This window comes from Anopheles ziemanni, chromosome 2 (genome assembly GCF_943734765.1).
Source record: "Anopheles ziemanni chromosome 2, idAnoZiCoDA_A2_x.2, whole genome shotgun sequence".
In the NCBI taxonomy this organism is placed as follows: domain Eukaryota; kingdom Metazoa; phylum Arthropoda; class Insecta; order Diptera; family Culicidae; genus Anopheles; species Anopheles ziemanni.
Genome location: NC_080705.1, coordinates 14889146 through 14961234, shown reverse-complemented (window position 1 = coordinate 14961234; position 72089 = coordinate 14889146). Strand labels below are relative to the sequence as shown.

General features: G+C 44.4%; 2 protein-coding genes across 2 annotated transcripts; both read right to left on the bottom strand.

Moving 5' to 3' along the window:
- Positions 1-12990: 12990 nt before the first annotated feature.
- LOC131293028 (fibrinogen-like protein A) lies at positions 12991-14080 on the bottom strand. Its single transcript, XM_058321107.1, has 2 exons — positions 14006-14080; positions 12991-13941 (listed from the first exon to the last, which is right to left on the bottom strand). Exons 1-2 carry the CDS (start codon positions 14078-14080, stop codon positions 12991-12993), a joined length of 1026 nt encoding a protein of 341 aa, XP_058177090.1.
- A 43372-nt stretch (positions 14081-57452) lies between these two features.
- Positions 57453-58428, bottom strand: LOC131293027 (craniofacial development protein 2-like). Its single transcript, XM_058321106.1, has 2 exons — positions 57781-58428; positions 57453-57509 (listed from the first exon to the last, which is right to left on the bottom strand). Exons 1-2 carry the CDS (start codon positions 58426-58428, stop codon positions 57453-57455), a joined length of 705 nt encoding a protein of 234 aa, XP_058177089.1.
- Between the last annotated feature and the right edge of the window lie 13661 nt (positions 58429-72089).

Sequence of the window (72089 nt, the reverse complement as noted above, 5' to 3'; positions counted from 1 at the left end):
TTCACTCGGCATGTCGCGTGCGGTTTTGGCCTCCAAGGGACATCAGCAAGGGTCAGTTAGTTTAACAACAAATCCTCTCCCACGTACCGATGACAATAGTGGTCGCGCACGCTTATGACAGTTTAGAGAATGTAGCGTATCAATTGTTTACCATAAACCGTTGATGTTAATTTCAAGTTTTTCTACGAAAAAAAATGTTTAAAAAAACTAGCAGTATTGTCAGAAAAGCAAGTTATAGATGAAAGGATATTGTAGGTGTTTATGTTAACGATGTAATTCCGCCAGATGTGAGGGACCATTGTTCGTATGCCAAATGTTTTAGCGAACTCTGAAATGAAGTCACTTTCGGAAGCGTACAGGCCAAGAAAGTGTTTCAATTTCACGTTAATAAACGTATGTTTACGTGCCATTTTAAACTTGTTACATCGGGTTTAATGTTAAATTTGCTCTGAGTGGTATGCATATGGGCTCGATGCAATTAAATGCCTATGTATTAACATTTCAAAGGTCAACAGTGTTGAAGAAGGATTGCAAAGTAAGAGAATGCTTATGAGTAGACTATCTAGGCACTAGTAACAAATTCTCTTTAAATGCAATACGTATAAGAAAGAAAAATGGACACAATTCACAAACTCCATCAACATTTTCAGTTTGATAAAGTAATCGGGTAATTAGTTTCTTTCGTAAAAGAATAAATTAAAAACTATTTGTTAAATAAATTGGTGCAAATGAGTTATTTTATCCAGCTTCCAACGAAACATATTATGATTGTTTCGCTTTATCAACATTTCCATCAAAACTTCTACCATACACTCCCGGAACTTGCCCCACCGCCTGAAAGCACTATTCTTTTGTCAACTGTCAAGAACGTGACGCAGCCTGTATTCCTCGGCGCCGGGCAGACCATTTGGGAATGAGTAACATCTGCGAGGCGTATCGATAATAAAGTTAATTAATCATACTAAAAGCATTTTCTCCCGTTCTACAGCCCGGCTCGGGAGTGTAGTTGTTTCCTTGCACAGAAGGATACCTTTCTGTTCATGATGAAGTAGAAAGTGCCGCTGCGTTGTGATATATGATTGTGCTGAAGTGAATTTCCTGCGTCACGCCTGTGTCCCTACGTGACAGTCACTACGGAGGAGCGGGGCAAAAGTTGATCTAGTCGGGAGCGTGTGCTCTCGGCAGAGTTTGGGAATTGGGTTTCCACTACCCTTGCGATGCGCTGGACAAAGGTTAGTTTATTTGAAATAGTAGTGAAAATAAAAACAACCTTCCTCAATCCCATCACCGGATGAGCTAATAAAATGTATGGCTTTTTCAACTGCTGCTACCGGTTTGAAAAAAGTTTCCACAAACTCAATCTAATCCTTTCAACGCGCATTGGGAAAACGCCCCAGGAATTTAATGGCAGACACATGGGCCAGTTTTGATTGTGAGGTAAAAACAACAAAATCCATCCATCAGCGCAAGTGGATAAAAGTTATGATTGTTAGTATTGCAGCGTTCCAAGAATAAGGGACGCTTGCTCAGTTTTGTGCGTGTGTGTGTGTGTGTGCTTTCATGTTTTCATGTCTCATCTACAACACTCGACCGAATCACTCAACCGGCGCAAACTGGATCAACTGAACTACTATTAATCTTTCTCCTAATCCAACAGAACCAAGCGTTGACAAGCGTAAAAGTTTCCCTAACCCCAACAACCTTTTGTTCCGTACACATACACTCGAATACAAGCACGACCGGAAATCATCCGTACTACAACCCTGAGGGGCCCTCTTTTTACGCACAGGTTTGGAGCAATTATTTTCGATCGGTTGAAACTGTTCCACATTTACACCCCGCCAGACCACGAGGCGTATAATTTATCTCCGAAATAATTCGATTTAAAAGTTAGCCCATTTTTCAGTGCGCGGAAGCGAACTGCCGATTTACAGCCTTTCCATCATAGTCACCATCGCCATCATCATCGCTACGCCGGCAATTCAAGCCCGCCTACTTGATGAGGGACATATGCGGGAGCGGTACACATCCTGTCATCCCGTGCTGCGTTGGGTGAAATTTTGTCTGAGAAGATATTCAATTAGCTACGATGCCGGATGAAATATGTGCGAATTTTATCCAACCCTGGTGCTACTTACTTTAATGCACATTTGGTGCCAATGCGAGGGGGAAAATAAATGTGCCTTTTCGACGCCTTTGGTATCACCACATGTCCCTTTATTTCCGTGTTTTGTATTCGATTCATCACCTCAATAGCTCACACAGCTTTCAGTTCTTATTTCCTTTCCTTTACCAGCCAAGAAGAAAGTAAATCATTTGATAACAGTGAAAAATGATATTTTTTCAACATCGGAACACACATTTTTCGTAGAAAAATGTACTTGCAGATTTAATTGTAAACCGAATAATAAGTTGCCACCAACGGAAAAGCGCGTTGGTGTTCACGGCGCAAGCAGAACGTGTTGGGAGTGAAATTAAATTACACCAGTGAAACGTGCCTGTGGTCCGAGTGTCCCTATTCCACCGGCGACATACCGCAGATTTCGCTGCCACATCAACTCCCAGCGTCCCACTCGGGAGCGTCAGGTTTCCGACCACGTTCTCGAGCACCACCACGGAGGGGCAGGTGGTCGAAGTCTTGACGAGGTGAGTGGGTGGGTGGTGAGAAAAATAATCGAAGCATTTTGCCACTAACGAGATTGCCGTTGAGGTGAAGTAATGGCGAAAAACGGACCCACACTGTACTGCACCGTTAACCTTCGGCGTGGGGAAGATATTGTTGGAATGATTTCAAGAATATTATACCTGTTCCTTTGTCGACGATGGCTGTGCCGGCTCGGTCGGATTTAGTGCCCCTGCCGTGCGATTTTTGCATTTCCCCGCTTCACGATGTTGGCGCTATTCTTCCCGGTCGTGCTTTGGAATCTGAACTGGCATCATCGCCACCGATTTCGCCGTACCGACTGTCGATGCTGGCCTTTTGCGACCCTTGGCGAGGTGGAAAAAGGAGCGAACGATCCCTCTGAACCGATCGTTACGACGATTGGACTTAATTGATAACGTAATGTTAAGCTGACTTTTAACCCGGGTGAACACAATTCCAACCAGCCATCCTCGTTTGAGAGGACGGCAGACGATGGTTGTAAAATCGAGTTTAGTTCGTTTTTACCCTAACAGCCACCGTTACGGATTTGGAAACTAGTCTGACATGACAAAAACACGACATTTGACTGTCGTTTTCACTTTTCCACCTGATTGGATAATAGAAGAAATTACATTAGACCGGAAACGCAAGAGGTCGTGAATGCAGTAAGGTTTTCAAAAAAAATGAACAGATTCGTTCCACCGATTGAACTGCTTTAAATGGTTTTAAACTAATTTTACTTGAATAGGTTTTTAAAGAAAGCTGTTATTCACAATTGTGAGATTTTGTAATGTTTATGTTGTATGGATGGTAAACTTCTTTGAAAATATTTTATATTAAAATCTGGATAAAACCAAAATATTCCATCTTCAATTAATTATTTGTTCTAGACCACTTTTAATTCATTCATTCGTTCATTTGGTGCTTTACGATTTTTAAAAAATAAATACTTTGTTAGTTTTGTTTAAATTGAGTTTATAATTTCATTAAAATACACTAAATATTGTGTGGAAAAAAATTAAATGTGACAATTGTATGGTTGCCCCTTTCACCCTTCTACACTTTAATTCCATCTCCAAAGAAGTACGCAACAAACATCTCAACCATTTATTCACCCGCATTAGAGACAGAACCGAAATCTCTTTAACGTTTCAATGGATTTTACACTGTCATGCGCAAGTTTCACATGCTCTGTTGAAGACGTGTGCTGCATTAACAAACTTACAGCAGGCAGCGTTCTGCTGCAGATGAAACTGCAAATCCACAAGTGCCATATTAATGTGGAAAAGGGTCCACATCGTAACCAAAACAGTAACCGTTACGAACTAATTCCCGGCCAACCCAGCCACACCGTACCAAATGAGCGCAAAACTGTCACTCTCGGTGGCCTCCGCCGGGTGCACGCAGCAGCCGTATAAAAGACGCTCCAAACCAAAACGACGACCGTAATCGCTCGCAAGTTTTTGGTGCCACTCTCGGTCTCGGTTTGATGGCGCGGCAAGTGCCAAGGCAAACTGAAAACTGTTTGAAAATATCATTATCACACTGCAATGCAATTGTTGCAGCTGGCTGTGCTGATGGTCGGTCCTTTCGCAAACCGATGAGTGAGAAATGGTTGCCATAAAATACTGCGGACGCCTCACCGTCCCGACGTGGTTCTACTTCGATCCCACTAAATCAGACTCGTTGAGGAAGTTCGCATCGTATCGTCCGCTTCGTTGTGTGCAACCGATGCGGGGTTGTCTTAATTCCTTCTGCAGCTGAACAAAATGCATCACCCAAGTGCGAAATACTGTGCAACCGAGCATCGCACTTCCACCACCACTCAGTCGTGGTTTTTCCTGTTCGCCTTCCAACAAGATAGTCAACTGTTTGCAGCCAGGGGTCCAAGTAACTCCTTGAGGATTCCATCGGACTAAACGGTGTCCAGGCGGTGTAGGTGGAATTCGGGCGACCGAAACTTGCAAAACTTAATTTATAGCAAAATGTAATTAATTTGTATAAATCTTACTTTTATTTCGTATTTAATTTCAGCTTCAGCTTTCATCGCAAACTCGCGCTTCGGTCCGACTTTGGCTGTTACGATGCGATTGGGTGGGTTCGGAAAGGGCGTTAGAGGGTGAAGGAGTGACCGTCATTCCATGCACTGGTCGTAACCGACCGCATAGTCCCAGCGTTGGTAAATGAAGGATGTGCAGCGTCGTGATGGGTTGGGATGATTTTCTCACTAGCTATCTCTCTCTCTCCCTCTCTCTCTCCGTGAAGCGTGAAACATAGTTTTCCTTTTTTGCCGGAAAATCCACCAACCGATGATTACGTCCAGCGGTGGCGGGTGAACGGAACGGTTGCGCCAAACTCCCTACGTCGCCATTTTATTTTTCCTTCTAGAAACGTTCCATCGCCAAAGCGTGCCTTCTCCGCGGGATCCGGGGAAAAACAGGTTTATCTGGCGCAGAAGTTTTCTTCCCTCAGTGCGCTTTACCGGCTTTCGTCAACTTTCCACCTCCCGAGAAGCGACGGAAATTAGGCTCCCGCAATAGCGCATCCCGAAATTCAGCGCAGAAACCGTCCCCAAAAATCCAGGGACCCTCCGTACGCGAGCCAAACACAGAAAACTTCTGAACCACCGGCGCTCCGGCTGAATACGAAATTAATGTCTCCCTCCGCTAGCGACCATAAATTGTGCTCTTATCGTGGCGAAAATGCATCTTAAATTATTGTACTATTTCGCCAGCGCCAGCTAACGACCACCGTCGGGGAAGTTCTTTAAGAGAATTTGTGCGCACACCGGCGCGGTTCCTCCCGGCCCAAGACAATGAAGAAATGCAGTGACAATAATAAGGGAATTAGAGGGCACATTCACATGGCATGCTTTATCTACCGGGAAGCGCTCGACTAGCTCAAATGAGGGACCCACTCGCTCATCGGCTTCAACTGAGGGTAGTTCTTTGAAGGGCTGCAAGTTGACAAAGTTTTATCCATCATTAGCGCAAAATATTAAAGTGTTGGAAAATATGTTTTGCAGCAAGACATTTTACAACTAGAAAATCATCAAAGTACGAGCAACTCTCTCAACGGCAAAGGCATGATCTGCCAGGACTTTGATTGTTAAGCTCATTTGTCACCTTTTACTGCAGGCAAGAAATGAACAGAACAAAGCACGACACTTCCATAAGCTACTTGAAGCCAATAGATGATAATCAAAGATTGACAAATAATTAATGAAAAGAATAGTTGAATAGACAAATCAAGAACACGAAGTTGTTTGTATTTACTTTAAAATTGTGTTTTTCGCGAATCTTTAACGATAATATGTGTATTTTTCAATTATGTTCTACACTTCTTTATCATTCACTCAATCAACCAAACCACTATCGCTTGGAAAGATGAAACATTTACACCAAATCAGTTTATCTATCGATGCTAAACATGCTTATCACTGATAAAGCTATTGGGGGTCATATCACGACCTGCCATACTATCTTCAACCGAACACAGGCAAACAAAACGCTCGAGAACGACAACAGGCAAAGCCATCGAATATATAACCCAGCGCATTCACCTCGTCGGAAAAACAAACATATTCGGGTTTTGGAGCATGAAGCGAAAATAAAAAAAGCAACACAACAAAACCGCAAACATCACATCCACCGCGAAGGTGGTCTCCAAACCATCGTAATCTCGAGCCCGGAATGGGGATTATCAAAATATTTCACTACCATCTATTTACACACTCGCTCGCACACAAATATCCGTGAGTCGGCCAAAAATGGACTGCCGACCGCAAAACTTGGACACTGGCGGCCGGTTTTATGTAAGCCTTCCGCAAAACGATAACAACACCATCATCATCCTTCCCGGGGCTGGCCTCCGGCTGCACGGCCCGATTGGCCACCGATTCCAAGGGCTAAGCAAACATTTGGCTTCCCCACTTCCCTGCCAGCAGAGTGAGCCAAAGAGGTGCCGACGATGGATCAGGTGAACGTACAGGGCGATCGTGCGAAAAAAAAAAACCACGGACGAATGTGATAAAGCTGAGTTCCAGCTCGGCGTCCCTTTCCACCTTTTCCGTTCATGTTGTACAGAGAGCGTTTATCACGTGGTTGTTTTCCGAGCGAAACGATCGTAAATCTCCGACGCACGCGGAAAGTATTGCAGACGACCGCAGAGGAATGTTTAAATTTCATAAGTTTTTCCCGAGTTCACCGAGGGTTCGGCCAGTGAAAATTGACTCAATAAAACAAAAAGAAAAAGCAGTGGAACTTGTTTAGGAACAGGGGAGAGAATTTGAGAAAAGCAAAAAACCACGTTAGAAAACGAAAAAAAGGAAACGAATCCAAAACAAACCTCTTGTCTGGCTTTGATCCTTTGAGAAAATTGCCTTCGGAATCGCCCGAGGGGAGTAAATATTAATTTAAACTTTTTCTTTCCGCCCCCGTAAGGCAGGGAAAAAGGATTCTACCTGTCTCGTTCGCTCATGGGGGATATTTTTACGATCATGCACACGCGGTTGAAGTCAAAAACAGAACAGAAATAGAGTAAAAAGAAATAAAAATAATACAACAGCAGTCCGGACCACAAATAGAATCCCCGGATCTGTCTCGGCGGGGAAGCGCTCATGCTCACAGTTGGAATTCTTTTAATCCTTTCGCTTGAATATTCAATGGCCAACAAATTTTCCAATTCTGGAGGTTTGATTAATGATGGTACAATGACTTTGGTGAATTAATAAATTGTTTGAAGCTTAAATTGACTTGTCGTAAGTAACAAATATTCAATTTTAAAATAAGCAACATTGTTGATGCGGCAAACTGAATTCTATTTACGGATTTCAGTATAGAAACTGGTGCAAACATGTCGTTCGTGAAAAATGACGCATTTCCCACAGCAATACAAGCACTAAAAATCCATATAACTATTAACACCGGGTGACATTTGGCGACTGGTTTATGATTTTGGAATTTCCGAGTAAATGAAATCAAAATAAAATACTCCCACATGAGTCACTTTCTATGAACAGGCAAAGGACTTCGTAAACCACCATTTTCGATGTTCGCCTGCAGTTATTTTCCGCCAAACGGTCACCGGCTAGCAAAACCACCATCCACCGACGTCGGTGCATTATTTTAGACCCGTTTACAAACGACGGCGACGCTTTTCCAGGTGGCGGAACATTTGCTGGCTACCCCAAACCGACCGGAAACAATGTTGGTGCGCAGTGGCTAGCGGTTTGGCCGCGCCATTCCCGGTGCCCTTGCATCCCTTGTTGTTTTGGAGAGCGCTTTGTTATTTTCTGCGGAGCATTATTGGGGGTGCATTATTTTAGATTCAGCCGCTTCGAAATGTTCCACCAGTTGGTGCGTTCCATTTTTTTCCATTTCATGATAAATTTTCATTGTAAATATTCCTTACTTTTTTTTGATACTAGGCGGAACCAAGGAAAAGGTATTTTGTTTTCATGCATGCTTAATCAGCATAATATGGTAATTTATACTAAGTAATAAAGATAAAACTAGTTTAATTGAGTCTATCCATTTTATCTTTTCAGGAATTTAAAACTAACATGACTTAAAGCAACTCTTCCTCGTACAAAACTGCATAATTTTCCTCCACTTATGACAGCTATCCGGTCCGTTCATCAGCGCACCATTTGAACGTTTCATCGCCAGACAAATCCACAGTTATCATATAACCGTTTACAGTGTCTAACAGCAACAGAATTGATGAGTTTTCCCAGTAAATCCATCCATTAAACCACACCGTTGGAAAATCCATCGTTCATATCCTTTACAGCCACGGTCGGTTCCATCGCTGGGCTTCGGGTTCGAGGACGTCCCGCACAACCCCGGGGACGAGCAGTGAGTCTACAGCACTATGATTAAAAATCAATTTATGTTCCGCTTCAACCGAGCTGCCGGCGTTGATGAAACCCCTGCGGGATGTCACTGGAAGAGCCGGTCTGAAACTTAACTGCGCCATCGATACGCGGCGATACGCGAAGATTTTCCTAAACGGCCGATTTCTGATACAAGTTTAATGATGATCGCTGCCGCTATCATAGCCGATTGCAGCTACGGATGCACATACAGCTTCACACAGAAGCACAGATATAGCCGCGATATGGATCCGTCGACTCCGCTCAGTAGCGTCAACCCACGCAGCGGCCTATCGCAGAGCTGACTGAAGCTTATGGGCGCGATTGAGGGGTTGTAAAAAAGTCATAGATAGCAGCGAGAAAGTGTCCCCGTGTACTCCTCCTCCAGTCCTCCCAATGATGGAGAAAACTCAGCAAATGAGCATTGATTTTGCACGCCTCACACAACACCGCTATTGAATTCCGCTCCATCCGGATCTAAATCCATCCATCCCCACGCTCCCCCTTACTGTGCTGTAGGAAAACGAAGAAACCAACCCAAAGGGAAAGGCAATATAATGGCCCCGGCATCGATGCCGTTTTATCGTTCGTGTAAGCGGACACGAGCTTATGTTCGTTTCCTCGGTGGAATGATGGGTGATTTCATTCGAACTCCTCCTAGTGTTGCACTTTGTTTTGATGAATTTCCGGACCATAAAAGAAGAAGCACCCCACCTTCGCAGAGGAGATCGATTGGGAAAGGACACGACAGTTTATCGCACGACATCGACACTTGTCGTCGGGTAGAATGGTATAAGTTTGTGACCCGTTGCTCGGAGAATGAATCGGAAAAGGTGTTCGCGGTTCGGCATGATTTGTCGGCTAGGTGTTTTATGATTCAACGAGGAACAGTGTCATTAAAACAATCTTTTTTGAACTTTCTTAAATAATAATAATTGCTGATTATAGTTTACATAAATTTCCACAGCCATTAATCTTGTGGTCACTCATGCAAGAGTTTATTTTTCAGCTATTTCACTTCAAAACACACATACTCATGTACCCGGATGAGACCCCCATCCTTCCCTCGCCGGGATTGTCAGTGATCGATCGAGCCAAGGTAATTCTTTGGCTGCGTTCCATTGGCCAACACACCGGGAACCCGCAGCCCCGGGACTAAGTGTAAATATTTAATATGTAAAGTCAACGCAAGGAAAACCAAATAATTGAATGTAAATATTGGACGAAACGATGATGTTGATGATGATCGTTGCGGTGGTGGTGGCGCTGGCGACGGTTGGAAGCCGGTGAGGAATGTGCTCCAAGTGACACAAACACACAGGCCCGCAGCAGCGATGTGTGGCATTGCAGTGGCGCAATGGTTGGCAAATGCAACCACGGGGGATTTCCCGATCCGTCGGAAACCTTGCAGGAACCGGGTTTCTGCGTTGGACGTGCTTGTAGGACTTTACCGTCTGGAAATTTTAACGATGGAATTGAATGTCATAACGGACAGTGTTTACTTTGATGGGGTGTGAATTGATTGGATTTATTACATTGCAACCAGTAATTGGCCAGCCCCGCCGGCTTGGGAGATATTTCTGTAGTTACTGGTTAAATGTGCACAGTTCTGGGTGATAGAGAGGAGAATTTCAACAACAATGCAACATTTTTCTTATACCATATTGTTTTTATCCCGCGTCATAAAAGTAGACAAGCGTATGGCATGTCAACTTTGATGAGAAAAATAAATTTGGGAATTTGAATTTCGGAATCCCAAGTGGAAGCTCCTTAATTCGTAAGAAGTGGTTGGTATTTTTCCAAGCATGTTTCGTACCTTTATCTTCAAACAAGTTAGTTTCTAATCATATTCTGCTACTTACACTACAAATCAATATTTCAATTATATTCACCAACGGAATTTGTAATTCAAATTAAGTGACAAATCACGATAAAACAATATCCAATACACTGAACTGTTTCCTTGAAAATAATTTGAGCTATAACACAAGTGCGAACAGATTATTTTCAAAACATCTTAGGTTGTAACATTAAAGGGAAGAGGTGCCTTAATTATCAGGTGCTTATAACCTTACATGACAGTTGTATGAAAAAAAACTGTTTATTGCTCAATGAGTAAAAACTGCACATTTTGCCGTGTCTTTTGAAGTAACGTTTTTAAACTGTCAAACAATACCCAATGAAAAACAATGGAAGAGTGTACAATAAATATTTAAACCCATTATAAGTACCGGCCGCTTCAGTGACCATTGGTGACAGGGCAGACAAAAGAGCTTCGCAATCCCATTCGGAGTATCTCGATACATGCGCATACAGTTCCTCTACTTCCACAGCAGGCTGCAAAATGACCCCGTGTTATCATCCGTGAAATGGTCCTACATTAGTGACGAGTTGGTGCGTCCGAGGAAACGCTTTCTGCCCCAGGAAGTGGCCTTTACTGGGAACTTGTTTACCTCCCGGCAAATAGACAACTTCGCCAACCACGATGGTACTGTGAATAAGAGTTTTTCTTTTCTCGGTAGTTACACGCCCGCCTTTGGTCAGGTTGCCGTATTTCGTATCCTCTTGGTTCTTCTGAGGAACCATTTCCATGGCAAATTTCTCAACGCGCTACATGGCATTGCGGGAATCTCAAACCGTACGCCAACCGAAACGGAATCATCTGGTCCGACCAAACAAACCGATCTGGGCGACAATTTTGAAAAATATATCCTACGCAGTTGGAGCAGCAGACAAACAAACTTTTTATCACGTTTAGCAAAATAATCTCAAGAGCCCATTGTGAAGGCAACGGAACAGTACAAAGTCACTGCTGGAAAAAAAGAAGCGGTATTATCGCGTGTGCTTCTTCGAAATAAGGTCCACCGTGAGCTCTGTGTTTCTATGTTAGAATAAATTTCAAAACATATTTCTTGTTTGAAACAAACTCCAATGTTTGGTGTTGATAATACGATAAATGCTTTATCCCATACCGTAGAAGTTTTTTTTGCCGTGTCGCAATCAGAGAATTATAGCCCACATTAAAAGCGTGGGAAGTTATTTTCTGTCAATGAAGAAAAATTATATATTAAAAATACGAGCTCAGAAAATTCAGAAAGAAAACAGCAAGTTCTATTTCCATATTTTTACAAGTTTTTTTTAAAAATAATAACCGCTTTCTTAAGATTAACAATTTTTAAAAATCTCTAAGAATCGATATTATCTCATCTTTTAAACGATCCATAAAACAATCCACCATTCCAATCACGGCATCTGTTTATGCGTATTGAGATTTGTCATTCTCTCAGTAGGTCACAGCTTTTCCCTTCCCTAAGCAACCAAGGATATTGATCAATATGTGACGCCATCAGCTGACCACTTCCGGTTGGCAACGGCACGTTCCGACGCACCGTGGCATGGAAGAGACGGACGACATGGCATGGCGAGGGAGAAAACCGCCACGCACAGTTCGCCCTACTAGCCTTTGGGAATCGAGGCACAACAAAACAACACCCACAAGTCCCGAACGGCTGAAGTGTTTGGAAACTAATAAGAAAACATATTTCAAACACTCAGCCTGCGATCGATACCATCAACCGACCCGGCCTCCCTCCCCAGATGCGTCTCGCTGGTATGACAGGACAAATGGGAAAAAGTTTTTCTTTCCTACTACACGCCCGCTACCTTGTCTAGCTGGCGGAGGTTTTTCTTCGAACATCTTGGCCCATCTTTTCCTTGAAAACCGACACGGGAATCAAAACTAACCACGGGCCGTATTCTTTGCAATCAGCGCGAAAGGGAAGAGTTTCCTGGGGGGTTTGTTTTCTTATTTCGACCTGTTTTCCTACCGCCTAGTGACTTTCCAAGTTTTTTCCCACCTCCAAGGCGAAAGCGAACAGGAAAAGAGAGAAAGTTTTTCTTTGCGCTACACCACAAACCCCGCCCGGCGCCTTCTCTAGCAGAGCGCTACAACAGGGAAGGATAATGTCGCAAAACCAAACCTTTTCCCCGGGTAACTGTGGAAGGTGGGGGCGGAAGACGTGAAGCAGCAGTTGGGTGGGTGGTTTGTTTTTCCTTCATGGCCACTCCTGCCGGATTGACGTGTTGTTTGTCATTCGTTTGTCAGACGGTGTGTCATATTTTTCCGGCCATCCGGCAATACTTCCCGCCGTGCTGCTTCGAAGTTCTGTGGTTTGGATATTTCCGGTCCGGTTCCATTTCCTGCCCATCGACAGGGCAGGCTTGCTTGCTGATGACGCTCTCATAAACTGATATGCTGTACGCAGTCTTCAATCGAAGAAAGGAACGGGAATTGGTTGGAAAAAACTTTTCACAAACAACTACTGATGATTCTGAACAAATCAATACTAGCGTAAATTATACAAAGGTTAAGTTAAATATTAGAATCTGGTGGATATTATTTTTACTGGAACATGTTACAATCATGTTTGCCTTGCGTGTTTTGGTAAAGTCAAATGATCCATCCAAACTATTAGTTCACCTCACGAATCATCATTCTACTATAAGACAAACTGCGCCAGTCATCTTTGAAGTGGAGCCAGTTCATCGAGTACGCATCTGTTACATTTTTGTAACCACCGTTCAGATTGGAATTGTGACAATTGTTGTACCACCATGCACCATAGAAGTCCGGTGCGCAGGCCCAATGGCTGAGACCATCGTTGTCCACATCGGGCGTGCTAAATTTCATACCGTTGTGGATTTTCAATGAATCACCCGCTGTTCCATCGTGATTCCCTACCTTCAACCTGTATCCCTCAGCTTCACTGTCAATTACGAACTCATCATAATGCGCGTAACCATAGTTTCCATAGTAGTCTTCCATCTCTACCATAAGTTCGTGTTTTCGGGCCGTAGTCATTTTGTGTAGGTGCTCCAACCCGAACCAGAACTCCCCGTTTAAGTTTCCGAAACCATTTCGATAGTCAGTCCAATTGCGGTAAAACTTCTCTTTGCCATCATACCGGTGTTGGAAAACCAGCCATCCGCCACCAAAAACGGACTGCTCACAATATACTGCTACGTTTTGGCCGGGCTCGAGTTGAATCACATACGCGCCGGAAAGTGTGGTTGGAACATCCTCGCATGATTTGTAGATGCCCTTATGCTCAGCAGTCATGAGTGTCGTCACGGGAGCCTCCGCTTTTATGCTTTGCATTTCGATCAACTCCTTTTGGAGGTCGACAACCTTCTTTGTTACACCTTCCATCTTAAGAAGATCGGTTTCCAGCTTTTGTTGTATGTTGTCAATTTTTCCAAACAAATTGCTTTTCTCCTCAGCTAGCTTGGCTTGCAAATCGGCCTCTGTAGATGTCGTTTCCTGCAAGACAGTTTGCAGGGCTTCGTTCCAAAAAGTCTCCATTCCTTCATTTAGTTTACTTAGGCGACTTGCCTCACTAGCTTTTACGGCGTCTTCCGTTTCCTACAATGAGTTGAGCTTTATCGATATGCGTGTTTAGGAGTTTATAGTTAGTTTCGTGTCTTACCTTTAACGTTTGTCTGATTTCAAGCAATTGTTCTTCCAAACTGTGCTTCATGTTTTGCAACTCATTGCGCACCATTTCGTCATTAAGCGACTGAACGTCTAGTTTACTCACAAGCAGGTCTATATCATTTCCATTGGAATACAAAACTCCTCTTGCAGTGTAATATGTAGTATAAGTCACAATGATACAGCATGGTAGTAGGCACAAGTAAATAAAATACATGCCAACCTCCATGACTTCGAAATATTCACGCACTTTAACGCACAACACAACTCTGCACAATTTGACGAACTTCTTCAAAATGATGGTCAGCTGCGGCACACGTTGTGATTTTATATAGACCAAACACATACGAAAATGCGCAGCTGATAATCATGACGGGCTGGTGTGATTTTGGGAACATGATCGCACCAGAATAACAAACTTCCCTAGTCGCTTCGAAATGGGAAACTTCCTTAGTCTTTATTGCAGCCAATTCTTCCCCAAAAATGTTTTCGGACCTAAGCACGATTTCAATTGCAAGTAAACAGTGAGATGTGGGTTTCCCTCCTTTTCACTGTAATCGCAAAAGGTAAGGTCATGGACTTAGCCTCTCATCCAGTGTTTCTTAAACACTGCGATTTTGGTGTTGGGTCGGTGCAGTTTTGAAATAATCTGGGACAACCCAGCTGGAATCGAACGAACGTGCAAAATACCATACCCCTAAACCCCTAATCTCAACTGATAACGAAGTAGAATACGAGGTGTTGACTCCATGCAAAACGTTAATATGTTTCGTTGTTGTTGTAGGATTAAAAACAAGGGAGCATTCGTAAATTCCCCCGGTAGCAGCCAAGGCATGAAGGTTTTGAATAGATTATCACAAGAAGCGCTGCAAAATAAAATTCAAAACATTCCCAGTTTTGCTAGCATTTAATTCCAAGATTCCAACACACATAGCCTGGTTTCGGCTAACAATTTGTAATAATTGTTAGTTAATAAAATTTTGTAATAATTTAGTTTGAATTTAAAAATAACATGCCACACGACCGTTTGTCAAATGCTGCTCATGCCCAACAATTTAATTGTTATCGTTCAAGTAACAATCAAGAGACGCCTAGGGTACGTACGCAATCATAATACGGTCAAAATTCTAGCTGATACTGCAAAAACAAAAAAACAACAAAATAATCTCATTAGCGGCTTAATATGGAACCTTCAAATGACCCTAACTGTAGCAGTGGCAAAAGTTTGCAGAACTGAAATTGTATTTCTTACTGCACAATAAGCATTCTTTATTTACCGTGAAATGAACCAGGAGATATTTTTCAACTTCCTCCTTTGCTATTCCAATTCACTCTATTGATTATTCTAGATTTCATAACATTTTCATCTTTAGAACAAAAGCTTTCTATCAAAATTACTTGTCAAAAACTTTCTGTCAGTTTGCTAAAACACGTGGTTTTGATGTCCACCTTAATTGATCAATCGTCTCGCACACATCGACCGGCCATCTTTACCGAAATAAAACTTGCTGCTAATGATAGGCAACTTTCCGAGCTCGAACTCCGGCCGCCAATCATTCCGCCATTACCAATGTGTCCCCGCTAGCGACAGCGTTCCCAGTGAAAGTATCATCATCATCACCGGCGAGATAATTCCTCTCGGCTCATCATGACACCCTTTGAGGATCGTTTGGGCTGGTTGGAGTCAAGAAGAGGCTACCTCATTACCGCAGCGTCCACCGTCACACCAAGGTGGGTACTACTGTGGAGTGGGGCGAGGCAACCGACGCCACACTTTTGGGACATTACACTTGATTACCGATCGAAACTTTTCTTCATCATAAACCCTTAATTGTATCTGCCCTCCACGTTGACTCGGGGAGTCTCTTACCATCTCCCTCTCTTTTCCGTACAATTTTCCAACTGACCTGAAGAATGTTTTACTTTATGCTTGATTTCTTCTTGACGCAGGGCACACAAATGAAAGCAAAAAAAAACAAAATAATGGTAGAAGTGAAACAGTGGAAGTTCGGACGGGGTAAGTTGTCCTTTCACCGGTGACAGGATGCCGCTATTGTTCCAGAGAAAATCCACTGGAATCCGGTGTCTGTTTTTGCTACTTTTTCTGTCCTCATAAGACTAGCGTGCTCCACCTCCACAGCCAGCAAATGATAGATCGTTCTTCCCCGGGTTTTCGGCAAATGAACAATATCTCACTTACCCCGACCTCACGGCCTACAGCACGAGGTAAGTTTGGAAAAACTTCCCCAGCCCGACACGAGGAACATGACGAAGAACAAGCTCACATTAAATTTGTCTTTGTAGCTTCTGCCGGTTCTACCGAGTCCCGGCCGAGGGTCTCATCCTGCGGGCAAAAAGTAATGGCGACAACTAAAGCCGAATACCGCTCCGCACTCGTACCATTGCCACCCCGTCGGACCACAACCAGATCGACCGGCCGGTTTTGGGTCACGGAGATCCCCTTTCCGGTCACCACGCAGCCAGAACCCGAGGGCGCATCCACCTGGGAACGTACCGGATCTTCACCGGGTTTCCGGAGTGAGAACCTCGAGGACAGCACGAAACCCCGGGCCTCCGTACTGCTGCACCGTACGCTAGTGCTGGGCGACGGGGAAGGATATGCACCATTAATCATTTTGGAAAATTGTTTTCCCATTAGCATCCCGTGGCAAGCAGGTGCAACCGAGCTGAAGAAGGGAGACCACCGCGCCGGAAGGGATATTTCGAGACGGTTTTCGGATCGCAGGTAAGTTGCTGTTGATAATCGTCCTCAACACATTTATCTCACTCCACACACACACAACCACTCAAAGAGATGCTTTTGGTCCCAAAACGTGGGGTTAAACGACAGCGACAGAAAAGTAAGTCCCTTATTCCGTCCAAGCGTTCATGCATGATGATGTGTGTGTATGATTCGGTGCGCAGGGAAGGTGGTAAAACCGAAGAAAGAGACGCTGAAATAATGACAATCTAAATAAAGTACGAAAGTAGTTCCACATACCTTTACTTCGCAGAGGCTCGAATCGCATTGGAACATTGTAGATGGATAAGTTGGTCCCCTTTTCCGACATTTCCTTACATCCTTTTCCACAAGTCCAACACACACACACACACACGCCCAAACACACAAATGTATTACACCTGAGAGTTCGCTCTGTTTCGTGCCAAACTAATTCGCTGGACGTGCCAATTGCACCGAATTTCGTCCGAAACCGGACCAGGTGCCGAAAACCGGCCACCACTGGCCGATTCCTTCGAATTTTCCCTGCCAAACTCGCCCTGTTCCATGCACACAAGTACCGAACGCTTTCCGGTGCAATAAAGTTGTTGACTTCCGCAGCGAGAAGCAGGTTCTCGGACGCGTTCGCTGGTCGTCCCGAATGTTCCGTTCGCTCGCCGGTTCGCTCGCCTCCCTCGTATCCCTTTCCGGGCGTCGTACGGTGCCAAGCGGCGGGCGGTAATGTGCCCGATTTGACCGTCTTGTGTGAGGAATACTAAATGCTGCACTTGTAAGCCGAGCGGAAGCAACAAGGGAAAGCTGTCGGGTTCGGGGGAAAAATCGCTTCCAGTTTGCCTGTGCGGTAGCAAATAAAGTTGTTCGATTCTCAAGATGAATTCGCTGACGCTTATGAACCACAGATCGTGCTGGGCAAGCGATGGTGTATTGATACACTAGGCGGAAAGCGTTGTAAGGCACGGAGGACCTGCAGCGAAAGGCACAGAAAACAATTATTTTAAATTCAAATTACTCAAAACGCAGCCCGGCAAACGAACGAATGAGTTTGAGGCGCAAATAAAAGTACGATGGTTTGTCAATGTAAAGCAAAAAACAAAAGCCCCAACTCCATTATGTCATGCCATACATGTGCACAGAACTGTAAAAATTGTGGTAAAATTTTGTAACACACTCGCGCTGCGCGAAGGAGCGCGCGAATCCAGCATGAATTGACATGCTACGAAATGCAGTTGCTTGCCGTCAGGGCACGGAATGCCCCGTACGTGCGGGAAAGTAGTTCCGGGGCCAAAAGTAAGTGCATCTGCAGCAGCCAGCCAGCCAGTCAGTCAGCCAATGCATTTGGCCCGTCCGTGTCACTTCACGGCCCCATTATTGTGACCTGTGGCAGTGGCCCAACTTTCGGAGGAGTTGGGCGGCGAGCGTCTAATGTGCATACCAAACAGGAAGAAATCGTGCAAAGTACTGTACTTCCGCTTGCGCTCGCATTCGCTCTGCCGGTCGGTTTGCGCGATGAGATCCTGTGACTCGCTCGCCCCTTGCCCTTGGGCTTCTGCTAGCGCTGACGTCGGTATAAATTATTTCCCGAACTACGTGATCTTCTTATCACTTCAGCGGACCGAAGTTGCTCGTATGAGTGCAAGCAAGTACGTACGACCCGACGTGGACACGTCTCGCTGCCGGGAGGAAAAAGTTTCTCCAGATAACATTGTCATCATTATCGCCATCATCATCATCATCATCATCGTCATGATCATCGTCGTTACCACCGCGGGCACTGGGGCAACCTTTGACTGCTTTGCCGAAACAAACGCAACAGCATCTTTAATGTTGTTTAAAACCGTTCAAGTTTCGCCAACGCCATCGACGATCGGTGCCATTACAGGGCGTCGATTAACGGCAATGGGCATTATTATGCCATATACACCACCCGGAGCGCCCAGCCAGGGGAGCGTACATGCGTTTGCATATGGCGCCTGGGCTATAGGTAGGTATGTGTATATTGAACAATCGTGCAAGGGGTTTTATGAGTCAACGAAATAAGTGCGTTTTTCGGTTTTTTGGAGAATGGCTCAACTTTTCGAAACCGACGCCAACCGATGGGAGTTTGATGTTTGTTAACGTGCCGCTGCTCTCGCCAGCGTGTCGGATGTATTAAAATTGGTTATCAAAATAATGCCCCGGATGTGCTTGGCGAAAATTTGATGACTTTGACTTTGCGCGCGGCGGAAGACTTTAATGGTGGATTTTGTGCCTGTTTCCTCTTCAATATGCAAGCCACGGAATGGAAGATGGGTCGTAACGATTCTGCTTCAGTGCCGTTGTGTTGAACGGTTGAAGTTGAACAGTCGTAATCAATTGTTCGCACAGAAAGTCACGCTCTTAGAGATCTCATTCAAATTAATGAAGACATTGGCAATCATACTCAATAAAGCCGCTCGGCCAGCCAGCTCATTTTAATGCTATTATACTGAGCTTGTGCCTTTGCAGCATTCCAGAGCCAGCCGGAAAGAAACAGCATCTTCTACTCCAAAATGCATTCAATCGGTTTTTTTCACACAAAAAAACGGTGTAGTTATCTAAGCAACATAGGGGAAGAAAAACCATATAAAAATGAAAATTTTCCATAATTTTTACATGGAATAATGAACTTGACGAGTGTTCTACATTCCATGTAAAAATTATAATTTGGGTAATAAGTTTAAAAGCAACGTTTTCCGTGCAGGCGATTTACATTTAAGAACCGATAGAATATGTCATCCATTGAGCTCCAGAATGATGCTGTTGCGACTAGAAAATATCAAAATAATTTATTCGCAAAAACCAAATACATTGTGAAACACCGTTCTACAAATAACTAACTATCGATAGATTAATCTATCGATTAATTATTTCCCAATTGGGAAAAGACATCATTAGAACCATACTTCAAACATATGGTAGAATTTGCTTGGATTCTACCATGTGCATTATTCGGTATGTATTAGTCACTGTGCTATTGATAGGAAGCTATTTTGGTTTTCCAAGTCTTATAACCACATTAAACTACTCATGATTACATGAATTCAATTCAGTCGCATTTCGAGCACGAACAACATAATTCACTGTTCACTAGTTGGATGAAAAAAACCCTTCAACTTGTCCGTATGTCTTCTGCAAAACACTTCCGTTGGAACCGTCTGCCCCGGTTAGCCGCATACAAAGGCGTTTCCAGAGCATGGACCAACTCCTTAGGGTGGAGACAATTAGCCAATACACTTTGGTCCTTATGGTGGTTTGTTTGAGATGGTTAGTTAGAGCCTCCCCAGTTTCTCCAAGCGCAACGTAATACGAATTGAAACAACAGGACACTTTGAAAGTTGTTCCGGCAATCAAATGAATCACACCGAGGCCGATTGTGAAGCATGCGAACAAATATGTTAACGTTTTATGTTGCGTATACAATTTTACAAAAATATGAGGAATATTCAAGTAAACACCAAGTGGATGGAATGTTTCATACTAATGCTTTGTTATCAAAAAGCTTAAGACAGAGCGTAAAAACGATGACTTCATTTATGGTGACTATTATTTTCTGACGATTTTTTTATATATCATTTGTTTAGCTTAATTAAAAAACCGGGTATAAGTTCTTTTCTGTTCAAGCTGACATTTAAGTCACGCTCATAACGAACTATTTTCATTTACTACTATCGCAACTCCACACCACGAAACGAAAACCGTATGTTCTTCGATCAAACGATGCGATCTGTTTTATGTACAACGCTCACGAGCTTTATCAAATCTGATCATCAAACACCATGCAGGTGATTAAAATCGAACGATAAACCAAGCATACGGTGAGATAAAGTATAACAAAACAAAAGCAAAGCCGACAGGGAACCATTAGATCCGCGTTTTCAATTATTGCGAAAAATAAACTTTCCATGCAACGTGCGCGAGAAATGTCGAGTTCGCACGAACCGCCGGCGCCACGGAACGTGAGATTTTCCACGGCGACCGAACGGCACGCACTGGTCCGATTTCGAAAGGCTTGCTGGGATGCGACGATGCATAGGTTTATGGGAAAAGCTGCACTCGTGCAACTCGTGCTGGGAATGCCAGCAGTTCATTTTAATTTTCTTTTTCTGTGTTTTTCAGTCCTACAAACACGACATCCACTCCAGGGAGTTTTCGGAGCAGCGAACGATATCGGTATTGGCACACTTAGCTTGTAAACTTATTATCAAACAAAATGATATATGAAACACTTCAATCGGCATTATTTATCCCTTCGGTATTTCCCTTCGAAATGAGCCATCGTTCGCCTTGCTAAATCTTAAATGTGACGGAATCGTAAAACACTTTCACCAATAACCCTTACCAGTGCCTCACATATAAACGTGATCGGAATAAGGAAATCCTAAATAATGACTAGAGCTTTGGGCAACAGATCGCGGTCAAGTAATAAACCGGAGGGCATTGACTTAACTGCGAGGTTTACTACGTTACATTATTATTGAAAATATCTGTTTATTCTCCGATGTGTGAGGGGACGTATCTTCCTTCAATCCGCAATTCAAACTATCTTCCTACTCTGATCCAGTACGGTTAGCATGAAAAATACATCATTCTACTTAAAATCCCCGAAAAGGTTGAAGTAAGCTAGCGATACAAGGACACTGTACTCGGTGGACTCAAAATTGGTGAACGTTTACGCGTGAAACCCCAAAAAGTTTATGGTTCCTTATGGTTGACCCAAACATTATGGATTAAGGTTTACCAGCTACGATATGACCGGGTATAGCCACTAGAAAAGAAATGACTTTCTTTTCGTTCCGACCGTCGTTCCACACTTCCTTAACTAGTGAGCATTCACATGAGTATTAGGCATGCAGTGGAATATTCTGATTTTCAACCTGTAGGTTTAGAATAATTTGCGTTTCATAAGAACCCGTGGTAGAGGAAACTATTAGCATAACTTGTCTTTTTTCTACAAATCCTAAATGACCTTCATTTTCCTTATCCCATCCATGGACCTATTTTTGCGTGGAAAATTCGAAAGACTTACAGAAAAATCTTCCTTTTCACCGGTGATTCGTTGATTGGTCGACAAGTTGCCTGGCGATGACCCGTGAAATCTTTCCAGAATGCTAATATGTCCCATCCAGCGCTCAGTGCGTTGCCAACCACCTTGAGCCCCTGAGGGTCTAGGGTTTTCTAATAAATCGATTCCGGTAAGTACCACTCGTACAAATCATAAATCCGATTAAAGGTTACGCTCGGTAATTTCGGGGCACATTTTATTTCACCACCCGCTTAATCGGCAGCGATGCTTATGCACACGACCTCCGGACCGGGACTGGACCGAGATCCATTTTCGAGTTTTTCGTTTTGCCCTTTTGGCTTGAAGCATGATAACGTTCTCCTATTCGTAAACCTTCACGAATGCCCGGGATTTTCCATCGGAAAAGGACATCCCATTAGAGGGTTGATGGTTCGTCTCCGGGAACTCCCCACGTCCAAGGATCGCATCATCAACGTCAACAGCGATTTTTCCTATGCATAGAAAATGTGGATAATTTTCCCACCACACCCAAGCATCTTCCCCCCCCCCGCCCGGCCGGATGCGATGGCAAAATCCGTGCGACGAGCCCTTAGGGAAGCAAATAGCACGCGGTAGTAACTGTAAAATTGCGAACAATAAGGAGCGCAGGGTAGATGAAAAAACACACACACACACACACCCGCGATGGGCAACGGAAAGCGTGCAAAAAATGGGAACGGATCATCCCAACAAAAATAAAAACCCACGTGCCGTCCACGATGCCACCGTTTACACCTCACGGGTGAGAAAATTTGACTTTCCTCCGGTCTCCGGCCCGGCTCGATCATTGATCCACTTTTATGAGCAACGGTCATGTAATTTCGTTTACCGGCCATTGGGTCGAGGGGACCGCCGGACGGTTGTCCTTCTTCCTTATCGTTTCCATCCACGGCGGTCCCGGGCTGTCCGTCGTAAAATACTTCCTTATGAGAATATTCTCGAGAGTTTATAAAGCGCCGTCACTACGGCGCATTACAGGGGATGTGATAAAACGCCAAATTGGATTCCGTTCGGGAGTTCCAGCTATGCAACCAGGTTCGTCTCGCACCTTAGAGTGCGAGACCGGCTCCTGATGGAAGGTGAAAGCTCGCCAAATTTACTTTACACTTCGGCTGTTTCTTCACCTCAGCTTTGATGCCGAATGCCGTGTTTAGTGTCATTTACTGCACTCAGGGGTTGATTTTCTCTTATCATTTTTTTCAACACACTTTCTCTCTGACACCCAGTGGAGTGTAAAGTGTAATACGAAAAGATAAACCTCCACCAGGAGTGTAAAATGCTTCCTTGAATCGTCTCACGGCGCGTTAGGTTTCACTCGCTGAAAAAAAGACTATTCTTTTCTGCCGTTTTTCAGACCGCACGGACCGAACATTGGAAACACTTTAGGTCCCGAACAAATTTCCTGGAAATGGAACGATCAAGTGGACATACTTGTCAAACGCATCGGAATATTTTTGATCGAAGGATTTCACCCCACCCCTGGACTCTGTTTCAAGAGCCATGGCCATCAAATTGCTCTTCGATTTTGCTCTTCGTGTCAGGAGCTAAAATAATGGCTCGCCGAGTGATGCTTTAGCCCAATTTCCGTTAGATTTTGAGATTCTTCCCCATTTTACTTGCTTTTTCAAAACGTTAGGGTTTTTGTGTGCTTGATCGCTATTTAGCATCGTTCTGGTTTGGCACGGCGATGATGCGGCGCCGGGATAGCTAAATTATGGATTCCAGAAGTTAATGGAAGATTGATGTTTGAACGGCCGGAACCACGTGCTAATGGAATGTAAACGTGCTTTTCAAGCAATACTGAAACAGACAAGGTAGTGAAAAGAAATTCGTCCACTTTGGAAAAGATTGCCTTCTATGGTATGCAATTTAAGCTACCTAAAGAAATATTTTATTCGCCATTTGGAACCTTTGAAGTTGACACCAAATATTGTTGAACGTAAATGTTCAATAAGTTATAACATTATGGTAAATACAACAGATAATGTATTTCCTTTTATTCACTTAGATCACACTTTATCTGATTTTTTTTTTCACAAAATGTTGGTTTTTCTCTGGCTATCTGATTTTCTCTTTTGCTGCTACATTCGACATTCACAGCGCCGCCAAATATCTCCATTCCGTGAAGCGAAGAAAATGTAATTTGCGGTCAAACGGCAACAAACTTGATGGAAAAGAAACATTTTCCCAGCGCCCCTCTGTTTCGGTCTCGCTTCTCTAGGTCAAACGGATCTCGGAAGGAAATTATCCGACGACAAAAAAAAAATGTGTCCGCTACCTAAGCAATCACCCACGCGATTCGTTGGCGATTGCTTCCCACCGTCAAAGACAAACAATCATAAAAAGTGGTCCTGCGGTCATCGCTTTACATTCAATCCACACCATCGACGCCCACGACGGACACTGCGAGACGGCTGGCAAAAGTCAGCTCGTGTAAATATTCAATCAAGCGTCCAAACTTTTTCGTCAAATATTTGCATAATTTAGGTGCCTCTGCTAACCCACGCATGAAAACTTGGCCATCTGGCTGGTGGACTCGAGGCGGGCGGAGAAGGTGTAGCCATCAGACGAAATACCGGTGGTTGATTGTGCGGCCGCAAGGACAATGACTCGCATGATAAGTGGAAATCGTGTATCAACTTGCGCGTGGTAATGGTATTTCAATTGATTAAATCTATCACACGAATGTTTTTTCGTTGGATTTCTTTTTTCTAGTGGTTTTAGAGGTTTCGTAAGATGTTAAATGCTTTTTAGATTCATATATCTCTTTCAAACGTGCTAACAATCAAGGGCCAAGATGGCCAGGAGCTCCACGCTATAGCTTAAAAGTACATATCCTATTAAAAACATTCATAAGGAATTTTCAAAACAGAAATTTAAATTATTTTTATTTTTTTAATTTTGCAGAGAAGTATTTTTATGTCAAAAACATGATTGAAATTTGACATAATTCTAAACAAAATTACAGTCGGCGTTCAAACAAAAATCGTTCAAACTGTATGCAGAAAAAACAAATCGGCAGAGGCTTTCAACATTGTTTTAGTCTTTGATTACGAAAGTTGTTTGATTTATTCATTCAAAATGACAAAATATGCAACATAAAAATATTAAAATGCTAAAGCAAATAAAAAACCGTGATGAAATGGGAAGCTTAATTTAAAAGTTATCCAGGTTATTTCTAAGAACTTGCTTTAGATTGAGTGAAGCATGCGTTCAAAATATAACTGAACCAACAAACAATATAGAAGCTGCTTACAGCCAACCTTCCGATGATGTTAAATAATCGATACCGAAAAATTCGTGTTATCTATCAAGCTTTCGATCTAATTACAACCGAACGAACCAGCGATTCGCTCAAGTCAAAGTACACAGAGCAATCGTCCCGGGACACATCATTTCAAAGTCAATCGGACGCGAACGTGGTAGCTGGTGTGCTAACTGCGGCCTGGCCAAGGGATACCCTAACCAACGGCACCAACTCGAAACGGTGTGTCAGTTTCACTCCGGTGATCCACTTGCACACCATCATCCGCCACGGGTGTGTCCAAAATAATCCCATAAACATTCGATTCAATTAATTTTGCATGCCCGGGTTCGGGAGTCTTTCGCTTACCAGGTTCTTTTGGCCGTAGCCGAAACCCCCCCCGCACGGTAGGCAGGCAGCACCGTTTTTGGCGAGGAACGGTGCAGAAATTGCATCGTCTCCTCTCCAGTTGAAACTATTTCCGATCAACTCCGTCTGCTTTCGGGATGCAAAAACGCTAGTCGAAAAAGAGCCACCGAGTTCTGGGGCGTGATGTACAAGGCTGGTAGCGAAACAGGATAACTCAACCGATGCTGGCCAACGATCCTTCTCGTAGCAGCCGGTATAACATCGGATCGATTTGATAGCGCCCCTGCCGGATGGGAACGTGGGTCTGCACGGCTGCACGGATCAATTTCACCCGATGCAATGCGATGCTATCGGTCTCCAGTGGAACCTATCGAGCGCGAAGCGCCTGTTTGGTGGACGTTGGAGGATGCCCTTTTTTCTGTTTCATTTTGGGGATGTTACATGTCCGTTACTTTGTACTGCTCGGTTGGACACGGTAACATTGACGGCCGTTTTCTTCGACCGTGTCGTAGATGCGCCGTCACTTGTCGTCCCAATTGGGAAGAAAACGGGCGGAACCGGGACATGTGTAACGTTTAATTGAATTTACAGAAACTGACATCTAATCCTTTCGACTTGGGGCTAGAATGAAGATTGATGAAAATATACCAATAGACTGCTTCCTTTTGGACATTAAACAATAGCAAATCTATATGTTGAAGGAAAAGAAGGAATCATACTTTTGTCTCCCGCCCATAGCATATCACCATAATCCCGCGAACTTAATCCGAACGTAAAACCCTTCCTATAAGCGACGACCGCAGGCGTTGACTTACGGTAAAGTATTCATTAGCAGCAGATCGATCCTTTCAGCGGTAATAACTAAATGAGGTGTAGCTTACGAAAACCACACGTTGGTGCCATTTTACCACCGTAATCTTGCCCAACAAACACCGGCAGGTGTTCGCCTCCCAGGCCCTAGACCGGCGAGCAGCGTGACCAGGCTTACATCGGAACTCACGTTTGCACTATTTACCACTTAAAGACTTATTACGTTCCCACCGTTCGCTCCGCTTGTCCTGGCAGGGTCAGGCACGCCACCGTGCACACACGCCATTTGCAGGCGAACGAGAAATGCACCGAACCGAGCAGGTTGGCCTCACCCGGGCGGGGGCCACTTTGAGCAGCGCAGCGACAATTGTGGAGCATAAATAAATTATAAACCTATTTCGATCACAATCTGACGCGCGGGGTTCGTACAGGTTTGGAAGCGAGTGGTGGAAGGTCCTACATCTCAAGAGCGAAAGGAGTCACTTCTCGAGCCGGACGCCGCACAAGTGCAGTCGGGTTCACGGCCATTTGCGCCGGCTGCAACGTCGACTTCATGGGAAACTCTATGCTCATTAGTTACATCCAGCAGCGCCTTAACACATCGCCTCCACAGTTCACCACACAAACACACGCACGTGAGCGGCACATCGAAACGTATCCAAGCTACACGTATAGGAGATTCAATTTCCTTCCGGCCCTTCCGAGGCTCGTAATTTAAGTTCCAACCCCGACCAACCAAACCAACCGTTAACTAATGGTAGCATTATCGGTGCGGGAGCGTCTGCCCGTGTGCCGACGGGAAATTCCTTCACCGTAAGACGAAGGTGCGAGAAGGGTGGGATCGGTGAGGAACCGCAAAATTATTGATAGAAAATATGATTTACAACATTAATGACATCGCATGCACTAATGCAATAATCGAGTGGTTCTGACACATGCGATTGGTGTTGGCTGGGGAAGGGGAAGAGGTGCGGTGGCAATAAAGTAAACCTCCGGCAAAAGATGCTTCGGAAGCTGTCGGAATCTAAAAACGTAATAAATTACGTTTGAATGATGTTGCATGATTTAGTTTGTGGAAAACGAGAAAACAGGTTCCTTGGAGAAAAATAGTATAGACAGGAGTAGCTAACCGTTGTTGAATTCATCGAAACGTTATGGGGAGGTAGAATTGTGTAAATATTAATATTAAGTTTTCTGTTGATTTATATAACTTGCTTCTTTCCTCTGTTCAGCAATAGTTAAGGTTATATTTATTTTTAAAAAATTGTGGGTTGATTAAAAACCTTACTATTTTGATCCAAACATTAAAATCCCCATGCCACTAAGGCTTACTATTTGAAACTCAAATGCAAACGAATTACAGAGTGATTAAATTTACATCATATTTGTTGAAAATTCTATGGACACTTGATGTCTATGGGACAATATTGAAAGTTTGTTGTTGTAGTCACCTTAAGCACTATAATTAATTTGTATTCACATCAATTTCACAACGATCATCCCTTGATCCATGCTTATAGCAGCGTATCTCATCTCGACACGCAGAGATATGTTAATGGCGCACCATTATGCAAATGACAAATCAATCCAAGGATGGGCAGTCAAATAGATGCATGCGAATGAAGCAGATTAATCGATACCTGTAATGTGTACATCAACGCCATTGTTCGCAAACACCACTGAGTGACATCTTATTTGATGAGTTTTCGATCGATAAATACAGCATTTATCGGATTGCAAGGTAAACGCACGGCCCAACCCCAACATGTTTAACATTACGCGCCAGCAAACATGACTCGATACTTTGTGCCAGTGTCTTATCAGCAATCGTTCCAGTGACAAGCCACTTCTTACAGGGGAGGCGAAACTTTGCTCCCAAACGAAGCGAGGAAAAAGGCAACTTCATCGTGTTGCGAAGAGTCGTTACTTCGCGAGACACCCACGAGAGGAAGAGCGAGCGAGGTGTGCGTGGTTAAATTTATTAGCATTTGGGGAGTTTTGATTTGTTTCTTGATTGCTTACACTGTTGTAAAACACTTTGGAGCGACTGTATCGTTTTAACGGACGGGTTGGGTAGGAGGGCGGAGGGGGGGAGGGGCGGCGGGGTCGGCAGCTCGTCTAACTGACCCCTTGGGAGATTCAACCATCGTCGGAAATCACCACCGTGTGCTGGCGATGCGTTGCATATTGGTCTGACGCTGGTGAACTTTGGCCGACGTGTGGCTTCAACATCAAGACATTAAACTTCGCGCCGGCAAATAGATGGTTTTAACTGCTCGGAAGGAGTCCGTTTCAAGAGGGGATTTTAGTGAAACTATTGAAACGCGAAGTTGTTCTCAAGCAAACAGCCGACCAGCGTCACGTTTGTAATGAAACTAGTTCCTACGTTCACCTATCCAATGTCACCGTGCTATCCTCAACGAGACACTTGAAGCGGTTCTTGGGCGAAGCCCATTAACATACGCCATAAATCAATTATTGCCCTGACGGTCTAATTATCCTTGGAAGTGCTTTTTTAACACCCCCATCACCTTTGGAAAATAGCCCCCCGGGACTTGCAGCAATCGTGTCCGGGCACTTTGTTTGTTCAGGTCAAGCAGGGACACAATGGCTGGGAAAATATACCACCATCTTGTAGAATGCGATTAATTGGGCATTTGTTTGCCGAGCGCCACGGTTCACCTGTGCGGGATGTTTCGTTTCATTATAATGCGACACGTTCGCTAATCGCATTACACATGAATTAATCACCGAGAGTAATGTGTGCCGTGCGGAAAGACGGGGCTGGTGGGAATGGATTAAATTGTTGTAGGTATTGATTTCAATCAAACGCATTAGCGAGGGATGTTTCGATCAGACATCAATGTCACTCATATAAAGTGGAATGCAATTTTAGCGGCGACAACAATTCACAGTCCTTGGAATTAAAAGATGATGTGATTGTTTGTTAACAAGTCTTGCCAATTATGTTTGATCAAAATGTATCGACCATTGCTGCTTAACTAAATTACACGCTTAATACATCTACTTTCTTTATGTCATGTCAATTATAAATTATCAAAAATAGTAACGCAAAAACATGTCTTCTTAGGATAGTTATAGTTTTATAACATTCACCATGTTTTGCATTAGAAGGAGCGAGGGAAAACAAAGTGGCACAACTGGGAGGTAAAGAAAGCTAATAACCGAGGGTACGCAACGGTGAAAAGGCTCTTGAAAGTGCATCGCATTAGGCAGCACCAGCCAGGCTCGACGCATACGAGACAGAAGCGCCAGCCTCGGTGCATAAGCGTCTTCCGTGAAGCGCTGTTGGGCCAGCATAGTCTCATAAGAAGTGCACGCCACACTATCTTCGCCCCGGTAACAGCGTCGAGGTCAGAGCGAGGCCTTTGCACTCACTCACAAGTGCAACACACCCACCCTTCGGTGCACCGTCCGCTCGCGCCGAGTAGATATAGATAATTTGCATAACAAATTCCCGATAAATAATGCCAACCGGTAACTGTGGCGTATCTTTTACCACCGACGAGCCTTTCCCTCGAGGCTGGCACGAGGACCTTTAACCTCACGGCGAACGGTTCGGGTTCTACCTTGGCTCACGCCGAGGTACACGGTTACGTAGAACAAATGCTGTCATTTGATACCGTTTGGCCAATGCTGCATGCCCGGGCTTTTCTCTTGCTCTCAAGGACAAACCCCGCCGACGTCGGAGCGATGATGTATAATGTCGTTTTAATGGTGGAACACGAATCCGGCACGGGCTCCGTGGCGAGGCGAGCATCGAAATTTTCCCCTCCCGCAGCACCATCCGACGCTGACATTGTTGGCCTTTCGAACACTTACTCACATACACCGGCAAACACACACACACACACCCACACACCCGTAGCCAGTGGGGTGTTCTCGGTGTCAAGATAAGGCCGGGGTTTTCCCGGTACGCTCACGAAATCCTCCCCACAATCATCTCAGGTTCACAAAGGTGTGTGCGTGTGTGTTTGAGAAAGCAAGAACCGACTGTGTCATTCCCACAAAGTGCAACGCAAACGGCCACCCCTCCCCATCCCCCAATGATGATGATGACGATGATGATCGGAGGCTAAAAAACGTCCTTTGTGAAATAAATCCTTACAGTGAAAGACGTGAAATTTATGCTCCGGTTGCAGCTTATCATTAATAATTTTATATAAATTAAGTTGCCAGCACGTCGTTGATTCCGGCCACCGTCCTTCACCTAAGCGTCCACCCTTCCCTTTGCTCGGGCGCTTTCTCATGCGCTCTGTCAAGAACACCTGGCGTGCCCGGGGTCGACGTCTTTCGGATGTTCTCAGACACTCGAGACGAGTCCCACCGGAGCCGGGTTCATCCGAGTCCGGGTTTTCGTTTCCCTTTGCCAAGCCCGAGAACGCTGCACTTACGATGCGCTCATGCGGGAATTGTTCTTCACATGTTAGGGACGGATCCACATCCACAAGGATCTTAATTGAGGATCAGCAGAAAGGTCGTCCTTCGATCGGTGCCCTTTGTCGAGAACCGGCAGAAGAATGCATCAGCTGAGCCAGCCTACCGGAGCCCGCGTGCCCTTCACACTCCGGCTGCCATCACAGCATTACGATGTGTTACAATCACTCCTCGCTCCGGCTCCGAAGCGATTGAAACGTACATCTCTTGCCCAACGCCCAACGCGCCGGGCCAGCTGGCAACGATTTATGACCCAACCGCCTCGGAATGGTTCTGTGGAATTCAAAATTATTCATCTGGAACTTCAAGAATGCGGACTGCAGGCGGCCATCGGTTATCGGCCTCACCATCTGCTGGAGGAGCACAAGGCTTCCGATTGAAACAAACGCTACGTTCGCACCCGACGGCTGCAACTCTCTGCTCAGGTGATTAAAAATGGGAACCACTTTCCAACCTCCACGTGTTCGGTTTGTGGGGGGTGAGGGGGGGGGGAGGCAGCCACCGAGCACCCCATGCAAGGGGTAATTTTGTTTATGGCCACAGAATTTATTACAAAAGTCAAAAGCCGTATGCATAAGACGATTTTACCGCCGGCACACAAAGCCGAAAGCTTTTCACATCGTTGGCTGCATATGGGGCATTTGCTTGGAACGCAATCAGCCGAACGGTTACGTAAAACAGGGAAAACTTTTACCCAAAGCTTCGTTGCATCTCGCCCATGCTACGAAATGCGTTATGGTTGTACACACCTTCCCGGGTTTACCGTCGAAGGAAGCCGACTTAAATTGCAATATTATGAACTACGTCGGCACACACCAGGCAAAGGTCGCGAAAGCGTATATTTTACTGCAAGTTACGCTACAAATCGGCAGCTCGTAAACAAATGCAGTAACGATTGAGCGCAAAAGAAAACAAAAACTACTCCAACCGCTGAAAAGAAAGTTGTTCGTCCTTTGTTTAAAACAATTTCATTACGTTTCTTTCGCTCACTAGGGTTTGGGAAGTTTCTCTTACACAGCCAGGCGAACTCTTCCCCGGTCGTTAATGCAAGCCCTTTCGTTGTAGATCCTTTCCCCTCCCCACCCACCACTCAAACTCAATAATGTGACCGACGCGGGAAAATTTATGACCGAAAGAGCACACGCATGGATTCCAAACGGTTCCGACAACTTTATACAAATATACACGCATCTGGCGCAAGTTCCACGGCCCAATCCCGCTCCCAGGTGAAGTCAATTCCGATGAAGCGATGGAGCAGGAAAAGCTCTCCGCTTTTTTTTATTTATTTTACTTTTTTGTTCAGTACCGGGGAAACAAATCAAGCCCCAAATCTATAACTCACTCCTAATCAAAGGTCGCCATCTTCCACCGGGGGACACGGAGGGAGCGTTACGAGACACGGTAAAACCGTTCGGGGCGGGGCGCGAGTGTTGTTGTTACGGAAAAGTAAGTAAAATCGTTCCACCGTTGAGCCTTTTTACTGAAAAATCCCATAAACATTTTATTATTCCAAACGCCAAACAGTTGATCGTTGGCATCGGTTGGGTGCGGGCTGTCCTGGAGGTCGTTCAGGAAAATGCATCCAAGCCAGAGCAGGCAAATGGGAAAGGGCAAAGAAACGAGAGCGTTATGTATGGCCAAAGTTCGTACGCAAAATAACTACCGAAGTACCGACCGGACCGCCCGACACGGTGCCGGGAAATCGGGAACCCGAAGAAGGGAACGAAACCTCGTTAAAACCAACTGTCACCCACAAATCTAGATTCGACGTAAAAAGTTCAACTTTTACAGTTCACTAAATGTAGATAAATCTTTGCCTTTCTTTCCGGGTTTCGCATTCGCAGCCGGGTTAGTACATTTCGGGGGTGCGGGAAGTATTGCCTTTTGTTTCGTTTCCAAATGTTTCGCAAAGGAAAGAGAAACAAAGCAAAGCACGGTTGTGTGGGCTGGAAAGGGAAAACAGATGAAAAAAGAGATAAATAGCAGTAAAAGGACCTGGATGGCCAATATGGTGGGATACGATTGAGAACGGTTGTTACAAAGTGTGCTTAATGGCATCAAAGTGATCCCTAGTGATTGCGTGCGAGCTGAGCTTATCAGTCGCATCAAATTACGTACAAGTTGGTTTCTTTCCCCGATCAGCGGATTGCTCAATTTATTGTCACTTTATAATATGTTTGAAATATGATGAAAGGTGTATAAGTTAAGTCTGCAATTTCATAATTCTGCAGTGTGTATTGATAGGTAAATTAGTTCTTTATCTTTTTGTTTTTAGTTTTCTTTATTTTTTAGTTTAGTAGAATCGTTTCACGTTTGTTTTGATATTATAGTAATATTGTTTTAAATAGAAAAAAAAACGGTGACCACGATACTTTTCCTGTGCGTTTTTAAAATGGTTTAACAAAAACCAATTTATCAGTCTAACTCAAGGGGCTGGGGTGAAGAAGGAGACTGAACCGTTAAAACACTCGGACTGCGACATGTAAATCTCCGTCGATGCTGATGGATGCCTACTTTTGAAGTTTGCCATAAAAGCTCAAATTTACAGCCAAAAAAATATATTTATCTTCCATCGATCTAATCATTCAGGGCCTTAATCTACGATGCTCCCGTTTGCTTTCTGGCTATCGGGTAAAGTTTCCCTTCCGCTTTTGCTCGGTTTTATTGCTTCGTTTCGACGCGTACACTCCTCTTTGCGTGAGTAACGACGAAACGAATATCGCGCACAAAACAAAAACATTCAAAACCCACGCCTTCCCATCGCCACTAAAAGTGGTTTACAATGTGGTGCATGGAAATAAAATCGTTTTTCTCGATGTACGCAATGAGCGTGTCCCGAGTGAAGCTGGCGTAGTATAAAATATAAGCCCTACCACATGAATTGACTCCATGGAAACGCGACATGTGTGGGTTGTCGCGGAATTGTGCAAAAACAAACACTAAAGTAGAGAAAGGCCTATGCTACAAATACTGCCCCATATCAGTTAGAAGGTGATTTGTTCGAGTTTTTTGTAAGAATCTTAATCCATCTTCATCCTGCTCTAGCAAGTTAGGAAAGCTTTCGCGTGTCTTTTCATTTATATGTGAGAATAGCAACATAAAATGTCCTCACGAGCACTTATATGCGGTGTGCTGTGTAACTGCCTGGGTTTTAAAACAACTTCAATGGCTAAATATAGACCAGGTTCTTTGCTTGAAGGATATAAATAAAGCACAAAACCGGTGAAAATGCTTTATTCCTTCGAAGACTTGGGAGCAGAATCGCGAAAATGAAAAAGATTTTGTTTGGCACCTTCGCGTAATGAAACCTGTCAGCATCTTGTTTCTTCGCCGGTTAGGATTTTAAAGAACAATTAAAAAAAGTTTGATTCAAACTAGTAACTTGTACAGCTGGCAGAAAAAGCACACATTCTCTCGAAGAAGTTAAATTTAGAAACACGTGAGAGACGTCAAATACAGACAGTGCCTTTGAGAAAAACATAAAAAGCTAAAATCATCCTCAAGTGTCTCCTTTTTTGTTTGAAGGCATCAACGCACAACAAAACAAAATGTTGACGTCTATTTAAAAATGTTGAAAAAAAACCTCAAGACGTGATTTGAAGACATGCACATCGTAAATTTAAATCTATAAGCACATCGCGACAACTAAGCGATCATAATATGAAAAATATCATGAATATATTCGAATTATCACTGAAAAAAATTCACAAAAATCAATCATACTTTCACGGACTTCTCCGAAACCTTCTTTCCTTTATAAATACCTTCATTCTCCGAATTACAAACGGTTCAGCGACAAAGGAAAATTGTACCAAAGGGATCCTTCATGATGCATGATGCGGGAAAATGCAGCCAGGAAGCCCAACCGGTGCCAGTTTGCAACGTTGCGTGGGTGCGCACAAAGGGCTACCAACGTGTGGGCTCTTAGGGCACGATAACAAAACCAAACCCACATGCATCCGCAAAGTATATACGCAGAGAAAGTTTTGATGAATTTATATGTTCACAAATTTCGGCACGGGAATAACTTTTCCCACGCTTTCGCAGTACAGGAGTGCAAGAGATGCGTTTTTTCCAGCCACCGTACACATTTACAATGTTATATGCATTCGGGACCATTTTGCAGTTGAGGTTCACCGAAAATGTTCCCTTTTCCCGTGTTAAGAGCATTATTCAACAGTTGTGCTTCGATGAATCCAAGTATTTGACAGCTGTCAAGTGAATCGCAAGCCTAAATAAGCTCCTTGCTAAAACCTGTTTTTTCTCGTCAAGTTTCTTTTTGCCGCGCACCGGACATATAAAAAAACCATTAATAAGACCCGTTCTACCACGTCCCACTGGAGTACAAATTTTAAATCACATTTTTCTACTGCAAATCCGCGATACTACACATCGACTATTCCCATCGCGTCAGTTGTACCACCGTTCAGTAAAACAAAATGGTGATCCCCTGCTCGTCTTGCTCGATCGTTCTCGACGCTGAAGACGCCACCATCCAGTGCTGTTTCTGTGAACAAACTTTCCACACTGGCTGCACAAAGGTACCCCCCGTGCTACTACTCGGTGTGAAGGAACACATCGACTTGCATTGGAGTTGCCCAACATGCACCGCAGCCCTAAACACTCCCCAGTGCAAGAAAGTAAAGGAAGCCGGCCTACAAGTAGGCTTTCATGTTGGACTTGCATCGGCCATTGAATCAATTAAATCTACACTCATCGAACCGCTACTAAAAGACCTCCGCGCTGGCATCACCACACACAACCCGACTATGCAACCCCTCTTCAACCACCCAACCGACTCCCTCACTCCGTCTGGCAAACGACGCCGTGTTTTTGTTGACAATGCCTGTCCGCCGACGACAACAAATGACTCCAATAAGTCCAACTTTGAAAGCAAACTCAATGCTCCCAACAACGATAACATCTCAATCCCACCGAGAAATAAAACCATCACAACACTCCCAACCTCAATCGTTGGCACAAGTTCTATATCATCGACACTGCTCGTCGCAAAGACAACAAGCCGCACTTGGATTCATCTTTCTGGACTTGATCGCAACGTCACCGCAGACAATGTTGTTGGTGCAGTGACTGAGAAACTGGGCACCGACGACGTGATCGCCTTCCCGTTACTGAAACCAGGTCAGCTAATCACAACCATGCGCTTTCTCTCATACAAGGTACGGATCCCGACTGCCTTACGCGATAAAGCACTAAACGCGGAAATGTGGCCAACTGGCCTTCTCGTCAGAGACTTTATCCACCGTGACCGCTCCCAAGGACACCAGTCATCATCGGGCTTGATGCTGCCAGAGACACGCACACTCACTCAACCACCCCAAACATCATACACTACCGCGACATCCACAGCCGATAACAACAAGACAATCATCAATAACAAACACTTCCAACCTAGACAAAATGCTGTACTGGCGAAGGAAGTTCAATCACGAAATCGCACATTAAACTCAACACTTAATTCGACCATCGACGGCAACAAAACACTTATCGACCCTCCGCATGTAGACCTCACTGCATCTCCAGCACGCACACCACAACCGAAGATCGATCACTTTTTTCCCCGCCAAAGAATGTAAACAAACCACCGGACAACTATCCATATACTACCAAAATGTACGGGGACTACGCACGAAAACATCAGATTTCTACACCAATACATCAACCTGTGACTACGATGTAATCGTTATCACGGAATCTTGGCTCGATGAATCCATCTTCTCGACGCAGCTTTTCAACAACCAATACTCTGTATATCGAACGGACCGAAATGCGAGGAACAGTTCAAAGAAGAGAGGTGGAGGTGTACTAATAGCGGTATCAAATAAATTCCCTTCGTCGGAGTGCGAAGAAGCAAGTAACTCGGGAACTGAAACACTATGGGTGCGGATTTGCTCCAGATACGAATCCCTTATAATCGGCTCAGTCTACTTTCCGCCAACCATGAGTGATAACGCTAATGTAGTCGACGAATTTTGCTCTACACTACGCATCATTGCCAATAACTTTCCAAAATCTGCAACACTACTCTTGGGAGACTTCAATCAACCACTGCTACGTTGGGTGCCTTCTGAAGCAGGATACAGTGTGCTAGACCATTCACGTTCAAAAATCTCATCACCATGTGCCAAGTTGCTAGACGAATTCAATTTCATGGGACTAAAGCAACTCAACAATTATTCTAACTCGGCCGAAAAATTGTTAGACTTAGTCTTTGCCAACGATCTCGCGATGAAAAATGTATACTCAGTGAAACCGACAGTCGATCATCTTACTGTCCCCGACACTCACCACCCTTGTATAATAGTGGAACTCAACTAAAAAGTCACTGACCACACCCCCAGCGCTTCGACAGTCCCAATCTACACCTATAACTTTACCAAGGCAAACTATATGAAAATGAGTGAACTACTACAAAACATGGATTGGAATTTTTGCGAATCTTCTCAAGACATCGACTTGGCTACAGAACTTTTTATCACCAAGATAAACAGCACCTTTGCAGAATGTTGCCCTAAGATCCAGACACGAACAACATATCCACCCTGGTCGAACCACGAGCTAAAAGCCCTTAAAGCAGAAAAAATGAGAGCCTACAAACGATACAACAGATCGGGCCTCGAGCGTGACAGAATAACCTTCCACGGTGCCACTGATCGATACCGGCGACTCAATTACGTGCTCCACACGCGATACACGCACAAAATGCAAAAAACATTCTACTCAAGCCCCAAAGCATTTTGGAAATACGTCAACAACAAACGCAAACAGCCTACAATACCGACAACAATGACTCTTAATGACACAAAAGCCTCCACGCCAAATGACATCTGCCAACTTTTTGCTCAGAAATTTGAAAATATGTTCTCAGCTAGCTATGTGGCTTGCACAAACATAAATGAACGCCTCTCACCATTGCCACAAGATGTCCTAGATTTTTCATTTGTGAACGTAAGTGTTACACCTGAATCAGTGCTGGCTTCCATAAATAAACTAAAACCCTCTAATAACCCTGGACCGGATGGAATCCCATCGTCTGCACTTATAAAGTGTGCAAAAGCCATTTGTGTTCCTCTCTGTAACTTGCTTCAAACCTCAATACGCTTGCGCAAATTCCCTGACGCATGGAAATACTCATACATGACGCCAAAACACAAAAAAGGTTCAAAAAGTGATATAAATAACTATAGAGGAATAACATCTTTATGCTCGGGTGCCAAAATATTTGAGATCATCCTCCACGACGCACTATTATTCTCATGCAAAAACTACATATCCGTTAACCAACACGGGTTCGTACCAAAGCGGTCAGTGTCCACGAACCTAGTACAATTTGTTTCGAACTCTATAGAATGCATGGAATCAGGAAGTCAGATAGATGCAGTCTACACAGACTTCAAAGCAGCCTTTGACACAATCAATCATGACTTACTGTTAGCTAAGCTTACTCGCTTAGGGGTAGCACAGGAGGTCGTAATCTGGCTATCCTCATATCTAAGCCAACGAAAATACCGCGTCAAAATTGACAACACCGTCTCAAAGGAATTTAGTAGTAAGTCCGGTGTCCCACAGGGCAGCAACTTGGGTCCACTACTATTTATTCTCTTCATAAACGATCTCTACTTAGCCATTCCGGACCAACCCCTATTGATGTATGCAGACGACATCAAACTATACAGTACGATAAACAGTGTTAATGAATGCAAAATGCCAAAGAATGCAAGCTTCGTTAAATGTGTTTTCCAATTGGTGTGCGTCCAACCTTCTTACCTTATGCGTCAATAAGTGCAACGTTATTAGCTTCTATCGGAAAAAGCAACCAACAACCTACAACTACACCCTGAATAATCATCAACTGGCCCGCAAAAGCGTAATACGAGACCTTGGCACCATTCTTGACCACAAACTTACATTTAATGACCACTACAAATCTGTGATAGACAAAGGAAATCGTATACTCGGCTTCATTATGAGAAATGCTAATGACTTGAAGGACCCTATGTGCCTAAAAGCTTTATATACCTCGCTAGTTCGCTCAATATTAGAATTTAACTCTATCACTTGGACGCCATATTCCGCAGTTTGGATAAATAGACTAGAGTCAATTCAGCGCAGGTTCACCAAAATAGCTCTCTATTACACACCATGGCTCAACCCTACCAACCCGATATGTTATCGTGACCGCTGCTCACTACTAGGATTGCAACCCCTGTCCCACAGGCGAAATGTAGCCCAAGCTACCTTTATAGCTAAACTACTAAACAATGATATTGACGCACCATCGCTACTAGACAAAATAAATATTTCTGCGCCGGAAAGGGCTCTGAGATCCAGAGACCCCATCAGAGTCCCACACACAACTACGACATATGCCAGCAACGCCCCGATCATCGCTATGTCCAAAATGTACAACGTATTCAGTGCCCACCACGATTTCAATGTTAGCACGACCAGTTTTAAAACCAACATACTCTTAAGATGGACGTCCACCACTAACTAAAAATGCTCATGTTGTGATTCTCTTTTCACAGAAGATTGTAAACTCAAATGTAATAGTAACTGTAAGTTCAAACAGACTAAATTGTCCATTGAACAAACTAAACTAAAATAAAAAATAAATAAATAAATAAATGAATGAATAGCGAAGAGGATGCTCTTTTCACCTATTGGGAGTTCGTTTTGATCCCGAACACGTTCAAAATGAACAAAGCAGGTTTTAAGTCCAAGATTTCAACTGACTGGTAAAGATTAACCATCACTAATAAAAAAAGAGAATAGTTTAATGCTTTCCACACACATCAAAATATTTTGACGAACTGTTCGACCACGTGTGTTTTTCTCTTATGAAAACTCCGAAACCAGTCTCTATCAAGAGGAAACTCTACTGAGCTCGATGTGTCGTCAAACAATTCACACCCTTCAACGCTGAAAGCGGTTCGAAGAGCAAATACTCAAAGCATGGTACACAAAGCCAGAAAGACGAAAAAAGCGGAAACCGGCATAGCAATTCCTAAAAGATGTAGGTCACCCCAGTGCTCTGATTCCGGACAATTTTGGGGCGAAGAAGATGCACCTGGAATGCACAGGTTATATTTATTACTTCCGGGAGAAATCCCTTAGAATGCTAGCATCTCACGTCCCGCTGCATGTCGATGGGAGCAAACAAAAAAGCATTTCCACGGGCAATATTATGTTTGCTTGAGCGAAGAAAGTTTCCCTGAAGAAAATGGTATAGATTTTCGGTGCTACGGGTCATAAATCATTCAGCAGGAAATTTCGTTCCGGAAAGAAATTTGAAAGATTCTTCACCCTTGCATGTCAATAGTGCTGCGGAAAGCCGTAACACCATGCAAACAACTATAGCCTCTATTGAACAAAGCAAAAACATATAGGGACAACGAAAATCCCCAACATTCACGCAAACGGCATCCAACCTTCATTTGTACCGATTCTCCACAAACATCAAGTCAAGCTTATTCCGTAATCCTAGTAAAAATGCACCCCATAAGTCTTCCGGCGACTCACTTCAGAATGCACAGACAACGCAGTGCCGCTTAACTTGTACCGAACATTCGCCAAACCTGACATTCCCGTTTTCTCGACTCCTGTAGTCAGTCTCCCAATGCTCCCCGCATCCACCCCGTTGGGGTCAGTCTTAAAAACTTGTTTTGTATCACGTAGTCGGTTTGGGACAGGAGTAAAAAATAAACTTACATGAACGGGAAAACTTTACTCGGGGTTTAAAAGAAAGACTGTACGCTCGGGGGATGAAAAAATACGAAAGCGAGACTATGCGCGATAATTTACGACCCGCAACCGGGGAGGGGGAACAGACTACGGGGCGAAGCGAGCGGGAAAGAAACTATGAAAAATAGTATCATCCTAGGAAAAACCCCATCTGCAACCACGAAAGCCCTGAGCGGTGGCTCAGGAAGAAAGAAAAAAAGGATGTTCATGAAGAACGAACGCGGGAAAACCAACGCGCGAAAAAGGAAACAAAACAAAACGAAGCGACGCGGAACGGGTGAAAAATGAGAAATGTTGTAAGTTTGCTGCTTATTAAATGAGAATTGTATTAAAAAGTTAACGTACGAGCGTGTGCATATATTTCGTCGCCTTAGCTGTTATGATAATTTTTCAATTTTCATTTTTACAACATCGCGCGAACATTGGCCGGAATGGCGGCCAAACGACAACGAGCAAAACCGTGCACCGCCCCCCTGACGAATGGGCAGTACCGGAACGTGCTGCACCGTAACTCATTCGGGGCTTTGGTAGCGCGGCATTCGCAGGGAAGCTGAACACTGACCCTGCTGAACAGCAATACATAAAACCGGTGGTACCATAAACTTGCCCATTAGTGCGCTGTAGGTAGTGTGCATATCTCCACGAAATCGGAAGAGTTGGTAGAAATATGTCGGGGTATATTTTATACTCGTGCGCTTCGGTGTAACGTGGTGGTTGGCAATCTTTCGCCACCCACATATCCCACGTCAACGCCAACCGATGCACGCCGGTAACTCTGATCTACGACCACCTGCCACCTGGTCGGTGAAAAACAGGGGTTAACAAACGAAGCGCTCATTAGCGGACGGCCGGGCGGGCGTGGGAAGCCAATAAAAGTTTGATCCAACATCGACACCGCAAACCTACGGCTGCTTGGGTTCACTGGGTGGGAATTTAACGGCGCAGCGGCTAACCCAATCGGAAAAAGCGATCCACCGATTCCGATTTCCGATGAAACCGAAACCATGTTCCGGCCGAAGCGAAAGGTCAGTCGTGACGTGAGCAGCCCAATAATCTATGACGTTCCGATCCAATTAGTCACGTGATTCGAGCTGCTTTTCCAATTAAAATTAAGTACAATCTCATTTCCTAAATGGATTTATTGAACTGAAACATTAATTCAATTACTTTTATCGTCCCACCGTCTGGGATTGTCCACTTGGCTTGGCCGAGGTGCACTCGATCGGAACATGCTGCCTGGATCCGCAACATAGCGTGCCACTGCGGTCACATTGTTGCCTGCGTGAGGGTGAGGGAATTTCAAAAATTGAAGAAGATGGTGGGTGAATTCCTATCGGAAGCCAAGAGTAAGATACAATCATTTGTGAGAAACGAACGTAACCGTATTTCCAACCGTAACTCACATTGATGCTTTCAACACCATTTGTTGTACAAAAATTGTCAATAAACCACAGAGATTCCAGGATTCCTTATACGGTAAGACACTCACTTTTCTCGGTAGGACTGAGATATTTTTAAATGAAAACCAGATAATGTGTAGAATGGTCCAGTCAAAAGGAATGAACATTGTTAATTTATCGTGGCGATAACATTGTATAGCCATAACCACAATAAAATAACTCACATATTAATGGTTTAAAACTTAATTTTTACTACATGACCAAATACTAAATGAATTAATTGTCACACTAACAAGTGTCACAAAAATAAAACATTTAAATTTCGAACAATCTTATGACTCATCACAACTTAATAATTTGGTAAGACTAGCGTCTACACATTTTAGGGTGAACATAATACTGATAATCATTCAATAAAACTAAATTGAACTGATGGAAATCCAATGCATCAGAGCGAAAAGTAATCAACTTCTACCCATTATTGCAGCATCCTGCATAACAGTTAAAAGATTCCATTCCGTTTCTATGCTACTTTTTTAATGAGTTCAAAGAAATGAAGGAAAAGGCGCTATTGTGCAATCAGTCCAGACCGGTTGCCGTGCCATTTTACCGATAAAGGTTCTTTGAGGGAAAATTCCCATCGAAAAATCACACAATCCCGCTTAGTGTCACCGAAAATCAGCGTGAACCGGGGGGGCGCTGGTGGCCGACAAACTGCCGGCGACACGGCAGGCCGGGACGAGTAATTATTGGTGTTTATTGTGTACAAATAGTCATGCATAATTATTTTCACATTTTTGTCCGATGATGAAGCGCTGTGCAAATATTTGCCGAAGCCGAGGATTTGCGCGTGGCGATAAATTATTGCAGCACCTTTCCAATCGAACATACCTTCGTTTGGTTGCCATGGGGTCGTTCCCGCGGGACTGGGTGGCAGGGTGAAGGGAAATCATGACACCAAACGCTTCCGATAACGAACTGTCGCTATCGGATGAGCGATTATATTGAGCTTCCTACCGGCTAGTGCTCGATGGAGGCGCCCGGTGCTTTGTTCGATTTGTTTGATGCATCTAATAAAAAATCCTGAAAGCATGCTGCATCATATTGAATTTCCATTGAAGAACACAATGATGATAAAGATTTCAGAATCTCCATGATGCTGTTCAAAGCTATGTCATATTTTTCGGAATGTGTATTGAATTATTCTTGCAAAGCGCTGCGATTTCGAAGCATCCATAAAAACGTAACAAAAGCTTTCAAATAACTCGGAGCTGAAAAATATACTGCCAAAAAAAATATTAACCTAATGAAAATACATTCAATGGTTAAGCTGACAGTCTTTGTAACACATTTTACATCGATCTCAAACCACGTTTAATCCTCTAACGGTGCTGATTTCCTCCAATTGATTGATTGATACCTCTTTCCTTTCAGCATTTCTGCTCAACGGACGGCTTGGTAAACATCTTCATTGCCGAGCCGTGGCACCGCCACGTTTGACGGTATCAAAATTCAAACGTCAAAGCACTCACTGGCATTAACGCCATGACGAATCCGGCCAAACGAACGGAGCGCATTAATCTCTCCTGTAATTAATATTCACTACACTTAGCCATCATTTCCGAATCGTTTTCCTATCGCTCGGCCGTCCTCCCGGTTTAATCCGATTCGATTTAGCTGCGGAGGGTCTTAGCTATGACGGGGTTCGTTCGAGCCGAGAGCTCTGCGTTTTCGTTAAGCTCACAGCTCCCTCTTCGCATTACCTCCCTTCGGATAGTCCATCGAGCACAAAGCGTATCCGGTGATGAACAGATTCTTCATCGACTCAAAGTGGACTTTGAGTTCAACGCATCTTATTCCAAAGAAAATCACGGCAACAATCCGGAAACGAGAACGAGGAATAATTTAATAACTAGCGAAAATCGTTCTCCATTCGGAGAATTTTAACTTCATAGATCAAACCAAAGGTTTTTTGTTACCTTAATTTGAAGATTACATAGACCTATTTAATTGCAGGCAAATCAAAAGTCTGCATATCAGAATACAGAACCATATCAACTATTGTAAGCAACTTCTGCAGTTTTACTGTTTACTGTAGTTACTAACGAAGAGAAATCAAAAACGCACAATCTATTAACTCAAGCAGCGCCTTCTTATGCAAGAGGCTGTGATTTACTTTGCGACATTTTTCGCATCCAACCAAAGCTGCTCCCGACATTTTCCACATTGTTACCATTTCGGAACCATCGTTTTATTTTCCCTCCAAGGGTTTGCAAAATCACTTTTTCTTCTTCTTTGCGGCGAGCGAATCAACAATGGATTCTTTCTCCCTTTTATGCACTCCCTCCCAATACAGGACCAAACGTTCGCTGTTCCAATCCGGTGAAGCTCATGAATAAATCTTCCATTTATTTTCCACTCAGCTCCTTTTCTCTCGGCTGGTTGCGTCAACGATTTGGCTGGAGATATCCGTGCCCGATCTATTGCCTTCCGAAACGTCTCCGTCCGGTTCCATACGAGTACAGCGTGGCTCCACTACCACATTAAACGAAACAAGTTGAATTTTCTCAGGTCAACCAATAGCTGCCACCGTTGCCATTCGATTCCGAGTGACAAAATCTCCAATTCAAGATCTGTTTTTTTTTTTTTTCAAAGAACATGAACCACAGCAACAAAATTCTATCCTTTCTCAGATAGTGGCCCTGATAAAATAATGCATCTTGAATATTTCAGCAACAATCTAGATTTTTTGCACTCTTGAATAACTTAAGACAACACTAAGGGCCACCACTAATGAACGACAAAAAAAGGAACCAAAACCAACATCTCTACCCTCCAACGACCTTCCATTTTGACCGACTTTAAGCAGTTAATTTAGAAGCTTCCGAGTACCGGACTTCCAAGTACCTGCTTGGAGACGTCTGAAATTGATGTAATTGTTTGATATTCTAATGAATTTTAGCATTTTATCCCACCATCAGTGAAGCTAGGCCACAATTTTGGCGCAAAGGAAAAGACGACAAAGGACAACGCTTCACAGACCAGTTCCCCACCGTGCGGAAAGAAACGGCCAGCCGAGGAAGGTAGCCACACTGGCCCAATCCCACCGTTCCGAGGAGTGGCGTAAAAGGGAAAGAGAGCAAAGCCATTCATTTTGGTTTTCAAACGTGCCGATGTCATTTGCCCACTTCCTTCAACGTCAAAAACCAGAATAAATAGTGTCAAAAAATTAAAAAAAGTAAAAAAAAAATGGCGGAATCCTAGGACATCGTGGTACATCTTTCTTTCGCCTTCCGTTGCCGGACAGCCTTTGAAGGACAGCGGAGAGAAACGAAACTGCTCACAATTAAGAAAGGACAAGGGCCACGTTTTTCACTCAAACGGTTTCTTTCTTGTGTTTTTTTTTTTGTTCTTTTTCGTACCACTAATTAAGATTTGGTCGGACGGTCGTCCCCGACGAGTGCAAGGCGGACCGACAAAGGCGCACACTCCCGAAAACGAATGGACTGCCGAATCAATTACGGAGCGACGAAAATGAAATGAGCTAAAAATGCGGGTTGCCGAGTGGTGCTGCCGGATGAGCAGGTCGGATTGCTCGCATACCAATGATGAGCCGCCCGGTTTTCTCACTGTTCTAATCGCGCATGAATGCAAAACTTGGACGGTGAATGGCAAATTTTTCATTTGCATGCAGATCAATTCGAATACGCAATCGATAATCGTGTCTGAAAAGACCAGAGCAGACCCAACGAAGTCAGAGTTTCTGGCAATGGTAAATGTATTGACCGATTTGCAATGCCAAATGATGTCATTAATGAGGGGACGATTAAAAAGGCTTAATAAATGCCAGCAATACACAAAACCTATCAACTATAGTTTTCAAATTATTACGTTTTACGGGTAAATAAACTTTTCGAAAACACAACAGGCCATCTAAGCATTTTATATGCATTTCAAAACCACCTGTCAGCTGTTTTTGAAAAGATTCTACTGATCAGAGCACTATTAACTCGCCATTTAATACTGTATAGCCCTAGCGGCAAGTAGCCTTCCTCGAATTTTCCCCAAACCCGAAATGCAGACCATTCCCATTATTTTCCCAACAACCGGGATTCCCAACATTCGCCTCATGCCACTAGCACACTGCGTGTGTGTGCGTGCGTGTATCGTGCACCTTCATCAAGAAATACTTAAGCTTTCCCCACATTTCCGGCAAACAACCGCCATTCAGCTTTTTCCCATTTGTTTATTTTCGGACCGGGTCCCAAGGCGTTCATTCATACGCGCACAAGGTCCACAGTTTTTTTTTTTTTTCCTAGCCAAACCCCGGCACCATATACAGCTGCCGGCCATCGCTGCCGCTGCCTGCGTTTGGGATCAAATTTATTGGCGATATTAAAACGACATTAAATTCCGCACGTTCCCAGCCGAACGCTTGCGGTTGCGAACCGAACGATAATATAATCCTTCCCATCCTTCGTCCCACGCCGGAATGTGTACGCTCCTTCCCGCTCTCAGCGCAAGTGCCCCTAACGTTCGCTTCCGAGCGACATTTGCTTGTTCTCTAGCGACGCGAGGGGTGGGCGAAAGGAAAACAGGGAAAGAGATAAAACAAAAATAAATATCAAACTGACCCAAGCTGAGCCCGCCGGTTCGCAGTACGGCCCAATCCAAGCCCCAAAACGATTGCTAGGCAAAGAAGCAACTACGATGGGGAGGAGAAAAACAGACAGTGGAAACACACATCCCCTCCAGTGTGCCGCGATTGGGTCGGGAATATTGGGCCGGGCTAGGGGCTGATGGGCACCAAATTACCTGCCAAACGTACGATGAATGGCGGTTTCCGGTTCTCGGTCAACTCGGGCGCCAGCACACCAACACCGTCCAGTTCGGCCCCGGTCCGGGGGGAGGGGGCCCAGACCGACGTTGATCCCTACCCGGAATTGCGCCCGAGGGTATAGTCCAGTGTCCCGGAATCAGAACCGGCGCACAGCCAGAATGAAAAACGGGATTTGAGGGATCGCTATCGATACATTTTTATATATCTATCTATCTGACCAAATATATAGTCATTACGCATATTATATTGTTGATTGTTGAATAAATTGAGCCCATATCTCGGCATCCAAGCTGTGAGACGGAAACAAACAGGATACAAAAAAGAAACCATCGGCACTGCCCTGGGGGAGAGTTGTATTCGTTTTCCACAAACCAGTTATATCGGCACCGGAATTGCGAAACTGTCCTCTAGGAAAACGTTAACAAACAAACATTATTCCAGTGACTACATATTCCAAGTATCAATCCATTCGCAAGAAGAAGCATGTTGAAATTGGTATGCAGATGCTTTATAAACTAGTAAGAGGAACCAAAAACTCAATCCTTAAGCTCCGGCTAAGCAAGCAAATCGAACAAACTTCTGATTAACTAGAGAATCACCGCATCGAGTACATTGATTCAGTAGCTGAACTGCAAAGCTCCGACTCTCGGCAGCGTCAAAAGAATGCCCCCCAAAAAGAGGGACTCCAAATGTGTAATCGATACATCAGGATTTGTGCATCAGCAACCCGAATCGTCCATCCCACTTGACCGGACGGCAGTTTTTGAACGCTTTTCCACTTCCACTGGATCCACTGGAGAGAGAAAAAAAAATCTCTAAAACTGCGGAAACACTAAGCCTCTGCCTGGCGGAAGGATTGCGTTCCTAACGAACAGGATAAAACGCACTCCCGTGTCCAGATAAACCGGCCCCACTGCCCCTTTGGTAGGATGGGGTTGGAGGAAAACGAGGCATCCTGAAATCGATAGATACAGAATTAGTGGCTTCCGGAACATTGTACGCACCGGGGGGGGATGGTGAACGGGTTTTCCAATAGGAGAGATGATAACGTACGATCGGACGAAAGAAAGAAGGAAAAATCCACATGCTCACGAAAATACCCAATCTCGTCCAGTCTGAGCCTACCCACCGGTTAGCCAGTTTAATACGCAACGTGACACTCGTTCGAGCATTTTTTTCCGACGGGTGGAAAACGGGGGCTGGTAGGATGGGTGGATTTTGAAGGTTTGTTTGGGAACTGCAAGAGGATTGTTTTTCACCCAGTTTTCTTTTTTTCTGATTTTTTTTGTGACAGCAAAACTCGGACCACATTTGGCCCTTGTAGCCCGGGCGTTGAGGCTGGTGGTTTCTATTTTCGATTATTTCTATTCCTAACCCACGCACGTACGTAACGGTGAACGGTGAAAATCTAAGCAAAAACAAAATGCACAAACGTACTCATCCCACACGATCATGATTTGTCTGAAAGTTTTATAAACCCTTTAGTGCCTGCCGCTCGTTCGCTTTTCGCAACCGCCGTGGGATGGAGAGAATTTATTTTCCCTACCGGTGGGAGGGTCGAAACAGCGGGCGAATGTTATTTGTACACCCCATTTGACTTTGCACTTGGCTTTATTTTTTCAGTCCTTCGTCTGAAAAGCTCTCGTCGCGGTGGAAAAAAATACATCCCTCACTGGTAACTCTCCCCCCGGATGCATCCCGATACGGCCGCGCGGCACAAGGGCTAGGATTTAAGGGGTAGGTTGGTTTATCTGGCCGCTTTCACAGAAGAACGCCTTTTTTAACCGTCGGTGTACCACGCGTGGGACACCGGATTCGTGGGACAAAATACCTCCGCGAGGACGACTCCAGGGAGCAAAGGAAAAAAAACACCACCCTCGACAACCCGCACGAGAAACGCATCATCTCCACGCGGGTCTATTTGGTAGCAGCGGTTGTTATCCTGTTCCGCGTTGCAAACGGATTCCCTCGAAGACAACAGGATTGTGCTCGTTTGCGCGCAGTGCGCAGTTCGATCCATATTGCACGCTGGGAGTGCATCGATGTATAAAACAGAATAGACTTGATCCAATTTAGTTCATCCCATTGGATGGAGGCTTTTTCTGTGTTCCTTTTTCAAACTCTTACGCCGCCTGTCTTTGTTTGCCGAACGGGGACAGAGGGCGGGCAAAGAATGCATTTTGCAATGCATTCCACATGCATGTGATTTTTAGCTGCGAACCCACGTGAAACAAAGCCAATGTTGGATACTTTATTGTTATGTGCTTAGTGCACTGGAGAAGCTTAACGTCAGCTTGACCTGTCCGAAACAATACTGCCCGATTCTCCCGGTACTTTCGTTTGCTGTTTAGGTGATAAATGTAAGGTTCATTGGCTATTGAAACATAGTTTTAGAACACCGCGACGAACCATACGTTCAATTAGAACAAAGAATTCTACGAACATTGAGCTATTCAATTTCCCACAATGGTTTAAACAGGTTAAAAAACCACTCAATATAAACTGTGGCCCAAATGAAAGAACGAAAATTGGTAGCAAACATAACGCCTGATAACAAACGGCCGCATCCACCACGTCGTCTTGTAATGGATACAGGAGATAAGATTGAATAATGAACCTTGGAAAATTGGTTACTCTGGCGGATAAATTTTGAATAAATTGAATGAAAACCTACGCACTGGAGCAAAGTGAGTGATATTGTAATGGGAAATAATGCGTACGTTCTACGGCAGGGCGGAGATACTCAGAACGGATAGAACGCGCTAGAGCAGAAAAGTATCAAAGAAAAGCTCGGGCGTATGGAGCCGTTTTGCGCATGGCTCCCTAGGGCTCCATCCGGGCGTAGGGGTTGTTATTCCCCAGACAGATGAGTAACATGTGTTGTTCCGGCGAAATAAAAGCTTATGCAGTCACTTATGATCAATCCCCCGAAGTGCTGGTTCAGTACCTGGAACCCTCCCGATATCGCTCGGCAACGTCTTTCCTGAGCTGACTAGGCAGATGATTGCGTGAAGTCTCCTGAGAACGAAGATGTATACTTTCTCATCCCGATACCGAGTCTAGTGTGGCCTTTCTGTCTGGCAGTTTTTTTTTTGCACCTTTTCAAAGTCGTTTGAAGTTGTTTACTCCATTGGAAAGAGTTTTCGTCAATGTGTCTCTACTTGGTAAGAAAAATGGAGACATGCGCGCTGTTAAATAAGTTTTGTTATTCTTGCGTCAATCTTTTTTTACGAACACTCAGCACTTTACACTCAGAAAATACATTTTGATTTGATTGATTTGCCAATTTATTAAAATCTACGGAATGTAATTACATTTAAAAAATATTGAGCAGATTTTCTTATCCCATACGGGTGTTGTGTTAGTATCAAACGGACGAGACAAACGAAAAGACCTTTCAAGCTCGCTCGTTGAATTCACATCAATTACAGAAATTATCATTGACGGTTTGAAGTGTATGTGTGTCAGCTAATAGTAAAAACAAGCGCACCGCTATCGGCATACATCAGGTAGGCATCTTCGGGTATCACAGAGGACAGGTCCATGATAACCAAGGAGAATTGTACGCCCTAGAGACCACATTGTCGGACTTCACAATCGAAATTCAAGATGGTGGAGTTTTGCCAAGAGAATCTGAATGTTGACACCTCAAAGCAGATTTAAGATCAGTATAAATAAAGTCGATTGGATTACTATTTGCCTATGAAGCGTGAATTGTAGAGACAAATTCAAACTGATTAGTAGTAACGAGCATTTGGGAAGAATCCGTGTTCATCAGTTCATTAGTGCATTAGGGACAATCATCTCAAACAGGTTTGATGTAGCACAGACAGATGTCATGCTACGATAGTTCTCAAACTGAGGTAATATTGTAAGAACGAGAAAACTGATAAAACCATTGTTAACGACCAACTAACATTGGTTTCGATCAGCTTCACACGTGCAACACTGAACGCGATGGAACAACGGAGCCAGAGGTTGCTTATCAAGTTTGTACGTAGTGTCAATGTTTAAACCACCAACATAGATGGCGGCGTCTAACTCAAATCCTCCTTTTTCCCACCACTGCTTCCGGATCACTTTTCCTGTTTGCTTAACTGATTTTCTTCCCCAGCGCAATTCTGATCATATGTAAATAGCGGGTCGTTTTCTCTAACTGACGACAACAGCCAACGGGAAGATATGTTTCGTCGAAACGAACATGGCTGAAAATTAAACAAAGCCTAAGCCAACAGTGTGCGCCAACCAAAGTGCACGTGGTGGCACGGGGATGGGATATGGGATTTTGTAATTCATTATCCACCATTATCGCATACGCACGCGGGAACGCACGATGGAAAAGTTGGATTGTACCTTAACGAGAGCGCCGCCAGCCTCAGCCGGCCTGGATGATGTGGCGTGGCAGGCCCAAATGTGCCACCCGTTAGCAACCTAATACGACACTTCACAGGAAATCTACATCCTATTCTAACGATCGAAGCCATTCGCACAAGTATATGAATAAATTTGAATGTTCATTGCCTTGCGGTATCGTGAGACGTTTCGGTCGTTTCCTTCCGTCGCTCAAGCAACGGTTTTGTTCATTAATCACACCTGTGTCACCACTTGATTCTAGTGCGAAACCATCCAAGGATGACAGAAAGTTACCAGAAGACAGTCAGAACTAGGAAATGAGATACCATTGCCAAGATACGGACATGATGAAACTTAATTTTACGAACATAATGCTTTAGTTGACACACACGTGAAAAAGCAACCATAAATGTTAGCTTCTCAAATGGTTCTAAAATGTCACCTCTACCGCTCGATTCCTGATCAGTATGCTTGAATTTTTAAACATTGCCCTTTTGAGTGATGTTGGCTAGAAAATCCAACGTTAATTGTATTCGCGTGCTTTCGGAAAAGCCGAAAAGCCTTCGCAACGAAGATAAAGTACTACACCAGTAGCAAAGTTTCCAAATAACTCTAACCCTTGCCTCAGTACCCAGCTACCTCGAAAGGCTCCACGCTTCGTTAGGTGTTTCTCGGTAAACACCCCGCAAAAGTTCTTTTGTTTCAGCCGCTCAGCCACCGGTGGCAACCCTGTTCGCCTGGCAGGTCGGCTCGCAAATGGGAACACTCACTTACATGTACCTACTGGCGTGCTACCGGGTAGCTGTAACATGCTGCCTGCCCGTGTTGTTATGATAAACATGTTTATGCTACGCCCTCGCTGAAAGGCCCAGGCCAAATGGGTGCCGCACAAATTACACTTCTCGCATGATTATTGACACATGTTTTAGCCGATAATTTCCCAGCAGTCACATCACTCCGGGTGGACCAGTGTCGTTGCTTTCAGTTTTCCCATACTTTCGTGCTGGTTTTGCTTACCAGTGGCGTACCCGATATGCACGGCCCTGGGCACTTTGGGGAAGGCTAGGAGCACCATGGGGTTGGGGAGTCTCCGGGCGACTATTATTCTTCGATACCGTCCAAGCTGTACCTGGGAATAGAACGTTTTAGAATAATTTCTCAGGCATGCACACACGAAGGGCATGCAAACCTGCCGATCGAAAATGTACTCACTAATCGAAAAATAGCTGGGTTTTTCCTGATTGTTGGACTCTACCGGTAGTAGACAAGTTCTGCAGGCAAGATTGAACACTTTACATTTGCTTTCTTGAATGAACAGTGGCGACTTGGATCAGAAATATTTTACAATTATTTTTAAAGTCAGAAATTACCACATTATTCGAATGGCGAAGCCTACTGTTTAAACAATTTGCACATTTTTATCACTTTAACTCTTGAATACACAGTTGTTGCATTGATAAAATAGCAATAGAAGGATGTGGCATCACGATCACCATACGATAGTAGACATGGCCTTATAATATAATAATAATACCTAGATGTCACGAGCGTACATGCTGTGCCAACCCCCTTGTACCGCCGCCTTTAAACCTCGACCGAACCTGAGCCTGGTTTCCCGAACCTTCAAGCCCTGGGAGAGCATCAAACGAGCATCATTGCGGCATCTCCATTGTCGAAACAGAATTGCTACATTTTGTCCGCCTTGTCATCCCAACTGGTCCATCATAGAAATTCTCATTTGGCAGACAGCATTTCCCATTTCGCTCCGGGATGGCTCAAGGGAAAACATTTGCTACTTATTTGCATTCGATACGGGAATGGAGGTCCCGCAACAAAGCTGCCTCTCGGTACAAGCACACGGCCATACAGTTTGCGTAGTGAACATTCGGTCTAATACCTTCCGCTTTCCTCTCTTTCACACACGCACACACGTACACGTAGTGTCTCTTTTCTCTTCATCGCACACAGTAGAGGGAAGACCAAGCTGGACATTTGCATGGCACCCGGGCAAGTGCGCCCTACGCCACGACGCGTTACAAATCAACGTTGTACGTCGAGAGTCGAAATGGCCTCTTTACACAGCGTTCGGCAAATGGCGGCACTGAATATATCGACCCTGCGCTCGGGCAGGCAGACTGCTGGAACTTATTTTATAAATTTAATGAACTTATTTGCATTGCCTCCGGAAGCGCGCTCGAGTGGATGCAAATCGTATGCAAACAAATTCGCTGTAAAATATGAACATTAACGAAATCAAATCAAACAGCACCGTTCGCCGCTTTTTGGGAAGATAATAATGCCGGGCAAACGCTAAACCCTTTGGCCGCGTTGGGCCAAACCCTCCGAAACCCTTCGCAAAGCGGCAAGCCTGTACGAGCCTTCCGGTGGGGGAAATCGATGGAAAGATGATAAACGTGCGTGCATTTGCGAGCGTGCTGCCATGGAAACACGGATTGATTGCTGCGTTGCCGGTGCTAATCTGGGGCCAACCGGAGCCTATCGCTAACCATAACATTCGATGCAGGGATTTGCCCACACAATGCGCCAGTCGAAAATGTTGCACTACCGGTGCGGAGGCACGCGGTGGTTACGCTTTCCAGTTTGCGGTTGCACAAGACTCACTGGAGCATTCATCATTAATTTGTATGATTGATGTTGACTTGCCGAGCAGTGCGTTGCCGTACCACAACACACACGCATCCCGTAACCCGCTCCACCTGCCGTGACCGTTTAATCCGTGCGGGTCTGGTCGGATTCGATTTAGGATCGACCGAAAACGGATCTCCCTCTACGGAGGCCCCTACCGCCCAGTTGCGTCCAGCTAGCCCTAGTTTGTTACATTTGATACCAGTTTTGGGCATTGCAATTCAAATCAGATTTATGTTCTTAGCAAATGAAGCACCAAGTGTAAACATTATTTATTTCAATTATAAGCTAGGGTAAAAATACAAACAAACGAGATCTGCACAAAATGATTTTTCACGCATCAACGAGAGTTAAAATTCTGAGAGAATCAGAGCTTACGTTTATTTATTTATTTGGAGGATTTGACTAAAATTTATCTAAATTTAATCCCTGTTTTTTTTTTTAAATAACTTCAACAGCAGCTTGCAACTGGGAACTGAACATTCACAGCGTGAGGCTCTCATATTACAAGGGGACTGAAATATATTACAATTTTTAAGTGGCTCAGCGATGGTTCAGAATTGTGATAAATGCGCTCGCATAAAAAAAGCTTGCACCACGTTTGCCAGCAAAATGTGGTTCTCAAACGAGCACTAACACCGGTCTGCACTAATCAACAGCAATTGTGAAGAGCCATAACTTAAAGTACCGTTTAAACTTCGCCCCTTCGGAGCAGGCCGAAAAGTGAGCACCGTTCCGTCGAAGGTGAAAGTTTCCCTTCAGTGAACCCCATAATTGATGCTTGGGCCAAGTTTTGACGCCGAAGTGACGGTCCTTTCGGAGACGCGCTCCGCGCAAGCTACCCATTCGTTGGGGATGCAATATTTCACCACCATGGTCCCGGTGGTTACCATGGGCACCAAAGGTTCGCGCCACTGTTGCCACGGGCCTCGGACATTAACAATGCTCCAGCAAATCTGCTCGCAGTAGCAGTTTTAAAAATAATTACGCTCATTATCATCCGCCACCCGACGTCCTTTGCATCATGATGATGGTGGCGTCGGGACGGATTACTTGAGAAAGTTTTATGATTTTCTTTTTTTTTTTTGCTTTACTGCTCCATCCGCTGCTTTTCACAACGGCTGTCGCAACTCGTTTCACCCTCGGCTTGCCGACACGCAACATCCCGCCAGCGGCGCGTCAGCGGAAGATTTATCTTTCTTCTGCAGCAAAAGATCTGTTCCCACCAGCGTGGGTTGCATTCCACCCGGACCCATTATGATGCGAATCGTTCTTTGCAAAGTGCCGTTTGCGCGCTTAACGATGTGCACTTTTGCTGCACTTTTGGTGCACTTTCCAGGCGAGGTCGAAATGGTAAATAAGGCTGCCCGGTTTCACTCTAAACGGAGCGGCCCTGTCAGCCCCGATGGTGGCTGCCTTCATAATCGCAAGTGGCAATCGTTTAGTTTTAAATATTTCCACCAATGGTTCTACGACGGGGGAAAATCAGAGCAAAAGCAGTATAATTGCGGGAACAAAGGAATAATTTATTGGTACTGTTTTCGTTTGTTTCTTCGCAAAAAAGGTGATAATACTTGGTTTGAATAAATGCTAGTTTTTATTGTGATTTTCAATCGAAATTTATCTCGAATCGAAAAGCGAATAGAAAGAAAAGATTAGCTGACATTTCCATAAAAATGAATGCCATTATATTGACTGCACAACAAATGTGCTCGTCGCTTAAGTGAATATTTTACAAAAATAATGTTTCATTCTCCATTATTTGCTAATAGATCACACATTCTAATTGATTAGTTTACTTACTTACTTACTTATGTGGCGCTACAACCGCTGAGCGGTCTTGGCCTGACGAAGCTCCATCCGAAACCGCTCACGGTCGCTCGCCACGCTGGTCCAATTCCGTATCCCGGCTTTATTGGCGGCTTCGTCTACGCCATCCTTCCATCTCAATTTAGGCCTACCACGCCTCCTCTGTCCTTGGGGACAGCCTAAAAGGACTTTACGGGCTGGGTCGTCCGGTGCCATTCTCATGACATGACCAGCCCACCGGAGCCTGGCGAGTCTAATTCGCTGTACGACAGTAAGGTCACCGTACAGCTCGTAGAGCTCGTCGTTATAGCGGCTCCTCCATTGTCCCTCCTCACATACGGGGCCAAAAATCCTCCTGAGCATCTTCCTCTCGAACACGGCTAAGAGGGTTTCGTCAGATTTGGACAGAGTCCATGTCTCGGAGGCGTATGTGAGCACTGGTACTATGAATGTTCGGTATAGTCCCAGCTTCGACTGTCTTGACAGGTATCGTGAGTGGAAGAGATTTCTCAGACTGTAATATGACCGGTTGGCTGCCAGCACCCTAGCGCGAATTTCATCTTCAATGTTGTTGTCGGTGCTGACCTTTGACCCAAGATAGGTGAAATTTTGGACGACTTCAAAAGTGCGTTCACCTACTTGTACGTCACCCCCGCGTAGGCTTTCGGCAATTGTTGGCAGGGCCGCTGATGGTGCCACCATCATCTTGGTTTTCCCCTCGTTTATCTGCAGCCCGAGGTTATTCGCCGCTTGCTCGATCCTTTGGTATGCTTCTGCTACATAGGAGAGCCTTCTACCAATAATATCAATATCATCAGCGTATGCCAGGATCTGGATTGACTTATAGAAGATGGTCCCCGAAGTTTCCACCTCCGAGTCTCGGATGGCCCTCTCTAGCGCTAGGTTGAAGAGTATGCAGGCAAGCCCATCCCCTTGGCGCAGTCCCTTGGTGGTAGCAAAGGGACTTGAGAGTTTTCCATCCACCTTCACCTGACAAGTGACGTTGGTCATGGTCATTCTTACAAGTCTGATTAATTTAGCCGGGATTCCAAATGAGCTCATGGCTTGATACAGTTTTACCCTGGCTATGCTATCATATGCGGCTTTAAAGTCAATGAAGAGATGGAAAGTGTTTTGTTGGTACTCTGCCATCTTCTCCAAGACTTGCCGCATGGTGAAGATCTGATCAGTGGTTGATCTCCCTCTTCGGAATCCCCTCTGATAGTTTCCTACTATCTCTTCAGCGTATGGGTCAAGTCGTTCTTGAAGAACGAGGGAGAATATTTTGTAGGCGGTATTCAACACCGTAATACCCCTGTAGTTACTGCAGTCTAACTTATCTCCCTTTTTGTATATGGGGTAGATGATACCAAGATTCCAATCACAAGGCATCGATTCGCTATCCCATATCTCAGATATCAGTCGATGAATTTCGTTCTCTAGATTTGCGCCTCCGTTTTTGATCAGTTCGGCTGTTATTCCGTCCGTGCCAGGCGACTTGTTGTTCTTGAGGCGACGGATAGCCTTTCGTGTTTCTTCAATGCTAGGTGGCTGAAGCATGATTTCATCTGCTGGTGGAGCCTCCAGCTGCTCGTTAAACTGATCATTTAGTAATTCATCGAAGTACTGAGCCCACCGCGAGAGGACCTCTGGCTGGTTGCTGACCAGATCTCCATCCTTGCTGCGACAGCAGGTCACCTTCGGATTAAAGGTGCTTCGGTGGCCTGCTATCGCTTGGTAAAACTGTCTTGCGGGTCCGTAACGCACTCTGGTTTCCTCGAGTTTTCGCATTTTGGCGTCCTCCCACAATTGCTTCTTTCGCTTGAAAACTCGCTTCTCTTCTCGTCTGAACCGGTGATATTCTTCTGCGCATGCCCGTGTTCTTTGTTTCTGCTGCATTGCTCGGTATGCGCAGTTTTTGCGTTCATTCACAAGTCTACACTCTTCGTCGTACCAGCCAGATCTGGTGTTGCCACGACGTTCTCCTAAAACGTTTTTGGCACAGTTCGTGATCGTTGTTTTTAGAGCATCCCATCTCCCGCTCGTATCTGTTTCTCCTTGTAGCAGTAGTAGAGACTCATCTATGGCTCCCTGGTAGGAGAGTTGGACTCGACTGTCCTTAAGAGAGTCCGTGTTGTATCGTGTCTGCGTGTTGCTTCTACCCACATTGGCTCGTGGGCAGGCGATCCTGCATCTTATCATTAAGCCAACCAGGTAATGATCAGAATCGATGTTGGCCCCCCTATAGGTTCTGACGTTTAACAGACTCGATTGATGGCGGCGGTTAATCAACACGTGGTCGATCTGGTTGGAAGTGGCTCCATCCGGGGACACCCACGTGGTTTTGTGAATGTCCCGTCGCGCAAACTTGGTACTTCCGATGACCAGATTGCTCGCTGCTGCGAACTGGACCAATCTACTACCGTTTTCATTGCTGTGCTCGTGTAGACTGTGGGTTCCGATGTACTGGCGGTACATCGACTCCCTACCGACTTTAGCATTGAAATCCCCCAGGATGATTTTGACGTCATACCTGGGGCAGCTTTCATAGAGTTTCGCGAGGCGGCCGTAAAACAGGTCCTTCTCCTCTTCATCTTTGTCTTCGGTAGGGGCATGAACGTTAATGAGGCTTATATTATGAAATTTGCCTCGCATGCGCAGGTAGCATAGCCTATCGTTTATAGCCTTGAAATCAATGACTGCGGACTTCGCACGTTGACCTACGGCGAAGCCCGTGCCGAGCATGTGGTGGCGGTCGTGGCAGCTATAGTAGATGTCGTAGCTACTGCCACGCCTATTCTGCACACCACTGCCTAGCCAGCGTATCTCTTGTAGTGCGACGAGGTCCATGTTTAGCTTGGCTAGTTCATCGTCCAATTGTTTCAAGGCTCCGGTTCTATACATTGTGCGTACGTTCCATGAGCCCATTTTAATCGTTGTCCGGGGGCGTTGCATAGGTCCGTTACCGTTGAATCCGTTCCGTATATTGTTGATTCGTCTTTCCGTAGTCCTTGTTACTGGGGCCGGGTGACTGGCCCTGCGACCCAGTGGCAGCTTTGGTTGCGCCTGGTTGCCCCCCAGGCGTTCAAGCAGTCCGGCAACCCGGACTGCTCACCCCCCTTCTGCCTTAGCCATGCATCCCCATCCTCCCAAGGGGGTGGGATTGTACCCGTTTACCCAAGCTCGGATAAGCGGGGCTACATGTACACGGTCTGTATGGCTTGGACATACCAGAATAGGAGTTGGGTTGAAGAGCCTATGTAGCCTTCAGGAGGCGTCGGATCCTACCCCATTCACAGACCTGAATGGTGATTAGTTTACACTTACGTTTATATTGCAAACATTTACAATGTAAAATTCTCCACTTCCTAGTCATGATATGCATCTTATTATTGTCCCAAGCTACAAATAGTAAAAGAGCTACGGTTGTTGGAAAAAATAATCAGTTTCTCAAAGCTCAACCTACAAGAATGAAGCTTGAGAAAATGTCGTGCTCCTCTAATCTTTCATATCCGGAAGGATCGTTACAATTTACATAAAAAGAATGTATTTTTTCTCATCCGCTTTTATTTAAAAAAAAGGTTTGTTGAATATTCAACAAACATTACTGTCCTTACAGCATGACTAAAATTTTTTGGAGGAATGAATTCGACTCTCTTCAAAGAATTGTGTTTATTTTCAGGCATCATATAACAATACAATGTTGCTAGGTAAGATTTTCAAAATAGGTTCCATTTAAACAGTTGCTTAAATTATGAAACCGGTAATTTTGAGAGAAGCGTTAGAACACGTCAATTTTTGAAGATGACCAAAACATCACGTAACATTTTCTCTCCATTTCTTGCAGCACTTCCTTGAGAAGTTTTTATTGACCCATACATTTCCGTGCCACCTGGTGCGGGGTATAAATGGAAACAGAATGTCAATTCGCCAGTGTTTGAGATGCCGTTGAAAAAGTAAAGTTTCGTTGTTTGTAACGGTAAGGACCGGGTAGGTGAGGAGATTAGAAGTGATTTTTTCCAAAACCCGGTAACAAGCCATTCAATTGGCCACTCACGAAAATGGTGCTCCAAATGGACCAGCAACATGGTTTGCTGAAGTTGACTTTTCCAAGAAGCTTTCGCCCGATAAGGGCACCGGTTCACTTGCCACGGAGGCATAAATCTCTAATTGCCAATAATTCGCCACAGGAAAACATGGAAGGTGGAAGTGGAAATTTGGCACAACTGACAGAATCGATTGGTTGAGGTCCCATTTTTTTCCGGCTGCTCGGTTGGTGCAAGTATTCGGGCCGTTTTGAAATCCAGTTTGCACCGAAAAACGTAGAAAAAGTTCTTGAGGAGGAGGTCGATAGCGAGACTGTTGCTGGCCGAGTGGCGCAAAAGTCTTACCAACCGGACAGTTGGAAAAACTCCAAACCCAAGACGAGTGTTTTCAGGCGATAGCGGGCCTTTTTCTTCGGAGTTTCTTTACGGAGTTCAACTCGACTTGGCGGAAAAGTTGACCGGCGAGTTTTATTTTTATACCAAACGCCTCCAAATCCGGCAATCAAACGGAAAAAAGCAAAATGAAAAGGATCGACCGAAAGTTGGCAACTTTGTATTCGATTGCACAGACGGTCCCGGAACTCTCCAGCCATTGTAACCGTGATTGCGCCAACAAGAATCGGCCCGGCTCGAGGATTTAATAAGTTTTCTTATTAGGCGAAAATTAAGAAAACTCTGCGCGATCGCACATCGGACGCATCGGATTTTTACTAACCACAAATTTCTCCAGCAGCACCTTGCGCGAAAGGAAAACATCGCTTCCTCGAATGCAACGCCGAATATTTTTCATTTTATTCGCCAATTTTTTTTTATTAACGCACGATCAGGCACGACTCTGCTAGCTGAAAGTGCAAACAGGCCATGAGAGTTTGTACGCCCACGTAGTCCTAGGTGTGTGAGAATGTTATGTTATCGCACAATTCCACCCTCGCGTGCAAACTTCATGCCAGCAAAGGTGATTCAGTGGAAGGTAGTTCTACTTCTCTGTTTTCGCATCGTTCTTGCAATTGTGTGAGCAAGGGTCACCGAGTTATGTTTTTATTTTTCTTGCTTGAAAACCAAGTAAAAACTTTAGATATTATTCTTTTACTCAACTCCCACCAGCACAGGTTTTTCAGCGTCGTTTTGGTACCACTTGTCCTTCAATCGTCCGGCTGGATTTGAAAAGAAAACATCAAACTTTGGCAAACTTAGCCCCGGATGCAGTGCAGCGCTAGAGGTGCAATGTTTCGGTAAGTTTTCTGTAGTTTCTTTTTTTTCAAAGAAATATGTTTGCTAGGTATATTTTATTTTTGGCGATGCTTTAACGTATGCCTTTTCCAAACACGAGTTTCAAATTAGTTAATTTATCTTTAATAACTTCATAAACTATGTTGTCACGGTAACAACAACCTTTTTAAAATGCGCTTCATATTATTCTTTACCAAATTTAGTAAATAGTAGTTTAATAAAACTCTATCCTAAATCCCTCAAAAACTGATGAATGTTTTGTAAAAACTTGAACTCCATCCGCCGTGTTGTTGATCATACTTCAACTGCGCCGTTATTTCAAATCGAAACATACTTGGAACTCAATCGAACTAGCAACAATATACATACTAAGTTATTGGAATAACTAAGACGAATGTAAAATTTCCATCTGCTGGTTCACAAATAAAGTCATCTAATAAACTTCGTAAAATTACTTTGAACAAGAAACACTTACAGTGCATGGATGGAAATGTTTTATTCTCATCCACGTTCCAAGCGGGCTATTGTGAGCTTCTTACACGAGGGAAACAAATTCTTAGCCATATCCGAAGAAATCATTATTGAAAAATTGTTTCCGGATTGCTGCCCTCGGTTGCTCCCAAAAGTGCCGGTGAAAAGCTTTCCCGTCTCTGTGTCCAACCATTCGCTTCGTCCCCTTCGCTCCCTAGCGTGATAAATAAGATTTCGTGCAATAGGTTGAATTCTTGCAGCTCCCAGCTGAACAGAATCGTCCTCGTTCGCCTCTGCACGTGGTCGAATGTTGATTCCTGGCACCTTTGGGCGCCAGCTGAAATCGAATCGTTTGCACCGATACAAATTGACCTCTCTGACCTCACCAGTACCTCCCGAGAGAGAGTGCAACAAAAGGGGGATGGTGATTGGAAGAAGGAGAATTTGCTTTCGAAATTCTTCCGTGCGATGGAGAGTTGGCTGGCTGTTTTTCCTCCCGTTTGCTGATGGTGCACGGTGACGCTCCGATTGGAAATGAATTGCATCAGCTGCACGTACGTGTTGGAATGTAGATAAAAATATCTTCATCTCGTGATGCCCAACCGGCTTGGTGTTTCATGCACCCCTTGGCCTTCTCACTCGAGGGATACGAGTATAAGATGCACGTGAAAACGGGCACGGATTGATCGGGGGCCAATTCGACCCAAACGGAGCACTTTCGTGTGTATGTAGCAGCGATCATATTGGAAAAATTCCTTCATCAGCTGCAGCGAGCGACTGCTTGCCTTTTATTAGGTCGAAGCGATGCTGCTGCCGATGCTCCGCCTGATGATAAAGAGATTAAAGCCGGAGGGTAGAATTAGGAATCAGTGCTTAAAGCTGATTCGATGAAGCGATGCTACGGACCACTCTTCAGGGCGTCCGTGGGCATTTTTCATAAAAATCTCATTACGCTCAGCCAACGGAAAATGTTTATTCAATCAACATCATCCCTTCTATCTGGTCGTGGAAATCAGCTTTGAAGTTATTAGAAATTTTCTTTGTGGAGTTGGACAAAATATTCGAATGATTATAAAAAAAAGCATTCATTCACATGATTCATCCTGGCATACGGACAAACGAAGGTCATGACAACGACGAAACTATGTTTGCTGCATGTGAACGATATTTAAAATATAAATGGGCAGTTTGGAATGCCGAAATAAAATTCCATTAACGCTGCACGAGTCAAGTAAACTAATCAGGTTAGCAAAAAGTGAAGCAAAATTTAAAAAAACACATTAACAATAAGAAAAATTGGTAAGAAAAAAAACTATAGGAAGTTTAAATTTAAAAGCAAACCCCTTGAACTCTCCGCCACCCGTTGTTTCCCATCGTTTGCTGCATTCTAAAAGATTAATTCCATATGCTTAAATGACACTAGCTTCTCAAAACCAATATCAATCAGGGTAAAAATTGTCATCGTAGCAGAAAATGCAATTACACGCTTCCCCAAGTATTGTCCAGTTTTTCGAGACACGCTTCGTTCAAAAGACTCGACGTTTAAAATCAGCGCAACCTAAAAGCTGCCAAGAATGAAAATTCAATCACGCCGCGAACCCACGGTATCATGAAACCGACGGTAATACAAACCAATCACACCGGAAGGTTTTCCTCGGAACAGAGGATTATCTCCTCAATATTGTTGTTGCCCTGTCGGTTGACACGGATTGCCCTTGTTTTACGGGCGCAATCTTGGCGGGAGGCAGCGCAGACAAAAGGGATCAACTTTCTCCACCCCCCTCGCCCTGGGGAGGCGGATAAAGCCAAATAGCCCACCGAACGAGCGAGACTGGTCCTTCTTCGCGAGGATGACTCAATTTCTGTCCTGCGAGCGGAAAGCATTTATCTTGCACCGGAAAGTGTTTCGAGCGTGCCGAGATGGGCCATCACTTGGGGCCAGGAGCCACCAATCGATTGCTCCTGCAGGAAGAGGAGGCGGCAACAGCAGAGAGAGAGAGAGAGAGAGAGCCCGTCTGCATCACTCATCTTTACTCACGACCACCCGTGTCTCCCAGGGGAGGAACTATCTGAGGGCAATAAAAGTGAAATATTTGTGTCAATAAAGGACGTCGGCGAGGAATTATTTCTTTTTTTATAGCTGTCACACGTCATAAAAATAGATCTCGTGTGGTTTATCGCCGCCAGGTCGCCTCCGATTCGGACGGGTCCGGGGTGTCGTCCGGTCGGTTACGGCTCGTTACCACCGCCAGGAGCAGGCCGGGAAGAAGTCAGGATGGAGGCACGCGGGGGTGAAGTTTGATTCCATTCCGGCGCTGGAGAGCTGACGCTGGCCGTGTGGTCGTAAATTGAAAAGTAAATTGCCATTAAATCAAGCGGGTTAACTCGGGCTGAGATTTTCAGCAGTCCCACCGAAAGGAATGCAGGGCGAAACAAAGAAGCGGATGCGGAAAAATGCTATCCTTCTAGGAAACGGGTTGAATGCGACGACGTGAACAAACACTAAGTCCTTGTCCACTTTCTCTCCCTCTAATGCGTTGCCCGGACAGGGGCACTACGGGCCGAATCACACTCGCTCTCGGTCCGGTCCGTCACATTTACTTTGGGGTAAAAGTATGGAAATCCATTATTTTAATTGAATTCTACAGGAACGCACTTCACTGCACTTTGGCAGTGCATTACCGCACGAGCACACTTCAGCGTGCCGGAAATGAATAGTTTTCCCCAGTTTGTTGTCGTTGAAGACATTTGGATTGGAGAGCTATTACAAAAAAACGAACCTCCTTGATGTCCTCATCCCAAAAACATAGAACCCAAAGTCGATGGGCCATTTAGATGCCGGCCATCGGTCCATCTAGGAGGGCACTTTTCGAGGAGCTCGGGAGTGGAGGTGTTACAGGAAACTTTCCGAACCGAAGTACCACCGATGGCCACTTGCATGAGACACATTACTGGGATGCTTAGGCCACTACTTGACCCGGGCCAGGCCGAGTGCATTAGTTAAACGCCTAAGTGGCACGATAAATTTTACCCCAAACCCATTGCTCAGCATGTCCTCCGGTTCACCCGGTGTCCGGTGGTACCAGCTTTCCCAGTGCCGCCGTAGACAAACGATCGAATCCTGAAGCTGGCTGGAGTTTCTTGAGCTCATCAGAAAGCACTCCAGTTCGGGAATGTGTGGAATGCTTGAGATAATTTATAAATCTATCTCATCGATCCTGGCGATTTGATACGCTTTGGCCAGGGCGCTGGGGCGCTGGGTTTCGTCGAATCTCGAGCTGGTAACCGGGCAACTCTTCCCTTTATCTCACGCGCAGCCATGCGTACGCGGATCGGAATGGGAAGGATCCGGTTGACCATACCATAGAGGTGAAGTACGCCGTTGGGCGGGGGAGAGGGATCATTAGAGGATTTCGTTAATCGAATTGCTTATCGAAGGTTTCTTTCTTCGATGACTTTTGCCCCAACTGGGCGCTCCTTCTTTTACGTCTCGGTGGACGATAATTAGTTCGATTATAAATCTAGTTTGCAATTACGTCTATCACAGGATTCAATTAATTCCCCCTCGCAGCTGCACGGTAGATTCGGTGGAGTCTTTTGCCTCACGGTACGATACAAACACACACGGTTGGAGGAGTGAGCCATTACGAAGACAGCCACGTGATCGAACGGTACGATTCCCGAAAGACATTGAGTGTAACATTTAATAAACCGGAGATTACTTTCACCCAGAAAATAACAATTTCGCATCATCAAAATAAGGTACCAAACCATACAAATATATAACCAAACCACACGTACTGAAGGAAACTGCTGGTTATGAAATAAAACTGGTACGTACTACCACTATCATTTCTACTCGCATACATAGTTGCTTCATAATTGTTGGGTCGAATTGAAAGAAATTGAATGCTACCGTACACCAGATATTTCATTTAATGTTTTGACCGGCATCCAGCAACGCAAACCATACACGTTCACATCGGGTTTCGATATCTCCATTGCCACAACGCTCTCACAGCTCTCCTTATCTGAACGGCAATTTAGCTGCCATAAGTCGCAGTAAGTCGGCCGAAGACCCGGAGGCATACTTCGCCCACCCTTTTCGATTGGGTGCACCCACAACTTCCACTATTAAACATTTTAATGGATTACACTACTTACGGCTTATCTACGGAGGCATTTAATTCAATTTGTGCGGGGAAGCACAAAAGGATACTCGAAACGATGTAAGCTGACCTCAGCCCCGGACCTAAGCAAGACCCGTTTGCAGAACGTCGAAGTGGTCGAAACAGAGCCGAATAGGGCGAGTGAGGACCTTTACCTTGGGCATTTTTATTCCGGAGCTCCTAAAAGAGTGTTGGATAAGAACCCATATGTGTGTGTCGTACGTGCGTGTGACCATACGTTGTTGAAACGAATAAGGATTGGTTTCAAGTGTTGCTACTCTAGGCAGATTAAATTGGAAGCAACGATTGCAATGAATTTCATCGTCTTGGAAATTCATAGTGAAAGAATCTCGGCGTAGGCTAGCTCTAAGAATTGTATTGAAATTTTCATGTTCCTCATACGTAATAGTATCCGGCAAAGATTCAGAGAAATTGTTGTAAAACTTCTAAGGAAACCTAGAAATAGCATACCTTATCAGTACATTGTTTCACATGCAAAAGGATTAGAGCAAATGTAAAGAACTGAAATGGCGAAAATTTCTATCTATCATTTCACATAACCTATCAACAATTTGTTCGTTACAATCGTGATGGAATGTTTGTGCCTGATAAATTCAATATTTATTATGACCGCTTACTCCGGAATCTTAAATATTGAATTTTAGCAAAGTCGGGATCTAAGTTTCCTAGGAAAGTAATGCAATTAACTTTTTGATAACGATCGTGTTTTCACTTTAATTTAGAGCATTGAGTCAAATTAAAATGAACAAAACACAGGAATTTCACCTGTTTCCTTCACTAGAGCATTCAATGATTAACAATTCGAGCGTATAAGCATGTCGTTAAAAATAGTAAAGAACTATAATTAAAATTTAAATATGAACGACAAACCTTCAGGATATTGTCAATCCATTTCATAAACTCAAGATGTACACACAATTTCCAATAGATCATGTTTGGATAAACTAAATTTTATCCTTAAACTAACCCACTCAAATCCACCGATTCCGTTCGGATTTGGACGAGTTTGGATGTTTGCCAAAAAAAAAAGTGCCGGTCCTGGATTTGTAACAATTCGCCTTCTCACTACAACGATTTCTACTTTCCAGTAACGTCGTTTTTCGCGAACAAATCCTACTAGAGCGTAATAACAGCCATTTTGGCGCAATTCAGCTTCCACTGTAGGGAAGCGGGGAGTAAAAAGTAAAGCACAAAAAAATCCCTGCGAGTTTAAACGGATTCTTAATGTGAGAAAACCGACACTTGGCTTCCCACACAAGTGCGCTCTGTGTCGCAAGCTTTCGGGACTATGCCCCGTCCTGGAGGGCTGTAGAGTTTTGTACTCTCCGCTTTCTTTGTCGCCCGCACGTTCGTCGCCGCAACCCACAGTTTGCCATCACGCAAACGGAAAAGCCTTCGAATACATTGGAGGGCACGATCCCGGGGCCCGGCAGCCGAACGAAAGGTCTGATTTTATTCCCGTGGCTAAGCCGACCAAAATCTTATCTGCTGCTTGTGGCAAATATAAACCCGAAAGGAAAAGATTAAGCCGCCGGAAGAAGGACAACATTGGGCCACACTCTTCGGCCAGGCAGGGAGGTTTTGAGGCTTGTTCGGCGCTGGCCGGGAAGAGAGGTAAGATTATTTCTTCTTCTGCGAACAGCCGAGCCACTGCATTGTGTCAGTGTGTTCGGCATCGCGAAGATGGCACCGAGATGATGAAATGCCGAGGGGTAAAGGGGTGTCCGAGAAAGTGCAGTCTTGTGGAAGAAAACACCGGGTGGAACAAAAACACTCCTATCGGGTGAAAATGTTCCACCCCAAACGAACTGCTAGGCCCCAGAACTCTTGTTCACGTGTCAACTCTAGCCATATATTTTCTGCCGGGTAAGTGTCACAGACAGATCCTAAAGGATCCACGCACAACGAATGGAATTCAATCGGTACACAGTTTAAGGGACTTACTGTGAACAAACATAAAAAAAATCAACAAACTACACCATATAAAAGTGTAGGTAAGAGACAACTTTCAAAAATTCGAGGACCAATGTTGCATTTAAAAGATTGATTTGTTTTAGCTAATCAGGTCCGAATTTTTTCCTCGTTAATAAATGGTGATTTATTTATAGATAAATATAATTTATAAACAGCTGCTATATCACCGTACAAAAGCTACTTAACTGATGAAAAGATTTATTTCACAAATGATAAAACTTAATCATTGTTGAAAGAGTATTTCAACAGAAAAAAGCAGACACTGGATTTTAAGTTCACTTGCACGAGTGGCTAAAACTTTCGTGCCTCTTTATTCTCTATCAACGACAATAACAATGGTCGCGCCGCTTATATACTATGCCGGTTTAGTTAGTTTTTTCGTTTAGGTTGTACTACCAGTTTCGGTGACACTTGCGTTTTGACGGCAGCTGTCATGCCGTTGCTTTGTTTTGCAACAATCATTGATTGGCTGATTTTCTAAACGAAAATGCAACAACAAAAACTCCGTGTATTGGAGTACTTTAGATTTGCCTCAAAAGGATATAATTATATACACATATGCAAGTAGGCTTTGCAACATTTGATGTAAAACTTCGTTTTCGGAGTAAATGATAACCTTCATTAGTTCTACAATATGCAACAAGCAAAGTTTTGTGTTACAGAACCAGTTTGTTAGTTGCGGTTAACCAACTTCAGAATCAAAATAATAACTTAAGACATTACCTATGCTAAATTTAATTATAATTTAACACCATCCTCTTTAACCATTCAAGCTTGTTGATCCCTAGTTCAATAACTTGATTAGAATTAGATCAATTGAACTGTTCGAAGCCACTTGCATAATTACATGTTGAAATTACTGGCTGAAAAGACATTACACTGAATATAACGATCTCCAACGATGGGATGCAATCTTCGGAAATGGTTCGATTGTTCCGGAAAATTTACCCATTGTATCGGCCATAAACGAACCGAACAATTCGTTATCGTAATATTGCAACACTCAACAACACCACCACCAATCCGAGCCCGGATCGACGGTCTCGAACTTTCCATCGACGGAAACAAAACCGACCATACATCGTCCAACCGCATACCTACATCCGTCGCGCTTCCTTTTGCACCGGGCGAGTTTTCGCAACCCGACCCGAGCACGGTGCACTTTGAGCGTTGACCACAGGGCGCAGTAATTTCCGGCTGGACCCAGACTGGCAGGCGATCCTGGCGACCTTCTTCGGCTCGCCTCTCTCCGATGGCGGCACATCTTGGCGCACACCGAACGCCATCATCGAGCGTTTGTGCAACGGTTTTGCCAATGAAAAACTATTTTAATTAAAACCCGCAACTTGTGCCCACCGCCAGCGCCGGCTTGCATTAGACGCCTTCGCTCGTTTTTGCGCAGCCGAGAGTTTGCAGAGCTTCCGCCCTAAACCTACCAGCACTAATTGGTATCCTAATGCGCCGAGAGCGCCTCATAAGGGCGGCAACGACTGTGCATTAATATCATCATTTACTCTCGATTGCCACATTTTCTGAACCATTGCACCGTCGGTACCGATGCCGACAAGTTTTCCATCACCATCACTCCTCGCACCGAGAGTTACCGTACTCGGGAGGTTGGGGAGTGCTATTCGTCCGATTTAGCGGATAGGAGTTGGATACAACGCCTGTGCGGTGTTGTTTTCTTCGAACCGATCTCTGAACTTTGGGCATCCAAACTTTGCCATTCTCGAGGACCCCCACGCCAGCGCCCGGATGGATCGAAACTTTACCAATCGATACCGCATCGGGCAAGTTTCACCTCGCTCGCTTGAAAATTAATTGATTTTCCGTATTGCAAAGAATAGGCATTACCTCCTTTTACCGAAGGGTTGAGGAGCCGCCCTCTACCGCGAACTCGACAAGCGACTTACAAATCGAAAAGACCGCATGAAACTTTAGCCCCGGAACACGATTAGCCCACCGGCAAGCCGTATGACCTACCCTGGAAGGTACAAAACGAGCTACCGGGAAGGAAGTCTTAGCAAATTATGATTTCCGGTAGCGTCGCAGAATAGATTATAATTTCCATGAAATTGAACTGGAATGAGTAAAATCTTAGCAATCAGAATAATTTAATGGTTCTTAAACCAGTGAATTGATAAACCACCTGGATTAAGTTAATTTTTTGTACTTGCAGAAACATTGACGATTTATTTAAAAATTTAAATTTTCTCTTCTTATCTTGCCTATCATAGACTTTTCTTTTTCGAGTACGTGGATAGTCAATCTTTTACTACAGAGACTCAGCCTTGATTGTGAAACGGAAATGAAAGAAGGGTGAATAAAACAATTTAACGCATCTTTACTCTTCATAAATAATTTTAGCCTCTTTAATTTTGTTTTGCTTCCCACCTTTTTTTGGACTCTGTTTGCTTCAATATATTTTTCTTTTTATTGTGTTTTCTCTTCTAAAATTTATCCACACAACGTCACAAGCAACCTTCCACTGCAGGTACGGCATTTACGATTATTATTATGATTATCAGGTCATCAAAACATGTTCCATGCTTAAGCCTCGTTTAATCGTACACTGTTGCAGGCTGGTGCGGAAAACTCCCGGCAGTTGTTATACACTTCAAACCCACCAAACCAGCCACGCATGGCTTTCGGAGTGGAACGCGTACAGGTGGAAAAGCGGAGTTGCATTTGTGCCGTCCTTCGGAGCCCGGAAACACGGCACACATTCCCTCGTGCTGGCCGTTGCTAGCGAACGCGTGCGTGTGGTGGTCGGTTTGCGTACCGCCGATTCAATGTTAAATGTTCCAGCGTGAACGACCGAACGAACGGCCGCGTGAACCGCAGCCTGCACGCAATCTTCAAACGTACCGCCCCGGGTACCTGGGCGTTGTTCATAAACGGGACACGGTTGCAAACCCGGGCGCCAATCGCCGGGGCTGGCACATTTGTCAGGGCCACCAACTGCACTGATAATCACTTCGAAGGCTGCAAAAACCAAAGCCCCGCTAGCACCAGGCCTTCCTAAGCGGAAAAATAGCGGCGACGGCGACGGCAACGTGGGCAAAAAAGGAAAAACAACCATAGCGAACGCATGCCGACGCTGGTCGCTTTCAGCGTATAATGTTGCATCGTCTGCGGACGGGTTTTGGAGGCTTAAAGGATGCGCGGAAGGACACGCGAGTTCATCTGCAGCAGTGCACATTTCCAACGCACGATGAATCGCACAATAATAAAAGCCTGACCTAGATCTTGGCTCGCGACATAAGTGAACCATTAATAGTGTCCTCCGGCGTGCCACGACTACCGTCCCACCCATTCCGTGAAGCGAAGAAGCACGAGCTAATGTCCTGTTGGCAACGGCAAACTTTTCATAATTCCAAACACACACACACACACACAAACTCACCGACCGACACATTGACTAAGCCTTTGCAATCGAAAATTCAGAAAGCTGCCACACGCACACCGAAAGCGATAAAGATTGCGGGGTGGAAAGAGGGTGGAGCGGGGGTCGTACGGGTATGGACGAAAGTTCACACAATGTTCACCATTGGCGTCACATTCAGGGATGGGTGGCGTTTTCTATTGTTTTGCAGTTTCCATTCGTTGCCATTCGCACTTGCTTCGGGTGCTTAGGGCACCGGAATGTTCGTCTGGCCGGTTGGTTTCGTCGCTTCACTCCGTTGCCCCTCATTACCCCTTCACCCGTTGGCCAGTGCCAAGGCGCATCGATTAATTTTATCCTCCCGTCAGTGGCACATTCTATCCATTAATTATCTTTGCCATTAGGGGTCGTAAAATTGTCGCGAATCAATCTTTACGGTCCCGTTGGTCGCCGGGACGTGCCGTTTCGATGGGCGGTGCCGAACTTTTGACCGTTGACCGTACGCCCCACGGTTGGTAGACCGGTGTCTGTTGAAGGTGCAATATCGAATTTTTTAAATGTGTTAAAGCTTACCAATGGGGAAATTTTATCTCGAGTAGAACACCTTGAAAATGAGGTACAATTTTGCGATAAAGTTGATTTACGCCATGTAAAGGTCTCAACATTAATATATTTGCTCAATGGAGGCGCCAGGTCTTTTACGCAAGTTTTTAAATTTTACCATTTCCAGTTTTTTATTTCCGAAGGCTTTATGTATATATTTTATATTTTGTCTTCATGATACCAATCGGCTCATCACTATTAATCTGTATCTGTTAAAATGTATTTGTCAGAGACATGATTTTTTAAATGGAGGCGCCTAGTCCTTTATTAAAAAGCAGCAAACATTCTTTTTTTTTCCTGTATCATATTTCTTTTTCAACATATTTGAACTGCTTTAAGTGAGCTCATAAGTATAACAATTTGCATTTTGTTATTTTCAGGCACGTTGTGCCTTTAACAAAAATTAAGTTCAAATATTGCCCACATAAAAAATTGCATTTTTGAGGGAGTTAATAAACATCGAAAAATATTCATTATAGTCATCCAAAACAATATCATGTTAAAGAAGCAAGTGTCACATCAGCGCAGAAGTTCGAAACAATCTGTGGATTAAACTATAATGTAAGAAAAGTCCAATACGAAATATTCAGATGGAGGCGCCTGGTACTTTACAGAAGCCAAGTCTTGCGAAAGACGCTTTTATTGCGCTGCTATTCAAAACTATTA

What these genes read in the sequence shown, in the direction of transcription:
- LOC131293028 (XM_058321107.1), bottom strand. Translation starts at nt 14,080, where the DNA reads ATGGTGCGCAATGAGTTGCAAAACATGAAGCACAGTTTGGAAGAACAA. An exon ending in AAATCAGACAAACGTTAAAG is followed by an intron (nt 13,942 to 14,005) that starts GTAAGACACGAA and finishes AACTCATTGTAG; the next exon opens with GAAACGGAAGACGCCGTAAA.
- LOC131293027 (XM_058321106.1), bottom strand. Translation starts at nt 58,428, where the DNA reads ATGTATAGAACCGGAGCCTTGAAACAATTGGACGATGAACTAGCCAAG. An exon ending in ATCAATCGAGTCTGTTAAAC is followed by an intron (nt 57,510 to 57,780) that starts GTCAGAACCTAT and finishes AAAACGTTTTAG; the next exon opens with GAGAACGTCGTGGCAACACC.